Here is a 72,089-nt window from a genome sequence, read left to right on the forward strand (position 1 = left end):
ACCTGAGTTGTCCAGGTATTTTACTCTTAGGTTCTCCATTAAAATTATGGTAAAAAGATATGAAGATTTATTCACATTTCAAGAGGCTCGTATACATTTGCAAAAACACTAATTTTGATGCAGTTTACCTGTCCATTCATAAAGTGTCTTTTAAAGGTACGTAAAGTCTACATGAGTTCCAAACATATTTTTCTTACTAGGTTCTATACCAAAATTATGGTACATGGTATGGAAATCTATGCAGGCTTACCAGATCAGACCAGACCAGACTCTGTTATTAGCGTCCCCAATCTTAGCAAAAACACTGACATTGGCCTCTGCATGTTTGCATTGTCAGGTTATTTTTTTGATAATTAAACTCAAACAACTACAGCATGACTTGGTGGCTTTACAAAAATCTAGATATTTTTCACTGGGGTTCTCTACCAATTGTACATAATAAGGAAATCTATTACAAATTTTACCTGATTTCCAAAAAACACTAATAGTAGTCTTTGTATGCTGGTACTATTAGATCAACTAATACATGAGTTGATGACCTTACAAAAAAAAGTAGATTATCTCTACATATGTCCTGTATGTATATGCCTTTCCAGACTGCAAACAGTAAATTGAGAATACAGTACTCTTGCTCAAATTGGGGGTATCATCACCTCATAGTACTGTTTCTTAAGAGCTTTGTCCCTCGGTATTCTGTAGAAGTGTAAATCAGGGATGTTTTTTGTATTGTTCAGACATCGAGGAAAGCAGCAGTGTTCTATGAGTAATCTATACCATGTATACCCCCAAGGTATACACAGACAGGAATTACAGGAAAGGCTTATTGCCTATTGCCTTGCTTTGATTCCATACCAGGAAGACTTAAATAGCATATACAATTATATTATTATCATGACCCTTTTTGTAGGAGTGTCAGTGATAACATGTAATGAGTCATGATGACCATTTAATTATAATAAAACTTATAACTACTTTCTCATATTCTATTTCATTTATATCTTTACTATATGTAGAGTTCTTCAGCTGTGGTCTTGACTTGGTGGTGGTGGTTCTTTCACTTCTGTTAAAGTGGCAATACTGGATAACGTTCCCGAGATCAGTTTCAAAGTGTCAACACCAACCAACAAATGTCTGGAAAACACAACAAGAGTAACATGTCATACATTTTTTTTACACGATGTTGCAGGAAGTAAAGATGCAAAAGATAGTCCTAATACACTCCATACAAAGTACTCCAGTCATCAATGAGTGGTGTTGATTTAAAACTTTTTGACAGAGGTGGACAAGGGATGACTGTGTATCATATACCGGACACTCTCTAGGTCTTGTTCCCAAATATTTTTCTTCATTCAGCCTGGAAAAAATATATAAGTAACTTAAGGGGCCTTGTCACTATGAGTCTCTAGATGAGTAGTGACAAACCTATACGTCACGAGTATTTTACTGGTGAATGAAGAAAAATATTGGGGAATAATATAATTGTACCTATTCTAGCATAATTTATTTTAGCATAATTTATGAAAAATGTGGGGAAAATAATGGCGACTTCGAGCACCACAGAACCAGTGATGTAGACATGGGTTGTTGCGATGTAGAATGGCCAGGGTATACAATCTATATTTTCTGTTCAGAGACAATAACTTGGCTTGTGTATGATACATGGTAAATCCTAGCTCAGTAACATGCCAGTAAGTTGCACTTTCTGCCAAATGTGAAGCTCTCCCAAGCATTTTTGCTTTGGAATATTGTGTACATGTATGTCTATCCTTACGTATCACTAATAAATGTTCTGTCACACCATTCCACTAGAGTTGTTCTGACATACTAACTTACTTGATAGTTTGTTCTGCAGTTAAAGCTCCTGTCGCCAGTTTTTCAGCAGCACCTTGTGCTGTTTGTGTTATAGCTCCAATATTGATTCTCTCTACTTCAAGTTGCTGTTTCTCTATTTGAGTTGTTGTAAGTTGTGTCTGAGTAAAACAGGAAGGTAAATACGCAGTGTATTGAGATTGTCTGGTTGGGACACACACACACACACACACACACACACACACACACACACACAGACACAGAGAGACACACACAGACACACACACAGACAAACTTCTGTTCACATAGTGGTAAACACAGTTTGATGCTGCACTATACTGCAACTGTCAGCAGCTGCTACTTCCCTGGCAGAATGTCTCAAACACTTTCCTATATAGCAATGTTACAATATACCTATATAAACTCTGGTTACAAAAACATATTTTACTAAAAAAATACCCTATTAAAAGTTCAGCTGCCATGTAGCTGATGCCATAGGATATTGTCATATTATGAGCAATCTATAGTACTAAGGCCTAACAAAACAAATTGTGTGGTTCCGATTACGCTCAATTTTCATAAGAATAGGTGGGGTAGGTAGATTTTTTATCATATATTTTTATACATTTTTTTTTCATATGTGAGTGTCTAGTTCAGGTAGTTATGTTTTCTGTTGTTTTCCATATGGTCTCTGTGTTATTGGTTTCTTCTCATCAGATGTACAGCCCTTACGGATTGGAAGAACAGTTTTATATTGTCTTTGATGTCAGTTTCCACATCCACTATTTCTTGTGAGACCTCACAATTGTATTATTATTTTCTTGAGTATGTAAAAAGAAGTTTAGGGTCAGTGTGAAAAACTAGGTGGGGGTTGAGTAACCGGAACCAAACATTATATTTTATCAGGCCTAAAAAGATATACATTTGATGAAATCCTATTGCTCACCTGCCATATTTAGTTCATCTATAGGAAGGCAAGGCTTACCTTTAGAGACTTCATTTCTTGTTTTAATTTGGACACCATGTTTTCTGCCGCTACAGCCCTTGTCTGTAAAATATACAGTGATGTTAAAAACTTACAAGAGCTGCACTGAGAGAGAGAGAGAGAAAGAGAGAGAGAGAGAGAGAGAGAGAGAGAGAGAGAGAGAGAGAGAGAGAGAGAGAGAGAGAGAGAGAGAGAGAGAGAGAGAGAGACACACACACACACACAGACACAGCGACAGACAGAGACAGATGGAAAGGCAGATAGACAGAATGTGAGAGACACACAGGGCAAGAGACACACATACAGGTGACTGTACATACATACTTGTGTATAAAAAAAGGTTACAGTCATGCACACAAACATAGGCATGCAAATTTAAACAGCACAATTACTGGTAGTCCAATTTCTGCAGTGTAATTATGTTAAAGTGAATTATTGGATTGCAATATTTGGATTATAAACTAAACATATGGTAATTATACCATTATCTTTAAAACCACACATCTAAGTCAAATATATAATGGTCTCACTCACAGTTGTAAGATCTAAATTTTGTTCTACTTGATGCACCATATCCTCCAATGCTTTGGTATCTTCTGCTTCACGTTCTTGTACTCTCTTCATCTCTTTTAACATCTTGGCAACTCTAGAAACGTGGATCATTATCATTAGCCACTGTCCTATCTTTATTACACAAACACAATTCGCTAAGTTTTCAAAGTTATACATTAATATGTAATTGACTCAGCAGGCAAGCCCTTCTTAAGAGACTTGCTTTCTACAGCTGTGGAAAATTATTCAGCACCTGTTACATAGCATGGATTTCTGCTGAACAATAAGGTTAGCTACCAATAATTCATTCTTGACTGAGTTCATGTTCTTTTGTATGTCTGACTCAGACTGAAGTTTACAAAACACGCACATGCACATGCACACGCACACACACACACACACACACCATCAACAACCCCAATATCATCATAATGTGTAGCAACCCTGAACATGTCTGAACTGAAAACCAGTGTATAGTTCTCCATGACTGTCTAGCAACTTGCATGACTAAGATGTAGATATAAAAGTAATTTGTAAGCATTGAAGATTTATCTACAACATAGACATACATATATCAATAGTTACCTTTCTGATTCCCTGATTGCAGATTTCTGTGCTTCTTGTAATTTTTTCTTCAATTCTTTATTTTCTCGTTTCAGTCGTTTTATTTCAGTTTTAGGATCATGGTCAAGATTGGCAAAGTTGGCTGGAAGGTCCTCTACAGTTTCATTTCTATTTGCACATTGTAATATACCTTCATTATCATCATCATTATCATCATCACTGTCATCACTATTACAAGAGTTCCTTCTGACATCCACGTCATGTGTTGATGTATCAGTAAAGTTTGTATATAAAGGTACATCATTAACATCAAGTATATCTGACTCAGATAACAGTTCATTCTCTTTTGAAAAATGTTCTTCGTGAAATTCTGGAAGAATACTATTCTCTCCTTCAAGTGCATCACCCTGTAAACGAACACAGACAATGAATCACATGAGACAGGTATTAAGGCTTACAAGAAAGCAACTTGGTTCCAGAACTTTGTATCTGACCACAAGATGATCGAGTGGATAGCCAGTATTTAAGCTAAGGAATGTACATGGAGGATTATACTGGATAAATCCATTGAGCTGAATACACAAACCATTCAAAAGACAGTAAGACTGGAATGGTTGAGGTTGTCTTTATGTGTCTATAGTTGCATGTTTGTGCATACTGTAAACGACTAACCAGGACATTTTTGCAGTGACAAATATTACCACTTACAGCCTCTTACTTGCTACCCAAGACATATTTTTTATAAATTACATAGCATGGTGCATTGTGTTTATGTACATGAAAACATTGTGGTTTTGTTTTCCTGTGAAGTAAGTGAATATTAGTCTTTTAGTGAAAATGTCTATACTACTGCATATACATTATAATACTGTAAATCTAGATAACTTCGCTACTAGAAAATATTGTGTCTTTGCAGTCTTCAACTGTTTCTCATAGACTAATTTTTACTAATTACCAGATTACCAGATTGGTACATTGTGTTCATGTACAAGAAGGTATTTTAATCACTACCTATATTTGCAAAATTTCCAGGTTTAAAGTATGTGTTCTGCAATGATCACATTCCATGCAGATCCCAGACAAGGAAACTTGTTTGTGATGAAGATAAACTTCCTCTAAACCTGATAGATTTTATATGATAAGTATTTGACTGATATGACATACTAAACCATGTTACAGCTTTTGAAAGATGTCAGTGTCGTTCTCCTGTACAGGTATAGTTTAGTACAGCATAGTATCTATTTACTCACTTCATTTCCTGATGATAACACTTGACTAGGACCACTGGTATCAGTCATCATAAAATTTTTAAAAGAAAATGGATTTGCTGCACCAGATTTGGCTGACAAAAAAGCAGAAAAAACACAGATTTCAAATACAAATGTATATCACACATTGCATTTTGAAATGAAAAAAAAATGCTTGGACACAAAAAATTATCAAGATAGAGACAAGAACGTATACAAATGTATGAAACATCTGACTAATGCATCATGGGTAAAATGACTCCTGAGATTATTCATACATCATGATTTACATTGCTAACTTTTTGAAAATATGTTTGTAATGATGTCGCCAACTGATGAGATGTTCAGTACACGTGTGCTCTAAGATAGACAGAAAGCACTTCAATGTTTAAAGAAAGACATCTTTGTCTGTGTGGTAGTTCAGAGATTGAGACTTGGCTGTCTGACATGACATTGACATCAGTGTTTTTGCTAAGGTTTGGGAACCCCGGTAACAGAAAGGGGAAAGAGGTAAAACTGGTAGTGCTTCGCATGCAATGTATCATAGTTTAGGTGGGGAACCCCGGTAAAATGATGTGGGAACCCCGGTAGATTTTACCTACTTACCGCCCTTAAATAAAACACTGGACATACTGGCTTGACAGGATTCTGGCAAACAGCACTGTCATGTCTGATAGCCAAGTCTCAAGGCTAGCTTTATGGTGACTACATCTAAGTCAAATTCCTGATGGAGGTACAACCACTGGGTACGAGACAAAAGTAGAGGAAGCATTCCTTGTCAATTACTCAAATCTATTTCTATCCCCAACCTAGCTTCAATAATTCTAGCTTTGTTTTTATTTGCAATACTTTTTTATTCTTTCTTTTTTTTAAATATTATTTTGTGTCAACCAGAAAGGTGGAACTATTGTTCTACCTCTGTCAAAACTCCTCCCTGTTCTCATCCCTTCCTGTATATGAACTATTTTTCTTGTCTATTTTTACTGTTGTCCACTGTTATGTACTTCCAGATAGAGCCTGTGGTACTACTGAGCAGGTCTATACCCCTTACACCTCAATGTTCTGAGCTACTTTCTAGTTTCTCGGCTGCTAATATCTTTTGCATATTAAATTCTGACGTCCCAGTAATCATGGCATTGACTGGGCGGAGGCTTACCAGTCATAACGTCCCCGGGTCAAAACGTCCCCGGGTCAAAACGTCCCCGGGTATGACCAAAACGTCCCCGGGTCAAAACGTCCCCGGGTCAAAACGTCCTCGGGTATGACCAAAATTTAACCAAGATACTTGACTGTGTAACAGTTTCCGTTCCTTCCCTAAAACACGGTCAAGTATCGATGTCCATATTCCGAACCATTTTCTGTTCGTGATTTACCGTGAAAGATACAATTTAGTTTTCACCGACTTGCCAGTGCATACTACTTTCGTTCATCACGATTAACTATATTTGCATGATGTGCTAAATACATTGATCAATCGCAACATTCAAGTATTTGAAGCGTCGCCACGCGTGACTTCAAACCTTACCGCCCTCTTCATTTGTGTCGCTAATTAGCACTTTTGTTAGCCGATCCATGGGAGCCGCATAAACGTATTTTGGGCACCTGAGGTGGGTACGCAGTCACATTACTGTATTGTGATGTAAGAAATAGTAAGAAATAAGGATATAATGTAACACACACACACACACACACACACACACACACACACACACACACACACTCACTCACACACACACACACAAATAGTTTGGGTCGAGGAAAATGGAAAGACGGGGACGTTTTGACATGGGGACGTTTTGACCCGGGGACGTTTTGACTTATGGAAACCGGGGACGTTTTGACTGGATACCAGGCGGAGTTGTAAAGTCACACATGGCCAATACTGGTAACATCGTTATCTTTGCCTGGTAGCACTGACATACATGTACACATGGACACTTTACATTTTTGTAATAGCTTGGAGGAATTATACTCCAAGGTAATAGTTTGTTTTCCTCCCGGTTTTCCTATGGAAAATATCACACGAATCCTGCTATTACAAATGTATCAATATACGAGAATGGACAGTAGAGGAAATGTGTTCAAGTAAAAACATTGTTATATTCAGTCGGTAGACAAGGAAAACGACAATCTACGAAATACTCGTACTGTGCACAGTCCTTATCATGTAAAAGGACGGGGACCTACCTCCATGATTATCGGCAGGGTGGGACGTCCCAGATCCAACTTCATGTTTCTCGACTTCCGTTGTTGAAACCGAACTTTCGTCACTAAAAATGTCAATGAAGTCGGTCTTTTGCGATTTGTCCTTCTTTTTCTTAGCTTTCCGTTTTGCACCACTGCCTGCCTGACTAGTGTTGCCTCTTTCCACGAAGGACTGGAATGAGAACGGATTGTCATCGTTTACAAGCTCATTCCTGACTTCGTTCGCCATAGTTGTTTTCAAATGGAAACGAGGCTAGGGGTCTACCCTCTGTCCACTTTATAAGCGACTATTCCATTGGTCCATATATTATTATTCATCCAATAAGAAAACTTGATATGTGGAATGTGGAATGTGGAAAGACAACACATAAAGCAAGCTGAAGAAGTGAACTGAGAGGAAGAGTAGGCCGAACATGTTTTTGAAGGCTGTGACTAAAATACAGGAGACCATTGTAATGTAACGACATATGTAACGAACAGTCTTGCAATAAAATATCTCGATAATTGCTCGAAATTACCATCCATACATATCACATTCCATTCATTCATTCATTCATTCATTCATTCATTCATTCATTCATTCATTCATTCATTCATTCATTCATCCATCTATTTTTGTATTATGTAAAAAGCCCAATTATACAAACGTGACCCCAAAAAAGTCGTTAAATCATAGACCCCACTCGAAATATTTGAATTGAATGACGGCTACAGCTTTCGCCATCTGTGGGCCAAAACTATGGAACTCTCTAATAACTGAAAAAAAACTGAAGCGCATTACGTGTAACAACTAACATGAAGTGCAACGTTTTACAAATGAGAACGAAAACAAACCTTTTTAAACAGCATTAATTTGGACTCTAATGATTTCGTTTGGGAATTTTATTGTATCACTTTCAATTCCAGTTTTATCAGGTCTTTTGTCAATATTTTCATATTCTACGAGTTTCACTGTTTTTAACTTTTGTCATAGATGTTCAATGCTTTTGAATATTTTTATAACATAGAGGGCGAAAATGTTATGTTACATGTAAATCGTAAACTGATACAGGAAATGTGTTTGTTGCTATTGTTGTTTTTGCCACCGTCGCCGTGTTATCGTATGACTTTGCTCTATAATCGTAATACTTTGATATGGATCATTCTGTGACGTGTAATACATGTACATGGCAGTTAATGAATGCGTTTATAATACTTTTTCTTGGATAATAACACGTGGAAAAAGAGAACAAGTATGAAGAAGTTAATCATGGAATAATGACAATCCACCCTACTGGACTTGCTGCTGTTTTGAATGGCAACAGTTTCATATCCTACCCTAGTCATGTGTCACATGTCACATACCACCTGCCACTAGATCATCATTCGGCCTGAACATAGACCCTCCACCAACGCTGGGTCTATGGTTGCACTCATACAAACACTAACATAAAATGACACTGACAAAAACTTGCTACTAAAGACTGGAATTTATTACAAAGCCACAAAGTTTCAGAAGAATGGACAGATGAGCACATGTCTGTTATAAATATCACCCTCTAGTAATCTGGTAATACACCCATTGACATAAATATCTGCATACTAGTGTACAGGAACCAGGTGTTTAAAAAGTGAGCTGATAAAATGCATATAATATTGTGAGCTATGCATAAAGGAAACATTCATATATTTGCATACTAGTGTAGCAGAACCAGGTGTTGTAAAGTGAGCTGATAAGATATAAAAAAAAAGTTGTTTACAGCATTCACCAGACAGAAATAAACAGATTGACAGGTGCAATGTTTAGAAACAACTGTAGAGATACATATATGGAAACATAAATGACACTACTTTCCATAGACCTTCAAAGCAGTCACCACTGGTGTGTACCTCTATCGTTGCTATGGAAACAAGCCCTAAAATTTAGTATGGCTGCTTTCCCATTCTAGCTACTGCTACATGTGGTCACTAGAGGATGATATTAATGTAAATGTACATGTCATAGAAAAATAAGTCTATACATAGACAATAGACAAGTTATTCCATTACCACACTGACCCATTTGTAGTCAAATTTCACTACGTGTATAAAAATTTCGTACTTTTATTTCGAGGGATTGGGATTGAAATATGATAAGCAATCCTTCATCCTATGGATGGATTCGTTGATTTGAATTCTGAACATGACAAAGATAAAATATACAGGAAAATTGAAGTTGCCTTGGCATTTCAGTCATTGGGGACAATGTATCTTTACATAAACATAGACACATTTCAAATTGTCACTAACACTAATAGAGACAATACACATACAGTGGGAGCCATTACCTATATAATCACAGTGGTAAGCATGGCTATTCTTTTTATGACAGTGCTGTAGAAACAGGCTTCTGCTGAACAAATTTATGCATGGACTTGTTGATTTCAATTGTTTACTTTCTAACTGATAAGTATCATGATTACATGTCTGCTTGTGTATTGTCTCAGACCACTAAAAATAGTTAGTGGTCTGAAGTCTGAAGTAATGCATATCCAAACTGTGCCTGGCACTGCAATAACTGGTTGTTTTGCATTTGAAGTTGTCTGAGGGTGTGTACAAAATGTCAATTCACATGATGGAAATGCCAAGGCAACTTCAATTCCCCTGTAACAATTAGCCATATTATATACTAGTTTTCTCTCGCTCTAGAGTTTTGATTTAATGAATACATTGGTAATAAATGAGCACTAGATAATTGACAATACATAAATTATGAAAATGTAAACAAAATTATGAACACGCGCTACAAGGCAGATTTGATAATATCCCACATTAAATAATGTTAAAGCTAAAAGGGTATATGTAAATTTTCTATGGCAACATGATTAGAAATACAGAAAATTGACCAATCACAGCCCTGATTTATTTCTATGGCAACATAATTGAAAAGACAAGAAACTGACCAATCACAACTCTTGACTGATTTAGTAATATTGACTATGAAAGACAAGCACTGTCAGACTCTATAAAAATGTCAAGTCTGAATCTTGGAAAAGTTATGCAAATTTTATGGTAAATAATATAATAAAATGAGCATTTGGTTTATATATGTATAAAAGAGTTGTACGTATATCAGCCAGACAAAGTATGACACTGTAGAGGGCGCAGTCTCCATGAATAACATTGTTAATGTTGTTGGCAGTGACAATGAAATATTCTCATTTGAAAACATTCATATTCATATTCATATTCATATTCGTATTCATTTTGCCTACCATGATATAAAGACTGACAAGATTGGCAGATAATGAAGTATGGATACACACATTACTTGTACACAGCAAACCTAGATTACAATAGAGTCGTAAGATAAAGTACACAACAACTAAATTGGTGACAGTGTATGTAAACAGAATGTAAACCAAGCTACAATACTAGCCAGTCTATAACAACTATATCCAGACTACAACCGTGGATGGACTTTAGATTAATAATAATGAACCTAAGTGGTCTGTTGTTGTACAGTGAACATAGCAAGACTGTAAATCTAAAATGAAGCAATATGTTAAACTGTAATTCTGAAGAGAACATCCTGATACTGTAGCTCTGTGAGTTTTACATTTAATATCCCTAACTCAATAACATGTTACATTACATTGGTTGCTGTTGTATCTTTCCCATTACCTCCTACCTTTTGCTGAATAATTCTAATATCAAACCCATTATTCAAAATGTCAATCACAAAATCTGAATTTTCTAAAGATCTCAAATGTTTCAACATTACCATTAAATTCTTTTAGTTGTCTGAGCCTTCAAAAAATGCCACTATACTCTTTCATAAAAAACACTTCCCATTACAAATCCCCTCAAAATACCGTGGCCTATCACATTTCCCAGTAGTCTTGTAGTTAGACCTGAATCTGCACTCTGAAGGATAGCAAACAGAAGCCAAGGGTGACATACCTCTGTTCTGGGCAAGCCTCCCCTGACAGAACCTTTGGTGCTATGTGACACATGGTCATTTTAAAAATTACAACGGATTTCAAAATACCGTTCAACATCTCTGTTTGATTCAGTCACACAGAAACGAAAAGAAACTACACATACTACACTTTTAAGATGGCAAGATGGAATGAATACAGCTTCTTGCAACATTTTGTCTAAATGAAATGAACTACACATGACACCATGCAGACATCAAATACAGACATCAAAACATTGGCACCCGCATGTCTGCATCTTGTTGCAGTATGTTGGTTGAAATCGTTGATTACATTTCATGCAGTTTCTACCACATTGGTGCTATGATACCTTGACTACCACATTGGTGCTATGGTACCTGACTACCAAATTATTCTACAAGGTTTGTATCAAACAGAGCTGCTGAAAGGTATTTTGATATCTGTTGTAGTAGAACTGCCCAAGGGTCTAGCAATCTCAGTATCTTTATCTCCTGATGACAAACAGTATAGCAAATAAATGTATAACAATGATATATACACCTGATTGGTTGAAACTACACTTTGGAATCTACAAAGATATATTGGTAGCAGACTATGTAGGAATAAAAATACATCTGATATGTAAATTACATTGAGGCTACTAATGAGCATTAAGAATGTACACTATTAAATATTACTAACTAATTATGTGGTATATAATATATATATTTCATATTTCTGTTTAAATTGTTATGATAGCTATATTTTATAACTGATGGCAATATAAAAGCAAATTATATTAAAGTGTGTATAAGTCAGCATACCACAATGATTCTATAGTGTTATGGACTATATTAGTTCTATGGTGTCAAGATGTTAGTCATGTGGTACCATGTCATTCTTGCATTTATTTCTAGGACTGGTGGTTTTATGATAATGAAATACCACCATATTGGTTGTATGGTGCTAACACTGCCACATTGGTGCTATGGTACCTTGACTACCATATTGGCGCTATGGTACCTTGACTACCACATTGGTGCTATGGTACCTTGACTACCACATTGGTGCTATGGTACCTTGACTACCACATTGGTTGGTGCTATGGTACCTTGACTACCACATTGGTACGATGGTACCTTGACTACCACATTGGTACGATGGTACCTTGACTACCACATTGGTGCTATGGTACCTTGACTACCATATTGGTGCTATGGTACCTTGACTACCACATTGGTGCAATGGTACCTTGACTACCACATTGGTGCTATGGCACCTTGACTACCACATTGGTGCTATGGTACCTTGACCACCACTTTCGTGCTATGGTACCTTGCCCACCACATTGGTGCTATGGTATCTGGACTACCACATTGGTGCTATCACCAGGTACCACCACTGCCACACTGGTTTTATGACCTTGACTACCACACTGGTGCTATGGTATCTGGACTACCACATTGGTGCTATGGTACATTGACTATCACATTGGTGCTATGGTACCACCACTGCCACACCGGTTTTATGACTGACTACCACATTGGTACTATGGTACCTTGACTACCACAAAGATGCTATGGTATCTTGGCTACTGCATTGATGCTATGGTACCTTGACTACCACAAAGATGCTATGGTACCTTGACTACCACATTGGTGCTATGGAATCTTGACTACCATATTGGTACTATGGTACCTTGACTACTACATTGGTACTATGGTACCTTGACTACCACATTGGTGCTATGGTATCTTGACTACCATATTGGTGCTATGGTACCTTGACTACTACATTGGTACTATGGTACCTTGACTACCACATTGATGCTACGGTATCTTGACTACCACATTGGTGCAATGGTACCTTGACCACCACGGTTATGGTATTGCCAACACTACCCCAGCTGTATGGCACATCACCAATATCACACATGCTCTATGACACAATCAGTGGTTTTAAGTACCATTACTGCCATACTGGTTCTATCGTATCTCCAATACCCCACATGCTCTATGGTACAATCACTACCAAGCTGGTATTAAACTTTAAAGTACCACCACTGGAAGAATAGACTGATTCTAGTTCATTTTTAATGAATATTACATACCATAAAGTTCATATAAAAGCCGACTTTTGATCACTGATTAAGTCATATATTGTGTCTAGTTATTAAAAGATGAAACGTATCTGTAACATTACATAAAGGATACTGTATCTCTGTAACATAACAGTATTATGCTACCAGCTAACTGCCTTAAAAAGTAAAATCTCAAACATCAAACAACTAAACAAAAATGTCAGCGAAAATTTGTTACTTCAAAATACAAAATGTCACGTAAAAGTGGAGCGGAGTTGGAGAGTAAGTGACTTAGCTTAGGTCAGCCTCCCAAAGTGACTCGATACCCATCGAAGATGACTTTGTGACTTACAAATATGACTTTGTTTACTGACACCTTTTTTTAATGCACAACTTTAAAAATAGCAATGAACAAATGAATTGTATCCAGTGCGCCTTTCTCAATTTGAAATGAAAAAAAGAAGAAATTCAACACTTAAATACACTATTGGATATTATTCCCCAATATTTGTCTTCGTTCAACCACAGGAAAATATGAGTGACCTAAGGGGGCTTTGTCACTATGTATCTAGTAACTCGTAATGACAACCCTCAGGTCACGAGTATTTTCTGGATGAATAAAGAAAGACATTGGAGAATAACATAATTATACCAGCGCCAGTAATATCAAGAAAAAATCAGGGAAAGTAATGGCAATTTTGACTCATATTTTGAACACAGCAGAACCAGTGACATAGAAGCGCATTGTCCAGACACAGAAAGATCAGAATATATATTCCGATATTTATTGTTCAACTTGGCTTGTTTTTTGTATAACTTGCGGTGTCTGTCAATAGAAGACATTCACTTTTCTCACTGACAAATTTTATATGAATGTACAGTAGGTGAATCACTTTCACGTCAAATCCACGAGTTACTGATATAAAAGAACATGTCATATAATCTTTGTAACAAGTTTGTGTGTCAGAGTTGTTTAACCTAGACAGGAATTGTTTATACATTTTTTGTACCCGGTTCACATATTGTTGGAGTTGCTATCACTTTACAGAACCTTTCATTAAATTTTCGTAACAATTTTGCCTGTTGAAATTATCAAGACTGTACAACATGTTCTCACAAAATCATTGGATTTTTTTCGTGAGTCTAGGCCAAGAAGCATTATAAATATACAGTGCTCTATCACATGATCTTTGTACCAAGTTTGTATTTCAGAGTTGCCATTAAACACAGCAAGAACTTTGTCAAAATACAGTTTTTGTAATAAATAATCATTTATCCTAGAGTTGCTGCGTTTTGGAGAGGTATATTTAGTTACCATAGTAACATAAATTGAGACAAAAACAATGACAGTAATGACCAAAAAAAGTGAATGTAAACCCTGCAGGAGTTTTGAATAATGGTAACATACATATGAGATATCTGACATGGCAGTGATGTTTTCATTTCTGTCTTGACGTGGGAACTGTATAAAACAAATTTGACTTACTCTTTCAATATTGCGGCAATTCTGACAGAACTGAACTGAGATAAAAATCACCAGATTTCATATTTTAAACCGTGTTCTGAGTTGAAGACAACGAAAAATGACAATGTAACTTCACAACAATCGTTGAAAATTAATTGCAGCAGTACTGAGCAACATGACAGTTGGTTTTTAATCATGAGGATAAAAACTACGTTAAGTATCTGAAAGATACTGAAAGACTCTGAAATCTTTCATCTGTAAATATCAATAAATTTTATATCTTTGGTCGACTATTTTACAATAAGTTGATGATGATGATGCTGTAGGGGCTGACATCATTCATTTTCTTGGGGTTCCTCTTGATGTGAGTTTCCCAGGTGTTCCTCTGTTTGTCTTGGCAGGTGAGTTGACAGCTCCTACATCCTGCAACCAATCACATGGAAGATTTTTGTTTCAGCTGGTGTTGTATTGATATGGGGGGGGGGGGGGGAGATTGTGAAAACTGAGCTATCGTGGCTATCTGGTATACCAAGAGTGGGGGTGGGGGAATTGTTAAAACTAAGCTACTATGAATATCTGGTATACCAAGAGTAAGGGTGGGGGAATTGTTAAAACTAAGCAAGCTACCATGGTCATCTTGTGTACCAAGGGCAACATATCATGATGTACAATACAACCACTGATAAAATGACAGTTGGATATTAAAGCGATCTCTGAGAGAACTCTGAAAGGGGTTATAAAATTCTGAAAGTTTGGAAGTTTACAAATCAAACATCTGTGCACATCATTAGTTATTCATCTAAGTGGTGTTGGATTGGTTAGCTTACCTCATACTGAGATAGTCTGTCTCTGAGGCTGGCAATTTCTGCACTCTCTGTTTTCTTGTTTGCCTGGCCTAGTTCAACAGATCGTACTCTCTGCGCAAAGCTGAGACTGGACGATGTTTCACCAACGTTCTTCTCAACTGGGGCAACTTGTACTACCATCAATGTCTTACTATCACCACCTGTAAAACATCAATATTGAATAATCATTGTTTGAAATTGTATTGACATGACTCCTGACAGACAAGTCTTTGTCAAAGACACTCCCCAAATGTAATTCATATCTTATCTAATGGCCACCAATCTGTCATTATCGCAAAAGCCCAAAGGTCATGAAACAGACTGATGTACATATATGGACTACTGTACATGACATTTGTGCCAGGTTTGGTTGAAATGGGCCGATGTACATCAGAGTTGTGCATGTGCACTACGATGATTTTTGGCTATTTGACCTGGCTCTTCTGTCTGTTTTGGAGCTAAAAAGTACTGCACTGCAGCAGTGTGTTATATCTACAGACTGGGAGTGTATTACAGTCTGGATGTACAAAAATGCCATTTGACATCAGAAAGATACTGTGATGCATTTTGTTTATTAAAAGTCTGAAATTTGCAAAATAAATGGTAATTTTTTGCCCAGAAACCTGTTTGTAGCATTGTTTTATTACCATTACCACCTACGGAATATGTTGTGTTGTTATATATCATCTGACTGTACAGGCTTTTATTTAAAACAAAACATTTCAGATAAAAAAAATACTGGGTCAGTCTGGTCATAGAAAACATGCAAAAACTAAGGCTATCCTAAGAAATGGAAATAGGCTTCAATAACAATGTTATATAAACAAGTGGAAACTTTTGAGTCGTATTTACCTAGAGAGTCTTGGAGTAAATATGTGAGTTTAGAATTCCTGTAGGGTATATGTCCTTGTTTGTTTCTCAGTGCATGTATGACATCACCCAACGCAGACAGAGATTTGTTGATGTTCTGTGCCTCTTTCAATCGGGCGCCATCGGCACCAGATTTACTGACTCTCTCTGATCCGGCAAGATCTACAAGATTCAGCCTTCCCACAGCCCTTGATCCCGTCGTTTTGTTTGTACCAGTGACTGTGATACATAGCATTGCATGTGATCTTGAACTGTGTTCGTTCATATTGGTTGAGGCGGTGGCTCTGTTTATTTTGGCCAGTTCCAAGACCTACCGACAAAAAAGATACAAAGCCATTTGTTAGAACTTAACAAAGACTCCCACAGAGAAGCTGGAAGTGAGTTGACCTTTGATCTTTGATCTTTGACCTGGTAGGGGTAACAATTACGGTATGTATATCTGAGAAATAAAACTTAAATAAGACTTCCATTTCATTTAGCAGAAGCTACAGTACAACTACTTCAACTAGAAACAACATATTAATATTTTGAAGGAAACTACTGCAAAAGGATGTATATCTGTGTCTTTAACTTATTTGTTTTTACATCAATTAAAACTGACAAAGATGTTCACAATTACTTTCATAGAACAGTTAATGACATCCAAAGAATTTCATGCCACGAATACTAATTTGTTGCATTTAACTTTGACAACCTCTCACCTACATTTTAATGTTAGTGCCATAATAAATCAAAGACGATACTTCCTCAATAAATCAATACTAGCTTGTTATTTCTCCTGTTAGTTTGACCTCGGTGACCTCTACTGACTGATGTTTATGTCAGTTTTGAAATGAAAGACAATACTTCTTCCTCAAGTCATTAGTGTACGTGACACAGTATAAGGAAGAACTACAACAAACTGTCATCTATAGATAACATAGTCTCTACTACATCCCATCCCACTTCATGTTAGAGTTCATTGGCTCTATTTGATACAACCAAACAGAAACCAAAATGAAATTGTACATGTTACACTTTAAGATAACAAGACTGACTAAATACAGTTCCTTGTACATATTGTGTAAATGAACGAATAACATGTCACCATGCAAACATCAGTGACAACAGGTGTGCATCTAGTTGCACTGTATGTTGAAATGATATATTTCAATTCAGATGTAACACACTCTACCCTTTAAGATAACAAGGTTGCAATTTCTTGCAGTTTGTTTTTGGTTGTATCAAACAGTAACAAGCCTGGCCTAGCTAGAGAACACAAACATGAGACAGCTAGGCAGTACATTATTTATGGTACAATCTAATTAATATTCATGTCACATACTTGATATTGTATAGCTAAGATACTGTTTACAAGAAATGGAGAACTTCTACCCTGGTCATTCTACGTCATGAACATACACACATGCCAACATAATTCATTCTGTGGCACTCAAATTATGAGTTAAAATGTTGCTAATCACTATTTTAATTTACCCCAATATTTCATACATTATGCTTGCAGAGGTATAAATATTCCCAAATATTTTTCTTTACTCAACTGGAAAAGCCTATAAGGTTTTATCACTACTCCTCTTTAAATTGGGAGTGACAAGGCCCCCTAGGCCATCCTACTTTCTTTGGCTGAACAAAGACAAATACTAGGGAATAGTATCTATTGTAATAATTTCTCAATTTGTATGGCCACGGTGACTATTAGTTGGGGATTCGTAAGGTTATTTCAAAAGAGGTAAAATGATCCCTGAAAAGTGACACATGTGGAAGTGAAAGTACACAAACTTAGAAACCATTATTTATAATTTTTGGCTGGTAACTTTATCTCTATACATTCAATTCACCAATACGTTGTCATGCATGCCTATGATCACATGATACCTCATAAAGTTATATTACATGACCCCCTGGATTGCATTGATTATAGGGAAGAAGAAAAGCAAGTAAGCCTTCACAAAGCTGTTGCACTGTCGTGACTTCACATGTCTGAACACCATGGCTCTAAAACTAACACCGTTGCTAGTTCTTTACTCGCTGGTGATGACCAATACCCTGGTGTTTGTCACCTCCCAGAGTACATTGGGTCAACTCCTGCACATTGTAACACAACGAAGTGTTCTGGTGCAGGAACTAACTGGGAAGATACAGGAACAAAGTCTTCAGATACAGGGTCTGAGTAATCAAATACAGGATCAGAGTGTTCAACTGCAGAACCAGAGTGTCCAAATACAACAACAGAGTGTTCAAATACAGGAACTAAGTGTTCACCACCAGGACCAGAATGTTCTATTACAGGAAGTGTTGAAGCTACAACAGAATCATACATGTGAAAGCAAACCAAAGGAAACCATACTGAAAGGTAGATACCCAGTTTATACTACTTTATTGTTTTTGAGAATATTTTAAGACAGTCTTCAGTTAAATCTAGAAGTGATGTGGAACTCATAGGGTTATTAAATCCATATTTATAACCAGGGTACAACTATCAAAAACGTGTGTCATCTACCACACCAACAATTTTATAACAATGGTTTTAGTTTGTGTCTATCTGAAATTGCTGACATGTTTTCTGCATCAATAAATACTGCAAATGCAGTTAAATAACAACATTTGAAATGCTCAGACATCCATCCTATTTTCTATATTAGATTGTGGTTATATGCAGATTTCTACTGGTGGTTACATTACTCAACGTATTCATCAAATTCAACCTACTGGGATATCATCTCCCTTTGATGTCTACTGTGAAGTGTCTAACTCCAGAGTTTGGACTGTGATACAACGCAGACTAGATGGATCAGTGAACTTTACCAGAAATTGGGAAGACTACAAGACTGGCTTTGGAAACATTGATGGTGAGTACTGGTTGGGTAATGACAACATTTATGCATTAACAAACCAGGCTACCTACAAACTACGTATTGACCTAGAAGATTGGGATGGTACCACGTCTTATGCTGAATATGATCAGTTCTGGATTGAAGATGAAGCTAATGACTATACTCTACATGTTGGTGAGTACTCTGGTAATGCTGGAGACTCACTGAATTATGGTAGCCATTACATTCATAATGGAGAGTCATTCTCTACATATGACAGAGATAATGATATGCATAGTATTAACTGTGCACGTACGTATAAGAGTGGGTGGTGGTACAATGCTTGTATTGTTGCCAATCTCAATGGGCCATATCTGTCTGAAGGACAACGCAGGGGTGTTAAATGGTATAGCAAAGAATATCGAAATGTTTATTCCAGAAAGAAAGCCACAATGAAAGTGATGAAAACTGAATAGGACAAAAATGTTTCCATGACAACGATCAAAATTCACATGTACAACTAACAAAATTTTTGCGAATTTGATTAATTTCAATGGGCTATATCTGCCTGGAGGACAACACCTTGGTGTTTCGTGGTATAACTTTAAAAACGGAAATCTTTATTCTGTAAAGGAATCAATGATCAAAGTAATAAAAATTGCGTAGGACAGATCTGATATCATGTTTCTATGACAACTATCAAAATTTAAAACTAACAACATTTCTGTTATTTTGATCATTCTTTTCTGATTATAAAAAAAATAATCACAAACCAATAACTAAGTCAAAATCATATCTCTTCATGGTACTACCAAACTAGAGACAGTATAGCGTTTCAATTAGGCAGCGTAACACAAATTGTACGAATGTCAGTTTTTCAGTTATTTAGCTCTGCCAATACGATAATCTTGTACGTTTATAACTTAGTAACACAAATTGTACGAATGTGTCAGTTTTTCAGTTATTCAGCTCTGCCAATTTGATAATCTTGTACGTTTATAATTTAGTAACACAAATTGTACGAATGTCAGTTTTTCAGTTATTCAGCTCTGCCAATACGATAATCTTGTACGTTTATAACTTAGTAACACAAATTGTACGAATGTCAGTTTTTCAGTTATTCAGCTCTGCCAATATGATAATTGTGTACGTTTATAACTTAGTAACACAAATTGTACGAATGTCCGTTTTTCAGTTATTCAGCTCTGCCAATACGATAATCTTGTACGTTTATAACTTAGTAACACAAATTGTATGAATGTCAGTTTTTCAGTTATTTAGCTCTGCCAATACGATAATCTTGTACGTTTATAATTTAGTAACACAAATTGTACGAATGTCCGTTTTTCAGTTATTTAGCTCTGCCAATATGATAATCTTGTACGTTTATAACTTAGTAACACAAATTGTACGAATGTCAGTTTTTCAGTTATTCAGCTCTGCCAATATGATAATTGTGTACGTTTATAACTTAGTAACACAAATTGTACGAATGTCAGTTTTTCAGTTATTTAGCTCTGCCAATACGATAATCTTGTACGTTTATAACTTAGTAACACAAATTGTATGAATGTCAGTTTTTCAGTTATTCAGCTCTGCCAATATGATAATTGTGTACGTTTATAACTTAGTAACACAAATTGTACGAATGTCAGTTTTTCAGTTATTCAGCTCTGCCAATACGATAATCTTGTACGTTTATAACTTAGTAACACAAATTGTATGAATGTCAGTTTTTCAGTTATTTAGCTCTGCCAATTTGATAATTGTGTACGTTTATAACTTAGTAACACAAATTGTACGAATGTCAGTTTTTCAGTTATTCAGCTCTGCCAATATGATAATTGTGTACGTTTATAACTTAGTAACACAAATTGTACGAATGTCAGTTTTTCAGTTATTCAGCTCTGCCAATATGATAATTGTGTACGTTTATAACTTAGTAACACAAATTGTACGAATGTGTCAGTTTTTCAGTTATTCAGCTCTGCCAATACGATAATCTTGTACGTTTATAACTTAGTAACACAAATTGTACGAATGTCAGTTTTTCAGTTATTTAGCTCTGCCAATTTGATAATCTTGTATGTTTAAAACTTGGTAACACAAATTGTACGAATGTCAGTTTTTCAGTTATTCAGCTCTGCCAATATGATAATCTTGTACGTTTATAACTTTAATAGTAACACAAATTGTATGTCAGTTTTTCAGTTATATGTATCAATTACAGGGGTAGGTAACAAATATTAGTCTAGCGCAGGATCGATATAGTGACAAGTACAAATATAAAAGTTGCGGGAAAATTCTACATAGTACCTGGTACAAGTCGTTTAGTTACAAGCAAAGTCTATATTGCGACGAACACAAAGTCCTGATTTTCCCACCGTCCATTGCGTATTCAACATGGCGGCAAGTAAGATCGACAATCCTGATGGTAAGAATCAGCCGATTTCTACTACTCAAAATCGAAAATACGTATTCCTATAGCGTGTGTTCTGGGAAGAATTGGTTGGAGGAACAACAGGGAAAATTTCATTGATCGATTCCACCGATTGTGGGAGGAGTTAGCGAAAAACTTTTTCTACCGACGGATGTCCTATTCTAAACACACGTCCCTATACGAATGTATGTACAATATTGACAGTAGAACTATATTTTCTGTAGACAGAATAACAAACCCATATGTTGCCTGCAAATTCTATGTAAAAAGTAAAGCATACAATATTTACAGCCAGCCAGCTAACAAACCCCACAGTACGCTGATAGAAGATCAGTGGTTCAATATACGTATGTACATACATTCATACAGGGACGTGTGTTTAAATAGGACATCAGTCGGTAGAAAAAGTTTTTCGCCATGTTGAATACGCAATGGACGGTGGGAAAATCAGGACTTTGTGTTCATCGCAATATAGACTTTGCTTGTAACTAAACGACTTGTACCAGGTACTATGTAGAATTTTCCCGCAACTTTTATATTTGTACTTGTCACTATATCGATCCTGCTCTAGACTAATATCTGTTACCTACCCCTGAATTATATTTCATCATCAAGACCAGCTGTCCTAGTATTGTCCTAGACAGACAGGAAAACAGTGTCTAAATATTTACTTACACCTGAACTTCAATATTTTCATTCTCAGCAAATTATCTGGTTTTATCATGAAATTGACATTTTTGTTTAAGATTTCTGTATCTATGGTACGACAATATTTGAGTGAACTTTGGAATTTTCATGTTGGAAGGTTTTATATAAACAGTTGTAATATTAATCAGGATGGTAATGTTAATTAGTGACAACAATTGACAAATCAAAGATTACAATTTGAGTTATTTCATGATGTGTATGGATTTAGTTATTTTGGTATATGTATGTGTGTGTGTGTGTGTGTGTGTGTGTGTGTGTGTGTGTGTGTGTGTGTGTGTGTGTGTGTGTGTGACTGACTAAACATGTGAGTGTGTGTGTTTCAATTATTTCATTATTCAGATTGTGTTGGCTATTCAATTGCTTCATAATATATTGGAAAATAATCCATACAATACATTGTTGTTTTTACATGGTAAATTTACAGTTGACAAAGAAATTACTGTATAAATGTAATAGTTTTCAGTTTTACTTGCATGATCCATATTTGGACAATATACCAAACTAACCCATGTTTATTATTCAAGTTGATATCACTTGGTATCTGAAAATTGATTTGCATGCATTAAAGTTCATTTGGTCTTTATGTTGTAAACTTCAAAAAATTGAAACCATTAAATCTGTTTCAAACCAAGTTGTGCTATTTCTGTTTTTACTTCTATCCCCTTGTACAACACCGATTACTGAAGTTCCAGCCATTCTTCAGGTAACCACCACAAGAGGACGCACTAGATTTGGCAAAATGAAACCAGACTTGGTCTAAAATGGGGCCTGTTTTTTCGAGCTGAAGAGTCTAAAATGGCATTATTTGTAATTGGCTTGGTCTAAAATGTGTTCCAACATCCTTTACCAAATCATAATTGCCATTAATTACACCCAAAATTTTTGCGTCCTCACAAAAATGTAAAACTTTCATCTTTTAGAAACCTGTAATGGTCTAAAATGGGGTATGGATTTTTGGTCAAAGTGGGTGTAAACTTGGGGTTTCCAGCACTGGCTACACACCCCTACCAGAGCTGGCCACTTGTACCGCCCCTGGGGCTATTATGGCCATTGGTTGCATGAAGCAGTGAATGAAATGTGTGTGAAAGAACTCTGAATGTCCTTTTTAAACAGAGTACATTGTATTACAGTAGTGATTATAGGCACGTTTTGACTAGTGGTGGTAATAAAATAGTATTATGGGAACAACATAGAGAATGTGTGATAACTTAGTGTCTGCTGCCTTTATGCTACAATACTCCTACTAATCTGGCCCTCACTTCCTGCCATCAAATGGCTTGTGAATAGCACTCCTAGTGGCCAAACCAGGAAATCTTTTACCTCTCCTAGAATATGCGAGTATTCCACTACCATAATATTCTTTTTTGGAATAGAGATAAGTATGGTTGGTTGTTACCTAATATATCAGTTTACCTTGGCATGGAGGTTCAAGTTGTTGGGAGGTCATGGGTTCAAATCCTAGTACAGACAGGGGTTTTCTACAATTGACCCAAATGGTGATTGTTCTACAGAATCAATGGGTAGGCTGGCTGTATCACTTAGTCGTCTCTCAATCACAGATTGTGTGCAGAAACTCCTGGAGTAATGACTTAGGCAGTCGGCAATGATTACTCACACTGAGCATGCAGCTGCTATGCATTGCTGGGTCTGGGAGACTCAGAGAAAGTCTGTGGACTGACTGGGAAACCTTTCACAGTTCGAAAGTGACTTGGTAGGGAGCATGTAACATAGCCCTGTCACATACTCCCAAAAACCTGAAAGGAAATCTGAAGAATATTGTACACCTTTGTGTATTTTTTATTACAAAACAATGATGGTAGTAATTCTTGCTGAAAAAAAGGAAGAAAAGATTACCTGGTTGACTTCATCAACTGTCTCCACTGTCAAATATTTAAGGCCTGGTACATAAAGACCTCCATCATGATTCATTTTAATATCCATTTTGTAAGTAGGATCACCACTTAGAAGATCTCTACAAATATCGAAGAAGTAAACAAACATAATCAATTTGATATAGCATGTGTACAACTGGTCATCTTCACAGATGAGTGACAAGTCAGTGTGTGTGAGCGCCCTCTTGTGGTGAATTGCCACCAGGAATTATGCTAGTTGCATTTTTCATTCATTTGTGCTCATAATTAATAAATATCAACTAGGCAGTTGCAAAGATGACTAGGCAGGTCTTTTTTTTTTTTTTTTTTATAGCAAAGACCTTTTTCACAAGCAAGTGAGATTTTGCAATTACAGATGAAGTCACTTTTGTTTGAAAACTTATTTAAAACATTACTAAAACGTTTTTAATACTTGATAATCAATCCATACTATAGAGTAATTGACTTTGCAAATCTAACTTGGAGTTTGACAGTAAATGTGTCCCTACCTGACTTTGTCAATCTAACCCCATTGGAGTGTGGCAGTAAATGTGTATCCCTACCTGACTTTGTCAATCTAACCCCATTGGAGTACTGTGACAGTAAATGTGTCCCTACCTGAGCATCTCATTGTAAATTTCCATCATGCTAACGGTGATGATGTAGTCCCAATCTTGTTCTCTTTCTTCCTTTTCTGCAAACAGTAACTGTAATGCTCTCTGGTTGATGCCCCTATCACCTGGTGGACCCTACAAAATCAGATTATAGTCTTGTATTACATCACTTGTAAAATTTGTGAGACTTGGTCCAGAATGTTTCAGTTTTCAGTTGCTTACATTCCAATTTCATGCAAACAGCTACTAGGATGACCAAATCAATATAACTATGCTGAATCATTACCTGTTGGGACTTGTCATATTCTCATGCCATTTGCACATATTACAAACATGCACGCAAGTACCCATGCACATCAAACATACATGGATTCACAAACACACATGAAAACACATGAATATCTGAAGTATGTGCACACACACACGCGCGCGCACACACACACACACACGCGCGCGCGCGCACACACACACATTCAAACAAGCAAATTATTCCACATAAGTAAATATCAAGTCATTGTAATCAGAAACAAATGTATTTGAAAGTTCTACCTGTAGCTATCAGCATTGTTTAATATGCAACTATTACAAACAACTTTACACTAAAAACACTGTATATATGTACCTCCATGGTGTACGTTTTCCCAGACCCAGTCTGTCCGTATGCAAATATACATACATTATACCCATCAACGCAAGATACCACAAGATGTTTCACTTCATCAAATACCTGCAAGGTAAGAAGAAATGTTGATCGAATAAATTTTTAAGTGTTTTTCTCTCTTTTTTAACATTTGTAATCACTGATTACGGCATGGCAGGAAATGAGATAATCTTTATATCTAATGGATGATGCTGTCAGCCTATCAGTGCCTGTCTCTTCCAACTCTGCCCTCATGGGGCTAGTCTGGATGTCAATGTGGTTTCTAACTAAATTAAATTTTGTGATTGATTAACAAAGACATGATGTTAATGACTGTGTGGGTGATGAAATTTTAAATTGCATCTCATGCATCTCAGGACTTCTAGAGTAGTGACTTTGACTATACTGTGAGTGGAGGTGTAAGATGAAACTGGAGTGCCTGGGGAAAAACCTGTGTTGTTTTTAGAGCCTGTCTTCTGCCCTCATGGGTTCAGTATGAGTGTAAGAGGAAACTGGATTGAATTGGGAAAGCCTGGATTTATGAACTGCATTGGCTGACAGTGTGGTTCTGAAGGCGGCTCTGAGTGACCATGTCTCCCCGATTACCTTGTCCATGGAGAACATATTAAGATTTTTTCACTGAAAGTACAAATATGTCCAACTTGCATCAAAAAGTTCACTTGTTGGTTATGTGTTGCAATGTCTTATCAAATTTCAAAGGAAACATTAATTTGTTTTCAGCACAACTATGAGATCTAGGGTTTCATCAGGAGATGTCAGACTCCCCCAAACTCTCAGTATGGCATGTATAATCTCTCTATAGGCACAAAATGCATGATATTGGGTTAGATGATACCCAGTGTTTCTTGGAACCACCTACATGAAGAGGTATCTTAATACAGCAACATGAACATCTAGTCATTACTTCTATGACATCATTATTGACCCTTGACCTATGATGTCACTATCAACCTTTGACCTACCATTTCTTGAGTTGAGGCTGGTGCAAATACTTTATCTACTTCGTATGACGTGGTTCTTCCTTTGTTGGTGACAAACAAGACGCCATCGTCATCTTCATCATGAGTAACGACTATCCTAGCCATAAGACCGCCTCCATCTTCTTTGATGGATGGTCTTACACGGCAGAAGACTCTTATGTTACCTAGCAACGTAGTACAAAGAGAGAAGGAAACTTGTTACGTTGTTCAATATGTTAGCTGAGTTCCCATGTAAGAAGTCAGAAATACTCCTAAGGGCTTATTTCCTTTATATAAATAGTCATGAATATTCAGTGTCCATTTAATTTAAGACCCATGATGCAATGGTGTATCACTGAAAGAAAAATACAGGTGAAAACAGTTTCAAAAAGTGGTGTTTCTTGGTAACAGAGTGAAAATTACGTGATGTGAAATCATAAAATGGCTCTCTAGAACCAAAAGTTTAGGACAAATTCTTGGAGTGGTGTTCCCCTTAAGACACATGAAAATATTTGTAGCATGTACCCCTTTTAACTATACTTGTTCAATATTTTTTCCCGGCTTATCCAGAAATAAAGTTTATTTTAAAGTGGAAATATGTATGTCTCACCTTTGATCTCTACAAGTTCATTATGGAACTTTTTCCTCAACTGCATTTCTTTGCGATATTTTCTAACCAATTCTTTGTTGTTATCACTCACATCAGCAATAGCTTGCTGAATCTAAATATGATAGAAAAGTTAATGTTGATTAAAATCATGTTTAAGAATTCTTTAAAGCAGCATGAGCCATAACTACAGTATGAAATTTTTCCCAAGCCACTTTGTAAAAGTAGGTTGACTCAACTGGCATACACCTCGAATACTGCCCTCTGTGTCTAGTTTCTCAGTTGCTTTTGTTTTATACAGGAACCGATCAGATTGCAATTATTACGACTGGTACATGCTTTAGGATATAGCTTCTCAGTGGTACAGTACTGTGAACACTTTGAAAATACTTCAATTGGGTTGTTATACAAATAAAATTACTCTGAAGTATCTACTTGCAATCTAAATTCAAAAAATTTGTCTTCGTTTACCTCATTCTTCGTGTGTTGTACTGTAGCTCTGATGATCTTTGGAAATTGCGAACATATTTTCCTGAGGTTTTTATACTCCTCAGCAATGTCCAGCAGACCTGGTCGTATTTGTGAAAATCTGATTTTCATTGTCATAAGTCGACTTTTAAGTTCTTCAGTAGTCTGAACTGACTCTAGCTGAATCTGTTGAATACTTTCTTCTTTGCTAGCTTCCACTTTGGTCAGTTCATATTCAAATTCTTCTTGCATTCTTTGCATTTGTGTTTCATTCTCTGATAACTGAAACAAAAAGGGACAAATCAGGGTGTTTATATCATGAAGAATCTGATTGCTTGCAACAACAAATTACAGACAAGTCACCTATGGAAGTCGCTCATTCTCATATGTCGCTCCCAAAACTATGGAACTTTTTGCCACTTGACATTCGCCAAGCCTCCAGCCGGGATTGTTTCAAAACAAAACTGAAGACTTATTTGTTCACTAAAGCCTAAGGTGTGCTTTAGCCATTCAGTGCTACTGAACAGAACATTGCTCTGGAAATCGGCGCTATGGAAATTTGATTGATTGATAATATCTACGTAGCCAATGGTGCACATTCTGTCACAATGAATAAAAACATAAACACACAAACAACTAAACAAATATACAAACACTACTGATTCTTTCAGAAACAATATGGTTAGTCCATGGGTAGACTATAAATATACTGTAACAACAAATGTGAACTTGGACATGAATAACTGTGGCATTTCAAGAACTTGTTAGTCCAGTATTTGAATGTCACTATTTCTGAAAACTTTATTATTGTGCTATGGTGTACAACAAATGTGAACTTGGACACGAATAACTGTGGCATTTCAAGAAATTGTTAGTCCAGTATTTGAATGTCACCATTTCTGAAAGCTTTGTTTTTGTGCTATGGTGTACAACAAATGTGAACTTTGCACAGTGAATGACAGAGTCACATCTGAATGTTGTCTGACAAATAAATCCAAGTAAGAAATTCCAATTCAAGACACAAATCTACACCAACAAATCACATGAAACACTTATTTGAATCTTTCTACAGCAATCAAGAATACACAACCAGTGTGCCCTCTAACGATAACCAAATTTTGTTGTCGAGTCAAAATCAGAAAAACTTTGATTTCTTGTGAGTCACTACATAGTAAGAGATAGGGGAACATCAAATTTTGGTGCGTCACTAGTAATTGTGTGAGTCAGCGGCACGTCAAATTGGTTTAGAGGGAATACTGTACACAGCACATTTTGTATTAACTTAGGTTATATAGAACAAAGACTAACCTTCTTTTCCAAAGCTTGAACTTTTTGATGTTCCTCCTTTGACTTGCGTTCAGCCTGTTCATGCAACTTTTGGAACTTGATGAGTTGTAGACGGAGTTGTCTGTTTTCTGTCTGGGCACTCATAACAGCCTGTTTACTTTCTTCTGATTCAACAGACACTGTCTTGGTTACCTCGACAACCTGACAATGGATTAGAATAAACTATGACATGCAAGAACTGCAACAAGTGATTATTACGTTCATATTTTATGTATTCAGAAGGCATGTAGGCGACCACCTGTATGTGGAACAAAGAAGGAGGGTTTCTGGACATGTCTGCATTTACAGACATTAAACCATTTTGAATCCTGCCTATGTTGGTAATAGGGAAGGTTTTTCTCTGGACTAACTTTCAAACTCTGGTCTACAGACTTTAAAATATTGACTTCTGATTCTAAGATCCATGATATGTGAGATGGTGGAATGTGTGTGGTTACTTTTACACTTGTTTTGTCTGTATTACATTTGAAATTAAATTTTCATCATGAATAATGAAAAGGCAGGTTGACCACTTTAATTGTACATAATTTTACTAGAACACTATCACTGACAGGACAAGTATTTAAGTCATGAACCCATTGTGAGGTCAGGTGACAACCACCCCACTGGGTAGTACATGCAGAACCATCTATGCATTTCAAATACATGTACATGGCATTGTACAATCACAGGCATCAGACTGTGGACTACCGGAACCTGTTCCAAATAGGGAAAGTAAACAAATGAATTGGATTAATAACACTTGGCACAGCAAGAGACTTGTATTACATTTCATGGCTTGATAATAACAGTTTTATTGCCTCTTTATGTGTACATGAAATGCCAGGGGAACTTCAAGTTTTGTTAGTGAATGTGAACTATAATGTAAAGAGGCCATACAACTGTTCTTATCAAATGATGAAATGTAATACTTGTTTCTCTGTATTTCCATCATGCTGTGCCGAGAGTAATTAATCCAATTCACTTGTTTGCATTTCCTGTTTGTAACATGTTCTGTTCGTTCATGGTCCGATGGTGGTGGTTGTATGTGAAAGCATACAATGTAGCTAGGAGCTGGCAATGGTCCATCGTCCATCTGAGTTGGTTACTGTTAAGTTACGATTTCCTTGCAGCTCTTGGTACTGTCTTTTTTTAATGTTGTATATTCCAATGAAAATTATCAAGCAGTCTTGCAAGTTTACTTGATCTTTCTTGGTACCCAGTATAAAATTGAGTTGTTACTGACCTTTGGATTGGCTTTTAACTCCATTAGTTCAGCCTCGGTTTGTTGTAATTTGGTGCTCAGTGAGTTGATTTCGGAGTTGGCTCTCTTTTCATTTGATTTCAACTGTGATTCTTTCTCTGTTACTTTCTTAACCTGACTTGTTACTTCATTCTCAACTGTTCTTACTTTGTTCTGTAGGGCACTCTTCTCATGTTGTAACTTCCGTGTTTCATCTTGCAGTTTCTGTAAGTTCATCGAAAATCAAAAGTTGCAATGTCAATCAGGAATTATAACTGAGTATCATCAATTGGTCAGTCAGACAGTGTCAGTCAGTCAGTCAGCTAATCAGTCAGTCACTCAGTCATTCAGTAAGTCACTCAGTCAGTCAACATTGGCTATCACTGATTTACTCACTCACTCACTCACTCACTCACTCACTCACTCACTCACTCACTCACTCACTCACTCACTCACTCACTCACTCACTCACTCACTCACTCACTCACTCACTCACTCACTCACTCACTCACTCACTCACTCACTCACTCACTCACTCACTCACTCTGTCAGTCAATCATCACTCACTCACTCACTCACTCACTCACTCAGTCACTGGCTATCACTGATTCACTCAATAACTCCATCAGTCAGTTATCACTTCATCAGTCAGTCAGTCACTCACTTGGTCAGTCAGTCAGTCACTTCTTATAAGCATTCAATCAGTAAGTCACTCAGTCACTGACTCACTCTCAGCAAGTTACTCACTTTAAAATAGTAACTCTCAATCAGTTAGTCATTGGCTATCACTGCTTTTCCCACTCTGTCAGTGATCAGTCAAGTCATTCATTCATTCATTCATTCATTCATTCATTCACTCACTCACTCACTCACTCACTCACTCACTCACTCACTCACTTAGGCACTCAATTAGTAAGTCACTCAGTCACTGACTCACTATCACTCAGTTACTCAGTCACTCTAACTTATTCACCCATTCACAAAGATATCATAGCTTCCATAAATACCAGAACCAGTAAAGTAAAATAGTTACCACATGCTACTACTATCAATATTACTATCATCACGGTTACAACTCATAATTTGTATAGATTCCAGTGACCATTTTACTTTCTTCAACTAACATTCCACACTTTTCATTGACTTATAGTAATTAATCCTCCCATATCACGGCTTATAGTAGTAACATTTTGAAAAAAACCTAATAATACAGTGTAGGCTTGAACTGGTCATGGTAAAGTAGTTTTTGAAAGTCTACATTTATAGTTACTGACCTGTATTTGGGCAGCGTCCATCAGATGTTTTTCATCAATTCCATTACTAACTCCATTCTGTAGCTGAGTTTTGGTTTCATCCAGCTCCTCTTGTAGTTTAGCATTTGCTATTTCTAGTTTTTGTACTTGTTTCTCATGGTCTGTTAAACCCTGCAAAGGATGGCATATATTTATATAAAGATTTTAAGATACATCAATGTGATTCTTCTATGGCTTGGCAATCTTAGTATATGGTATGCGATGTTGATCTATGGGACTGACTCCTTGGTGACAATGAGGCTCCAGTGTGACCATAACGACTTTTACTACATTCACATTATGGGGACCAAAGCTTACTCTAGTCTGACTAAATAGCTGAATTGATAAACTGTTTTTCTTGGTTATGTTCAGATTGAATTTATCAAATGTGTTGGTTATCTTAAACCAGTTTAAAAAAGTCAAAGGGAAATTCCACTCCAGGAAACAACGGCATTTTCATAAACTATGGGTCCAGGAGAGTCATGGTTTTACATCACCTACAACTACTTGCGATTTCAGAGGAGAAACATCAAGTTGATCTTGTGTCCTTATATTGTACGGTATCTATAGAGATGTTTTACACATGTGGGAATAAGCATTCAGGAGTGGTGAATGTTCATTGTGCACCATGCATATATTATCTCTGCTGACTCCCATCATGCAATGGCCAATAGCAATGACACCCTGTAATGGTACAAGATCAACTTGATGTTTCACTGAAATCATAAGTAATTGTAGGTGATGTAAAATCATGAAATGACTCTCCAGAACCCATAGTTTATGAAAACGTCTCTATTTCCTGGAATAGAAGGCAATTGCTGAGAATCAGATCATTAACAGGGACCATAATCAGCCCAAATGCATTCACAATGAAAAGTTGGCAATAATAAATCTAGTCCACCTTTTCTAACAAGGACTAACCTAGCCTGACTAAGGGGCCTATAAAACCACAGCCATCTCTGAGTCAGCTTTGTAGAGTGTCCAATGTGAACACTGTATCCCAGTAGAACTGAGAAAATTTCAACTTTACATTTTCCATATTCTCACAATTGACACTTGAATAACAACTGATAAATTGATAAATAAACTTACAAAATCACTATGTATGAATTTATTTCATGTATATGTATATATGTGTGTACACACACACACACACACACACACACACACACACACACACACACACACACTATCGGCAAAATGTCTATGCTGGTGTTCCCCTTTAATGTACAAGTTTTTGTAGTTACATGCAAATATTTCTTGAATGAATACATTGGGTATTTACCTGATAACCTTTCATCTTGGTCATTTGCAACTTGACTTCTTCATAATTTTTAGTCATGGCTTCCAACTGAGTGCAAAGGTCATGAATAGTCTCATCCCATTCCTGCTTACTGACTTCTAAGTTATTTTCAGCACTCAGTACTTTCTTTGTTAGCTGCGCTTTTTCAACATGAAGTCTTTCAATGGCGTCTACTAATTTTTGTACTCCTGTAGATGTTTTCTTCACTTTTGGACTATTACTGACCCCTACGTGATGAATTGTAATTTGTGAATTTAGTCAAAGGTTAACTTAGTCTAGTCCCTATACGTGCTAAGATCATCTCAATCATCTCCACCGTACATAGTCAAATAGATTTCTCTATAGTGGGGAGAACACTGGTTAGCCTAGTCCCTATACGTGCTACAATCACCTCAATCATCTTCACCCGTACATAGTCAAATAGACTTCTCTAGCGCAGCATTCTGTTCTTACCACCAACAGTGTTAGTTTGTTATTGGAACACTGGTATAAACATGATGACATTATCGCGTCCTCACATTACTTACTTTCAAACTGGATTTTGAGTTTGTAGTAAACTGAACGAAGTAACCTAATTATAACTGCCTGTCAATAAGTGAAGGATTACTACTGACATGCACTGTTCATTCTTTCCCTAACACAAGATTTAGCTAGATGTGTTTGTTTGACATGGAGAGAGATAGATATGGTAGAAAATGACTGCATGTATAGTAACTAAACTAGTCAAAGTAGGTCTATACAGAGTGGATATAAAAGAAATAAAAAACACTACAAAATTTCGGAAAAATAAAAAACACATATCTGTAGTTCAAATAAAGTAAACAAGTCTTTGTTGAAGACACAGTCTTCCACATTTCAACTTATTCACCCTGACAAATATGGCCTTTATTTGGTCTTTATAGCTCAGGTTGAAATAAAGTGATGTACATAAGTTGACTACAACATCTAACAGTTGATGCATCAGAAATCTTCCAGTCAATGGCACATGTCAAATGGATCTAAAAAATGCAGTCAAAGCACAGTTTCAAGTAAAATAACTTTATGTTTAGCATCACTCTGGTTTCTTATTCTGTTAAGAATGTCTGTTTGCGAGATACTGCAGACCTAAACCAATCTACAAAGAACTGGTTATAGCGCCACCTAGTGGTAAGATATAACAAGCACAAACTCAGTCTGAATAGCATGTGATTGTTGATTGGGACAGAATGATAATCTAGTTTGCATCTGTCCAAGCTATTATCACATATTTACCAGTGATTATATTAACTCAAACCCATGACACCAGAATACAAGAATGCTTCCAGTATTTTCTGCTTCCAACTTTCTACCATGGTTGCTACAATTCCAAATGACAACATCTTGTGTTTACCTTTGAGCTCTGTTTCCAGTTCAAATATTTTGTACTCCTGTTCATCGATAACATCCTGTAAATTCCTGATTAATTCTCTTTTCTCATCGAGATGAGCTTCATGGGTTTTTCTCATTATTCTAATTTGTTGTTTTTTACTGCTTTCTTCCTTGAACAGTTTGGATTTATATTGTTTGTTTTTATCTGTCAGTAGCTGCAATATACAAAGATGTAAGTTTAGGCTATCAATCAAACTATCCTATTCTGTTGGTCTCCCTCCCTCCCTCTTGCTCTGTCTGTCAATCTTTGATCTGTCTACCCGTCTCTCACAGCCTCGGTCTCTCTCTTTTTCTTTTAGTTTGTCTCTTGTCCCTCACTTCATTCATCTAAGGTGACTGTCTGTCTGTCTGTCTGTCTGTCTCTCTCTCGTTCTCTTTCTCTCTCGCTGTGTCTCTGTCTGTGTGTCTCTGACTGTGTGTCTCTTTCTCTGTTTTTTTCTGTCTGTCTGTCTCTGTCTGTCTGTCTGTCTGTCTGTCTGTCTGTCTCTCTCTCTCTCTCTCTCTCTCTCTCTCTCTCTCTCTCTCTCTCTCTCTCTCTCTCTCTCTCTCTCTCTCTCTCTCTCTCTCTCTCTCTCTCTCTCTCTCTCTCTCTCTCTCTCTCTCTCCCCCCCCCCATTGCAGTAATTCTCCTAGAAGTACACCTACCTTGATTCTAAACATGAAATCTTCTCTTTCTTTAGTTCTTTCATCCAATTCTCTCTTCATGGCTTGGAATTCCATAAATGTACAGTAATCTAAGGAACACAAATACAGATAGATGTAGTACATACAGATAGCTGGGTTCCCTACACAGTTTACCAGACTTAATTTTTACCAGTTGTTTTGGTGTTTTGACTTTACAGTTGTTTGGACCAATAGAATTAGATCAAATCTAATATGTATTTGTCACTATGCCATCTAGTGGCAGACAGTGAACAGTTGAAAGCTCTCGGCAAAGCTTTCACAATTCTGGTGGTTTGTTTTAACTTTACAACAACTGTGACAAAATAACATCTGTGACCATGACAACAATAACAACCATTGTGATAATAGAAACAATATGATAAGGTCAAAATAATATTAATAATTATTCGTACCGGTACCTGCTGCCATTTGATCCACCTCAGGCTCCTCATCACCACTGGATATACTGTCATTGCCATCAGATATACCTGTAAAAATAGTCAGTATAGTGTTATTGCCATGGGATATACCTGTAAAAATAGTCAATATAGTGTTATTGCCATGAGATATACCTGTAAAAATAGTCAATATAGTGTTATTTCCATGAGATATACCTGTAAAAATAGTCAATATAGTGTTATTGCCATGAGATATACCTGTAAAAATAGTCAATATAGTGTTATTGCCATCAGATATACCTGTAAAAATAGTCAATATAGTGTTATTGCCATGAGATATACCTGTACAAATAGCCAATATAGTGTTATTGCCATGAGATATACCTGTAAAAATAGTCAACATGATAGCATTATTTCCATCAGATATACATAATGAACCTGTAAAAATGAGAAACAAAAAAAAATAGTCACTGTAACACAATTATAGGCTCTCAACAAAATATATATTGTTAGATTTAAATTTACAACTGTACAGATAAATTGAGAAATGCTGTCTCAAGAAGGAAACCTTGTGGTGCCATATTCTGCATGTACAATGTATGTAGTGGTTTGTAACAGTTGGTAACAAGTGAATAACACTTAGCACACACTCTTATCTAGGAGATTAGGAGATCTGCCAGCAAAAGGTAATGCCTGCATTATCACGAACACAAAAGGTCCTTTCTGATCTAGCCCAAGTCCAGACAAGATCTTATCATATATGAACCAGGTAATAGTATTGCTTTGTATAAGATGTCGCCATGTGCTCTGATAGCATACATGTGTGTCAACATCTTTGTTTTCAAGTGATGTACAGGGTACATTTAACATGTACTGTTATGGTTGCACAATGTAACAAGCTTTGTTCTGCCCATGTTTAATACTGTTATGTCATTCAACAAGTCTATCAAATGACATGCTGTACTGTAGTGTCGTCTCTTTTTTGAACATAAGAGGTCTTTGCACTCCTAATGTGAAGCTGTATCCATCATCCAACATTGTATTGTAATGTACTTTTCAGTGTACTTAGCAGTTTTTACCCTCACATACTATCAAGCTATCCACCCCATACCCACCTGAAGGAAAAACAATAATAGGACCCCCCTGAGTCCTATTCTTTACATTGCAGTGTTCCTACCTAGGATTTTTCACACGATAGCTCAGAGACTGCAAACACCTTTTGAATTTGCCACCTGGAGACCTGGTAGGAAGTAACTTGAATCTGGTGACTGTTTTGATGCCATTTTTAGAGATTTATTGGCATATGAATTTTTCGTTATCAAGAGGGTGGACAGAAATAACAGGAGGTCTGGCCTTAACAAGACTCTTGCAACTTTGTTCTGGGTGAACAGTACATTGTAAAGTTGACACAAGACTATGGATGGTAATGGACATTATGATTTACAGTTTCTCATGATGCATACGTGTCAGTGATTTTGTTAAGGGCAGTAAACAGGTAAAATCTACCTGGGTTCCCCTGTCGTTTTACTGGGGTTCCCCATTAAAATAATGGTACAACGTATTGGAAACGATGCCAGTCTTACCACACCTCCCTTTCTGTTACCGGGGTTCCACCATTTTTAGCGATAACACTGCATGTACAATTTACTTGTTTATGTGTTTACTCAATGTCTTTGACAAAATTAAGAACATGCACACTCATTGCAAGTTGATTCTAGTTAAAGTAAAAAATGTTCAGTTCTAGTACGTATATCACATCTGATATCACATCAGAGCACTCACTGATCAGCCCCCATCACTCACATGGCTCATTTGCATATTGATGACATTATTAGCTATCAATTAACATCAATTTACAACAATGATTATTGTTTGAGGTGACAAACAAGAAAAATTTACAACCCCATACATTGACAGACCATGGCTCACTCTATGGTCTTCAGTACAATTAGGTAGGGTCTATTGGTTTATTACAATACAAGACAGCTTTGGGTAACCTTCTGGAACCACAATATTTCTCATTGTCCTGGTCAAACTACAGTAGTAGTTTCCCTGTACTGAAGGTAACAGGGACATTAAGCTCAAAGCCCAAGAGATTTCTCTTGTCTGACTGTCTCTTAATTTGGATTCGTTCTTGACGTAGTAGGATGAAGACAGATCTTTGGACTACTGAGCCCCTCCCCCCCACTCTCCTCGCACATAGAACTGAACTCACTTATACTTTCTAATTACTCTCTCTATTGGATGAAAAATTACTTTCAAAGTTGAAACCATGTCAGTTATTCAGATAATGCAAAGATGTGATCACAAGATATCAAAACAGGTAGAAAATTCCTAAAATGATTTTATTTTCAGTGAAGCGACGTGACACCAAGTTCTTCTAGTCTTCAACCAAGGACTGCAGGTGTGGTTAATGTATATAAACTACCATAGTATAACCTCTCAGTTATGAAAAAAAGCACACTGCTACAATGATAAATACATTTGTGTGCATAAGTCTTCACCCATACCAGCCTTTTACGAACACTTTGATTAATATTCTGAACAACTGGTGAATATTTTCATAATATGCTATAATATTAGAAATCAAAACAACTGAATTCTCACAACTGACAGCAAGATTTCCATAGTAACCAAACAGTACTTGAGGTTGTTACCATGGTGACATACATGTTTGTTTATTTGTTACTATGGTAACAAGGATTGGGAGTGAAAGATGAGTTGATTTACCTTAGTTGACCTAGAAGCCAGTGTACTGACAAGGTTTGTTTTTACTACAGGTAATTCCTATCTCTTGCCTACATTGACCCTTTCACACATCAGTACCAATACAAACATGGTCAAAAACGTCATAAATTCTTCTTGGCATGTACCTTCCTCTAATGCCATTAATTACTAAATGAGAACAAAAGCAGTTACCATGGTAATTTGCAACTGTACAATTTGAATGTTCTCAGCATCAATTGTTTTGTCTTCATTTTATCCTAGTCGGTTATCAATTGTCTCTTTTTTTGTACACAATGATTTTTATTACCACTGGAACTAACTTTATTTTGTACACACATAGAGTGCCAGACAATACCTGGCAAACACCCAAGCATTTAGTGGGTAATAAACTTGTAAGTCATAGCAAAGGGGTAATAAAATACTATTTTGAGTTTAATGATTTTTCTACACAACAAAATTGTCAGATTAACATGTCACTGCATGTGTTAAATCTATAACAAGTATGTGTTTTATTAAAACTAACTTTTCAGTTTATTGTTACAACGATTTTATTAATTGATTTTTAATGTTCATGACCAGACATTGGCTATCAAAATTTATGTCCACAGTTAACACTCAGAAAACTTGGTTAGTGTTGTCAGGAGCTGGGAGAAAAGTTGGGTTAGTGTAATGGTGAAGTCAGGAGCTAGCTGGGAGAAAAGTTGGGTTAGTGCAGTGGTGAAGTCAGGATCTGGGAGAAAAGTTGGGTCAGTGTAGTGGTGAAGTCAGGAGCTAGCTGGGAGAAAAGTTTGGTTAGTGTAGTGGTGAAGTCAGGATCTGGGAGAAAACTTGGGTCAGTGTAGTGGTGAAGTCAGGAGCTGTGCAGTATTGAATACTTTATAGTTTGATAGCAAACAGAAGAACCAGTTTGGATCAGGATTACAATGTAGTATGGTCTTCACACTGACAGAAATAGTCTGCTCCAGGGCCGCTCTAAGTTATAGTCTGGACTGAAAGTACTGTGTGAAAGTGTAAGGGCGGTCTAAGTCTGACTTGAAATAGTCCGGACCAAAAAGGCTGACTAAGCCTGGCCTATAATATAGTCCTGACCAGATTTGTAGGTGTGAACACATTTAGATCAGACTCAGTCCTAAATCTTGGTGCATATTCATGAGATCGAAACCTAGACAATGAACCATGTGTAGATTTCTTTTGTCTTTTGTTTGTTAATTTATGCAGGTAAACTATGTGTCTTCACATAAAATTTTCCCCTAAAAGTTTAAAAACTCATCTTGTTTTGGGATACTATGATGATATTTCGCCAACCCCTACTTTATTGTTACGTCAGGAAAGGTAGTCTATTAACATATGGATACTCCGAAACAAAAATAAATTATGTAAAATTTAATATGAGCTTTACTACACAGTCACAAAGTAATTAGAAAGGGTGTATCATACTACATTATATACATGTGGTATAGTGAAATGTAAATGAATTCATGCATATAGACATTAATATCACTATGATTTGCATATGAATACTCTTTAGAATCAATACTACTGTGTTGCTACTGGTTACAGCACTTCCAAGCTGCCTAGATCGGAAATGATAGTGTAAACTTATTTCTGTGTTTTTGTTTTCTAGTGAACTTAGTGAAAATGAGTCATTAGTGAAAATTTTCAGGATAATGTAAAATGTTTGGTAAATGACTTCATGGATACATATATCAATATTGCAATTATTTGCATATGAATACCTGCTACATAGTACATATAATTGAATTTATTATGCTTGGCAAGTCGCACGACCCCTATCCCGGCTCCATTCAGTTCATACTCTGATTTCTCCCCCAGAATAATATACTGCAGTCATCATAATGTTTTCTGGCACTGGGTTTATTTCAGCAGAATATGTACAAAACCCTTTTTCTGTTGAAATATAAGTCTCACTGCCACTAATATACTAAGTTGTGATATTCCTATATTCAGCTGTAGTGAAAGGAGTGAATGTACCAGGGTGAACAGTAGTCTGGATGCCAACGTGGTCTCTAACCGTGAGTGGACGTGTAAATAGTAACGATACCGTATAGAAACTAGACTAGGCAAACATACGAGTTATTGACAAGTAGTGTCTACTTTTTTTAAAATTCAATTGCTGTGTCTGCCAAATCAAAGACTGTCTGTGCCTGACACATCCTAATTCCACCAATATTTTCATCCACCAAAATAAATATGTTTACAGCAGCTGATCTTTTGATTCAGTGCTGAAATTAAATGCTTTTATATAACGAAGAAGAGACGTGTGTATAATATCGACAATGAGATGCAATATTGAGAAATCAATAATATCTATTATTTAGTATGCTACATAAAGGTTCAGATTACATCAGTCATGTTTCCATTAATTTAATTACGTTGTGTATTCCACTGTAAAGTGTTGGCATGATGTCATATATGATAACTGTCAGTACACTCTACGTGTATATTGTTCATGTGATTTTCCAATAAAATCATGATTCATATTATTGCAGCCATTGTGACAGAATTCTGTCTACGTGGCAGGCAGGATCATGTGACATCCAGGGTTGTTTCCAGGTATCACAAAAATATATAAATGTATGACTAAACCATAGATTGATATATATAATATAATTATTGTGACCTATATAGTATATATTTATATTGATAATGTTATTATACCAAGGACTATAGCGGTTTTGATGAAATTGATATGTTAAAATATGTTGGCAATGAGTAAGCACGTATCGGATAACAAAATGTATGCATACACTGTGAATCGGTGGGACTCTCGAAGTGTATGCACGTACTGTGAATCAGTTGGATCTATTGATATTACTTGAGACATGTCAATGTATGACCGCCTACTTCATATGACCTCTGACCTTGACTGTGACCTTTGACAGTGATTATATGACCTCAGGTTGTCTGTCATTTAGAATCTTTCAGTAATAGTGCATCCTATATATCAACAAACACATAGCAGCTTCTATTTATATCCAACATATGGAATCATAACAAACACACCACTCAATCTATTTCAACATATGGCTAACTTGAAACACGTTTTCTCTGTATCTGTTATTATTCATTCATATGAATTTTTCTCTTTAATTAATATGATTCAATGTCATGTTACAACTTTGTCACTTTTTAGTTCAATAAAATACCATATCGATTCTAATTTCTATATAAATATTTCAGAAATTTGAACCACAGACTAGTCTTTCAGTTGTAGATACAACTTGTTTTATCAACTTTTAAAAAAAAATGAAATCTGAATACTGAGTACATTCTGCATTCATTGACAATTGTTTGTTGTATAAAGCTGTGCAATTTCATCATGGCGAACATGTGTCCTAAGGAGAACAATTACTACAAAAGTTAGGAACACCATAATTATCACGGCTACAGTTCTCACACACACACACACAATCTTTGGTGACTGTAATGGCATCATCCATCTGGGCTTATGAGCCTGTCATATGGACACACTGTCGTGCTAAAAATCACCGTTATTGATCAATGCACTGTGAGACCATGGTGAGACAAAAGCTACAAGACATTCAGGAATAATCATTGCTACTGTTCCCACACACGCACAAAGATACATGTAGCTAGAAGCTCAGTTGGGAGTACTTGTTGTATAAATGGTAACGATCAACACAAAGCTAGGATCATAGCCAGAAATAATCACGGTTATATTCAATCAAAAGACCCTGTAGCTAGCCATTCTGTGGTCTATCATTCAGCACATAGTAAGGCATAGCGGGAAGTCGACGCTACTACTGAACAGTTGTAATTATCAAAACAAAGCAGGAAAGTAAACAAGTACTGTCAGAGATGATTGGAAGTCAAAAGACCGCCGACTGCTAGCCAAAGTTATGCCAAGGCTGTGCCAAACCTTAGCTTACAAATTTGTAGAGAAACATTGCTAGAAGTAAAATACCACCGCTGGTCAGCTATATTAGCAGAACAGTTCACAGGAAAGTCAAGCTGTCAGAAATTGTTGGAAGTCGATACCACCAACAGCTTATAGTAGTTTTTACCAAGGTAATGGTAAACACTACTGTAACTGTAAATCTCAAGTATAGTATGAAATATTGAAGTTAATCCCACAGACACTCTTGAAGTAGTTTTACCAACTGCAGGTAATGCTAAACAATATACTGTAATTGTACAGTGTGAAATAACCAGTGCGAAAGAGTGGATAGTTATTTTAGTCAATATTACTGACTGGTTGTATAGTTAGTAATGGTACTTTTACCAAGGCCAAGCATACATACCAGCATACACAATACTTAAAATTCCAGCAATACCAGCACACAATCTACATCACAATACCATGCAACGTTTTGTTTATGCCTGTTGTCATGGCAACATTTTTCAATTTTGTAGGAGGTCTGCTTCACTGGATACTCGAAGTCACTGAAGAATGTGTACCCATCAGATCTGTACTAATATGACTTGTTACTATCCCACCTAGAGCTCCATTGTTGTCCGTACATGTACAGTATTATGATGTACAATACAGTGTATGTACAATACAACAATGTACAGTTCTGATTATTTGGAGTTATACTACATGTACATACAGACACATTACGCTGAACTGATTGTAACACAAAAATAACACTATCTTTGTAATGTTATTGAATAAAAGCTAACATTATAAACATACTAGTAGTAGTGTACGTAATTGCATGTATTCTTCAGTTATAACGGCAACTACATAGGTGAGAGGGCAGAGTGTGTTCACCCATAGACATTATAGGGAAAACAACTGTCTATGATCATTCACCTGCATTCAGACAACTGAGGTAGTCAGTATGTCTGGAGAATCACACCTTTAGGCTACTAATGCTGGCATCGTGGTACGGGTGTATGTACTTTTAATTTTTTGAAGACTGCTGAAGGCAAAATCATGAGCACAGATCATACCCCTTCATTGTGCCTTCAGTACATGGAATTTAGCAGGTCAAGCAGTGAAAACTACATGTAATAGAACAGCAATACAATACCCTGCATGGTTCAGTCATTTTCACTTGCTGTGAACACGACAGTATGTAGATTACTATTCAAACTTGGCTGTTCAAAGGTTGGTTTGAAATAACAACACTTTCAGGAAATTCAGATGTCATGCTACTAGTACTGCTAGCCAAAGCTGTTTTCAGGACAGTGCAGATACACATGTACACACAGTACCATTAATAATTATTTTTAGAATCCTAGAAATCCAAGAGCACCATTTTCTTCAACTTTGATGGTGCATATAATAAAGTCTCCAAATTAACTTTCACATTTTCAACATATTTTATGTGAGTGTAACTTATTACATTGTTAATTAAGAGAACAATACAGCTAACGCAGACAACCAAAATTTCATGAGTAACACAGAACAGCAGCTTTCACTCATTAAATCAAGCTGTTCACTGTAACACTCTATCATAATCTATGACTAAGGAATACAATGTATCATATTAAGTCACATATAGGATAGATCATTAAATATGGTGTAGAGAAATAAAAACAGTTGATTAACCTCTCCGAGTTTCAATATGTCAGATTCCTCAAACTGACAAAGGCAGTGATATATACAATGTATATCCTCAATATCATTTGACAGACTTATCGATTTATTCTCAATATTTGCATCTAATCATTGCTTTTTTTTTTTACAGAGAGTAACAATCAAATACACTGTATGACTTCAAAGATTAAAGTTCTGCATTAAACTTTTTTCGGGTTCAGTTCAGGCATGTTTTCAAAAATCGACTTGTGTATTCACATACATAATTTTGGTGATGACATTCCCATTGCCACCCTTACAGATGTAGGAAACTTGTCAAAACAACTTTTAGAAATTCTGTGGCTGGATGTACGTCAGTTGTGTGTGATTACAACCATAGGACAGAACCTGAATTAAAACATGTGACGTCAACCTGGGAAAATACTGTCAGAAAATCACTATGGTATTTTTGTTATCATCACACAAGAGGGCTTTAAAATTCCACATACTGATTTCTACTACACTATATTTGTCCACGTCCAGCATTACTGATTTATATATACATATTACTATACATAAACGTATCCATTACCTAGTACGTGTATGATATTTTTCACGTCAAGAGTAAACTTTGGTATATATTTTTTTTATGCTTTGATTTTGGTGTATAGTAAAATAGTGACGGATCAAAACTGCAGAGGCTAGAACTCACAGAAGACATAAATACATCATCACAAATGCATTGCGAGTGATACACTTTGTATGATACAGACATTCATGCCACACCATCAGCCAGCACTCTGATAGGGCTGAACAACAACACGATGTATCTTACAGTCAGTCTACTGGTGATACTTCTATGATCTCATCCATCGATGACAGTACACTAAGTCTATTACACTGTACATGTAATTCAATGACAATAAAACAGTATATTAATCCCCTGGCTTCTCTATGCCTGGTTCTGAATTCAAGACTATATACTAAATAATACATATAAATTCATATTTCTACTCACCATCCAAACCAAGTTCTTCCATTAGCAATTCATGTCTTGATGGAGAGGGCCTAGCATGTTGATGTCCGTCCAGTCTTGGACTAAAGGTCATCGGCGTCTTGAAGACAGGCTGCTTGGAGATCTAAATACAGATACCAAGTATTCGATTACCGTGACGTAGGGCTCATATATTACATATGAAAGTGATAGCTAGATGCGTCATGACTATCATTGTACAAAAAAATATACTCAATGACGTGTACACAGATTCATCTCCTACGCTATTCAGACACAACAAATCTGGAGAAAATCAAGCTCAAATTATTAACCATAAAATTTATTTTTTGAAATCTACCACTCCACATAAAATTTCACAAAATTGACACCACATCTATGCTTTTGTCTAGTAACCTGAAGACAAACATTATCCGCCAAACTTAGCAGCCCCCCCCCTCCCCCCCCCCCCCCCCCCCCCCCCCCACAGTAAAACTTGACTAAATTTTAATTTCAATGTTAAAATGCATCACAGCTTTATTCCAACCGTACATGGCTATCTACTGACACTGGGTGAGATTATAATAGGTATTTTTTCTAGAACAGAAAAGTGACTGGATGCCAAATTCACACTAAAATATTCCATAACAGAAACAAGTATTATAATTACTTTTTCTTTATTTTCAGTACATTTTTGGCAGGGAGCTCTTCACAGTGGTATTCATATACTTCAAAGATTTTATGCAAGTGTTGTAACAAATATTATTCATTTTTGGCAGAATGTAATTCTTACAGGACACAAATTTCCCATTTCTTGTTATGCTAATTACATAATGAATACTAATTAGCTCAAGAATATTAATATCTAGTTACTCTCTCGTTATACTTATAGTTGAGAGGTCCCTGTTTTGGATAATGAAGTTAAATGTAAAAGAATTTTTCTTTTAAATTATCGCCATCCTCTTGATTTGTTATATTGTTGCCATGGTAACAATGATTATGAATAATTCATATTAGGAATAAGGAAGGTAGTATGTAAATTTGTTCAAGGTTATTACTACTTATGTAGTATACACTTGATTTTAGTACCTATATTTTTCATACACTTCCAGGTTCTGAAAAAGTGGAACTAGCATAAAATTTTCAAACATGCAAAATGTACATATCTACCATTTAGTCAAATTGCAAGCAAAAAAAAATAAGACACATGGCCACTGTAACATACTCATAATGATATGCATTGTATCTGAGAAAGAACTGCAAAGGAATGCATGGAACCCTATAGATCCTAGCACAAACATCAATTCACTCTGAGATCCAAGATGGAACCTGTTGCCACTAAAGCTCCTCTCTGGCAACACTACCAACTACATGTAAACATAATAGAATTGTGTGATGATCACCAGATAGCACCAAACACTGAGTAGCAACTAGTGGCGCCTCATTATCCTCTCTCTTACTCTACACCTAGAGACACATAGTAGCTATAGTCATTCTTACCCTGTGAGACATGTTGTGTTGTTGTTGGCAAATCTTCTTCCTTTCTTGGGTCCAGATGTTGTAATCTTCCACTGATTATCCTAATCTTAGCTATCCCTTAGAACAAAGGAAAAAACAAATAAGGGGAATACTTAGTACAGAAAAAACAAAGTACAATATTAACTAGTGTGGGAGTATAGAGAAAACTATAACAATCCACAACAGGATTTTATATATCCATCCCCTTCCCTGCTATTTCTGATATTGTACATGTTTCTCTTCAATCTTGATTCCAGACATAACAATAGAAATTTACCATTCTCCCTTTTATTTTTCAGCTCAGAGTCTGAATACACTTCTGGTACAGTATGTTATTATAGAAACCACTGCTTTTGTTTGATGTCAGTTGATAATAATTTATATACAGGTACACATGTAATGTTTGTGCTGGAGCAAATACATATCATGAAAATAAACACAAGGGTTAGATTTTCAGTGTTCAAGGGATTATATGTAAATATGTAATAAAGACAGCAAGTCAGCAAATTTGTATGTATAGCTGATGAAAACAGCATAGCCAGTGTTTATGGGTTTTTTCCAATCTTTTATTTCTCTAATTGTTATGCCAGAGTAGAGCACTTTACAAATTTTATTCTCACATTTTTTAAGTGAATGGATATAATGCAAGGGGTTTAAATTGAAATAGACTTTCAATAAAATTTCATATCAACACCTTGTTTGAATTAGAGACAATTGCACAATGTCACACAAGCTTAATGAGCAAACTTTTTTCGTTTGGGGGGGGGGGGGGTCTGGCATCAATATGATTGCTGAACTTCATTTTCACACTTCTAACCAAATTCTAAGGGAAAACTTTCACTCCTTCAACGATAACAGCTTTTCTATTTACTACTGAGATGTTGATAAGTTGATAAAAATTTACTTCTAAAGTGAGATATGGTGCTGGGTTTCTGGTAGTATTTTAATGTTTTTACAATCATGTTTTCACATTACATCAATTGACTGGCGTGACCGCTACAATTTTCATCATCGGTTACATCATATATAAACATTTGATGTCGCACTTGCGAACATTCCTTTAGGAGGAGGCCTTGAGTAAGGGGGTTTTGACCTAAACGAATGATGTTCGCTTGTTGAGCTTGTACGACATTGTGCAATCATCTCTAAAGAAGTTTTGGCACAACGCTGAACACTCCCAGTGACTCTACCACGTCTACAGTTGTAGGGTCGTGAGAAGTCACAAAGTTAGAGTCTTCAATTCACAATGCAGGAGTTCGATAAATACCTTTTTTCTGTTTACCCTTGGAACACAACATATTCAGCAACACTTAAAAATCCAACATGTACAATACTATTGTGATAATAAAATTTGATATCTCCCATTGGGTAGTTGCTTTGATAGTCAACTCATGATAGTTTTGTTATTTACACCCATTCCCTATCACTGTAGATGGTTTCACGACTCTACATAGTTTCATGACTTCACATATAGGTAACACTCAACAATTGAATATGGACTTAGCTAATGGCATGGCTGAATTGCATTCTTCCTACATCAAAGCTTTATGGAGTTTTCTGCCAGTAAAATCACAGAAGGGGCATAAAGTTATTTACAAGTACTTTTGTTGATATTTCATCACAACTGTAGAGTTTCGGGTTGCAAAGTGCCTTCAGGGGATAGGATATAGCCAGAATGCAATAACAAGCCCACAAAGGTTTGAGGACTTTTAATGCATCGATATCAGAAGGCTTACAAATTAGACACACACAGTACACAGTACATGCACTGTTTTGCAACCATTCTGTGTCCTATCATTTCTTGTCTTTTTGTCAAGATATGGATGTCTATTTTGAATGTTTTGCAATGGTAGCTAGCTGCCTACAGTTGGTGTCATAAATAAAAGGAAAATCAAAAGGATATATCTGTGATGTAAAAATGTACCTCCCATTTCAGAATATGTATGCAACATGTGATCCAAGAACAAGTTAGAAAGATATTGACCCAAACACTCATACAAACGGACAGACAGACAGACACACATACAAATTCACAGCAAGATCAATGTATGCATACAGAACACAATGTGACACCCATACATACCAGTACCATCTTGGTACCTGTTACTGCTACCAACATCTCTTGTCTTATCCATGCATTACAAAAGACAGCTTTGATAGCCTAACAAGATAGCATTATATTGTAACAATTTGAGATGACACTCCCACCAAAGTGGCTCATATTATCTTGTCATTCCATTGTTTACTTTGGTGACTATATTGTACCTTGCAGCATAGACTTTATTGTGTGTTGTATGGCTACATGTGGATGTGTTACGCTAAAGTGTTTGTAATGACACAGGTTTTACATTTTGTAAAGCTCTAGCCCAGTGTTCCAATTCTTTCACATATGGTACCTATGTACTATAAATTCCATATGCACTTGAGATAAGACTCTTAAGATTAACCCACATAAAACTTGTAAAATACTGCAACATGCATTGCATTTTTGATTAAAATATCTCAAAGGACAAGTTGAAGGTGGAGGGTGTATGTTTAAAGTTTAAATAAAAAAATTAAGTATCATCCTCGCCAAAGGGGGAGGCTTTCTCGGTAATCAATTTTTGATTGATTTCATATCTGTTTTTCTTTGTGTTTGTGAGTTACTGAATATTTTGCCAAATTAATTCAAGGTAATGAATGGTCATAAGAAAATCAAATGATATGTCAGGGACCAGTTTTTACATTTTTGGAAGTGTGTTATAAGAGGAATTTCTCACATAAATGCTGTGCTGACTAGGTGACCAGTATACACTCATAGCAGATGCAATATTGGGTGTGATGATAGAGTTACCTGTAATCTATGCAATACTGTATATATAAAGATACAACAAACTTCCAGCTGAACTGTTACAAATTTCTCATGTATTGAACTGGATGTAATTATATTGGCTTTGTGCATAATTCAAGGTTATTGTACAATTACACTCTAGTACCATTTTACAGGTTTTTTTTTTTAAATCACAAAATCGATCACTATCTAAAGTTACTTTCATTTATGTTACTAAACTATTGTGAACAGGTGTCAATAACAATTACACGATGCACATACATATTTGACAAAAAAAAAAAAGAAAGAAAAAAAACCCCTCACGATATTTGTGAATTTGCAACTGCGGTAACTAGCTGGAAAATGTAGTGTTGATCTGGATGGGTTGTGAAATGGTGGTGTGTGTGTTAAACTGCCTCTAGCTCTTACCTGGGAACACGTACGTAACCACTGACAGTCTCAATCTCCGTGCAAAGAAATCGTTTGTGTCGTCACATAACCACATCGACGACTAGTGCATGAGGAAGATATTACCATCTTGGCTTTGAATGGGGTGTTTAAAAACTCTTGAAGGGGTAACAATGGGACCAACTACATTTCAGCGAGATCATGGGACAAAAGGTACGATCGTAACACAAAGCTAACACTGTGGAATGAACGTAGTGTACACCGTATGAATGGCGCAACCTTTGCTGCACCACCTGGGCCCCACACCGTAGTAATCGTCTCTATGGAAACTTTCATTTGACACACAACTGACATAGAACCGTGCTATAACGCATTTATTAATAATGTACTAGTTTCAATTCGTCAATGGTTTAGATGACGTGTACAGCGTAAGAAACGCTTACCCGAGCTAGAATTCCGAAAGCTAAATCACGATTGCCTGTAAAATGCCCCAGTGCGTGAATTTGAAAAGATGCACTGATGGAAATGGACACGTTGGAGTTTTTCCATGCAATGCTTATTTACAGAAAATTTCAGTACTTACCGAGCCAGAATAACTCCTGAGAACATTTTACACCTTGCCACACATCCTTCTTGGATAATAAAGTGGCTGACACGAAAGAAGCAAGGGGAGAATAAACCTCACGACCCTAGCAGTACAGTTCCATTGAATCAACGCGGGTGTACTGAATTCAAAATAATCAACAATGACGTCATGGGGTTAAATGGCTATTTGTCTACCGCTTGGTGGCGCTAGAGTTCACGAATACAAATAGTGTACTCATGTAGTGTACCATGATATTGTACTATGATAATTTGATGGCCCACTTGTGCAAATAACTTTTGCCAAGGTTTGAGTTTTCGAACTTCTATCAGCTTTCAATACTTATTTTTCTCCTAATGTAAATATTTGCATGTCAAAGTACATAGACGAATTTCAGCAACAATTCAAAAATTCCCCCACTTCTCTCCCCCTCAACTTGAGTACGTGAAGTGGTTGGCCCCTTACTTCAATAGTGCGAAAGATATCTTGGGACGAGGTTCACAAAAACTTAGATATGATGGATAGCGTTAATATTCATTTGTAGTATTTTGTAATTATGAAATCTTGGAATGTGTGTAATTTGGCTCTACTTTGGTGTGATATGTGGTCACAAAAACTTTTTCTCATTCCCTCACCTCTCCCCCTCCATATTTCTGTGACAGCAACCTCAGACAGGAATCCATAGTGTTCTGTGTCTTGTACAGAACATAATGAAATATTCTATGTTAATCATGTGTTCTGTGCTGTATTTGGATATCTGTTTTTGCAAAAGTGTTGCTTTGTGTGAATCAGTCATATTTTTGCAGCCGGGGGAGGTTAATAGTGATATAAATTGGAATGGACACTATATATGCTATATATCAAATACGTATTGCTGGGACATGTAGAACATTATCTTATGGTTTCCACACACACATAAACACTGAGCTGTAAAATTATTGAAATCCACTGGGTCAAAGTTGAAATTCATGGGGTCAAAGTCGACATCCCCTGGGTCAAAGTTGTAATTCACTAGGTCAAAGTTGACATCCACTGGGTCAAAGTTGAAACCTATTGTGTCTGGAAAGTTGACATCCAATGGATCAAAGTTGAAATTCAATAGGTCAAAGTTGACATCCACTGGGTCAAAGTTGAAATTCAATCGGTCAAAGTTGACATCCACTGGGTCAAAGTTGAAACCTATTGTGTCTGAAAAGTTGACATCCAATGGATCAAAGTTGAAATTCAATAGGTCAAAGTTGACATCCAATGGATCAAAGTTGAAATTCAATCGGTCAAAGTTGACATCCAATGGATCAAAGTTGAAATTCAATAGGTCAAAGTTGACATCCAATGGATCAAAGTTGAAATTCAATGGGTTCAATTGTCGAAGCAGACAGATGAAGTGACTTAGTGCCACATTCACTCCATTACATACAGTACATACCACACAAAGTTAAAACATGAAGAGATTATGTTATATATTAGTTTTAACCTTTATTATAAGATCAATACAAACATTGTCACCTGTAGAAAAATATTTCAAAGATAATATCTCAATCAAATTCATTTGGCTATAAACAAAATATCCGAAAACACATACACTCACATACAATCGGTGGATTGTCTTTTTGGCAGAAACAAAATAAAAAATTCACCCTGGTTTTACGAAACAAAAATATTTAATTTGCTCTCACTTTCGACATATAAAAAAATTGTTAGTCATAAAATTATTTGCAGATTTAAATTAAGGTAGAAGGGAGGGGTGTTTTTGGTGCGGTTTCCGAAGGGGGTGGGGGGGGGGCATTTATTTTTTTTAAAATCCGTATTTACATATAAGCAAGCGTCATGTAAATGTGCACCGTTTCTCCAATCAAAAGTAAACCATAGTTCTTATTTTTAAGAATGACCATTTACATCCATGATTTATACAGTAAAGGACCGGTCAGTTTCTCCGACCGGGGGGGGGGGCAGTGTCGGTTGCCCCTCCCTCCCTCCCTCCCCCTCCCTCCCTCCCCCTCTCTCTCTCTCTCTCGCTCTCTCTCTCTCTCTCTCCCTCCCTCTCTCTCTCTCTCTCTCTCTCTCTCTCTCTCTCTCTCTCTCTCTCTCTCTCTCTCTCTCTCTCTCTCTCTCTCTCTCTCTCTCCTATGTAAATATGTAAAACCTCTCATGGGAGGCCCTAGGAGTCTCTCCATAGAAGCTCTAGAGGTTTTTATACTCTTAAAGTCAATTTTGGGGTTATTCAGACCCCTTTTGGCAATAATTTCCAAGCTTTACAAGACTGCACCATCATGCAATTAGCAACTACATAGGGTTGAAATAATAATAATAATAATAAAAATAGTTTAAGGTTATAGACCACGATAAAGCTAGAAAAAATTACAAAATTAACTTTTTGGGGGGAAATGACTACCAACCATTTGAGCTATCATTGTATGCAACCCAAATAAATGTAGCACTTCTCAATCTTGAGATATGGGAAGGAATAAAAAACCAAAACAAATGCACATGGCTTTACAACCATTTGCACACTTTATTATAATATAACGGAAAGTGTCAAGTACTAGGCAGCTCATTAGCATACATTTGACGAAATGTGTCAAGTACTTGGCTACTCATTTACATAAACTTGCTGATACAGTACAGTCTCAGACCAGTAAAAGAATTGCTATGGTCATGGGGTCTGGGGTACAGTGTACCACAAGTATGAATAACAAGAGGACGTCCTTCCAGTGTCAAAAAAGAGTTGCCCAATAATGTAATGAGCGAGCTAAAAAAATGAATAAAGAGAATGAATTAGAGTTGCTGTCTCTTTCTCTCTCTCTCTCTCTCTCTCTCTCTCTCTCTCTCTCTCTCTCTCTCTCTCTCTCTCTCTCTCTCTCTCTCTCTCTCTCTACCATCTTGACAGTAAAAGGTAGGGGGAAGAACTTGAGACAGGATATATCCACCTCTAATTGGGAGGAGGGGTCCTGGGGGTTCTCCCTAGAAGCTTGAATGTTTTAACTATTAAAGTCAATTTTAAGCTATCCAGACCCTTTCAGGCAAAAACTTCCATGCATTCCAAGACAACGCCATCAAGTATCATGAACTACTCTTTATACATAGGGTTGGAATGCATTTTGTAACAAGCAGATTAGTTTGACGAAGAGACACTGCTCCACTTATTCTGTGAGTGTGAACCGGTACAGTTATTTTGGGAAAGTTTTTTCGTGCTATGGGGCAGAAAATTAGATTTGCACTGTAGACCAAAAGACTGGCAAATAATCCTTGGAGATTCAACTTTATCGTGTCTTGTAAATTTTCTTATACTGATTGGCAAGAGATATATCTACATCTGTCGATGTAAAAAAGAGACATTGGACTTTAGAGCATATAAGAACTATGTACAACCAATACAGAAAATTGAGTATAATATTGCAAATAGGAGACATAAGCTCAACTCACACATAAAGAAATGGGGAAGTTATCTAAAGCACATTGTCCAAGACCCAGCATTAAGTAGGGAATAGAAAACTGAGTTTGAATTTCAGTAAAGAAATCATTTTGTGTTTTATCCAGATACTGTAAAAACCCGTTATGTATAACTTTTTTTACTCCAATAAAAAAATCTTATAAATACACAAAAACCAAGCAGATTAGTTCCGATTACCCTCAGTGTTAAAATAGGTGGGTTAGATGGATTTTTTTAAAAATTTTATTTTATTATATTTTTTTTCTGTGTCTCTAGTTAAGGTTTTCCATTGTTTCCAAATAGCCTCTGTGTTGTTTATATCTTCCTATCAGATGTACAGCCATTACAGATTGGAAGAACAGTTTTATATTGTCTGATGTCAGTTTCCGCATCCACTATTTCTCGTGAAACTTCAAAATTTTTGCGATTTCATTACTTTTCTCTCGAATACACACAAAAAAGTTTAGGGTCGACAGTGAAAAGCTTGGTGGGGTCGGGTAATCGGAACCAAACAATTTTGTTAGCATATCTGGCTGCGTCATTGGTAGGGGCATAATTGGAGAGTTTCTTTACTATTAAGAGTCTTTTAATGCAATTTTTATACTATCCAGGCAATATTACACTTTTAAAAGACAGTACCATCTAAAATTAGCAAGTAATCTTAAAAATGGGGTTAACATTTTCAAGAAAAGTTAATAACATATGACAGTAAAAGGTTAGTGCATCTGATGCGTCCTCGAAGTAGGAATATAAATCACTAGGTCGATTTTAAGCCTGTGGAAAAAAGAGGCCCAGGGAATTGTTTAAATGCCAATAATGGTTGTTACTTTTCTCAGAGTTTTGTTATAGTTAATATAATAACGTGAATAACGTGACCCTGGCCTAAAAAACTGCGACAGTGTCAGTGAGTCTAGTGTACGGTACGCGCCCTGTCATTAGTTGTCCCATCAGTCGGCCTGTTGCCACGCAATAATTACAAAAAATATTAGCAAGTCCATCGTACTTACTCCATTAAAATAACTTAACACCTAGATGATTGAGATCATTCATAAAAAAATGTTTATTTAGCTTATATCAGTTTATGCCGAGTCGAGAAAATGTAAAATCCTCAACATTGCGTTTTAAATATTAATAATTACGTAGAATCGTTAGATCATAAAGTTAAAAGTTAAATGTCGGTCAAATATTGTGTCTCTCTCGTGGCCATTGCTCTATCAAGCCCTGCACGACTCTTCAGCCATATACTTATGACGATTTTACCTAAACTCTGCTGAAAGAACTGTATTACACCTTGCATACGTCTGGAGTGGCACAACTGCCCTGCATACATGATACTTCCCCAATTCCCATCCATTGTCACTGTCTGTAAAAACAAATAGAACTAAAACATTCACATATCCGGGTCGACAGGGGGTACAATTGGGGGACTAATCTTGCCTAAGGAACTATTCAGAAACGAACGGCAGTTACGGACGAGACTCATATTGACAAACTTGCCCATTCCAAGACACCCACTGTAACCGTTCAATAAGCATGACTCATCAACTGTCTCAGTTGCCCTAGCATGTACCCTAGTCGACAGCAAGGGCTTCGGTTACACATTAGTCAGTGCGTTTGCTTAAATTCGAGAAATAAAAAAAATGTAGCATGATATCGAACAAGAAATGTTGATTACTTACAGGTGGTAAAAACAAAATGATATACCATTCGTCTGTTTAAGTTGACAGGGATGATCCCAATCTAAACATTAACACTGTTGTATTTCATATTCTATAGGTATTATGATAACAAACAAACAAACAAACAAACAAACAAACAAACACACACACATAAATAAATAAATAAATAAATAAATAAACAACCAACCAACCAAACAAACAAACAAATAAACAAATAAATAAATAAATAAATAAATAAACCAAACTAAACAAACAATTGAAACAAACAATACAACTTTACCTCACCATTTTTCTGTAAGCTTGCTACAAGTAACGTTATGAAATGTATGGTAATGTTCCTTTATCCAAATGCAAAATTGTTAAACGGAAGGCAAAGTAATTTATGGAAATGAATAACAAGAAAATAAATGAAATCATTCGAGTGAATGCATATCATGTTTTACATTATAAATACCGTTTACGAAAAAGAAGGGGGAAAGCAGAACTAAACTGTAAATACGAAATTAATGTTACAAAGAATGAGTGAACGTGATTCATTCGGATGATACTTTATTATCTTTGTTGTTTGTTTATATCATTGAAAAGGAGAAGTAATTCACGAAGTATGAGTAGATGGGTCTGTGCATGCATATCACTCAAAGGAGCCTCAGACCACTATGCTGAGGATAACGACAAGACTCCACAACTTGTTAGCCACAGTAAACTGATGGGAAGGATTCACGTTTCAACTAAATATTCTTCCGTAGACGATTTACATTTTCAATGTAAAGGTGACAATATAAGTTTTTGTTTTTCACTTTTGTTAATGAAGTAGTCGAATACGTAATAAGCTATATTGGAAGAGGCATAATATAGCCATATTTATTGAACCAATCAGATCATCGTATCTCATCCACCACCTTTTTTGGTATCACGATGAAACCTAATCGCGTTGATTTTCATTTAGTGAGACGTTGTCAATCTGAGACCTGTAGAGTGAGCTTCACCAAACTTTCTTTGAAGACAGCCAATTTCATCTGATGCGGGTGAGTCGCTCGCTTATATACATTACTTTCACCATCCACTCGTAACAAGACTTTTTTTCATCATAAGTTAACGAAATACTGTTCTTCCGGAAATTTTTGTATTGTTGTTGGTTTGCATTTCCCTATGTATTATGGTATATTTATTTGATACTAACATCATTTTTAGTATAATTCTATTGCACATATTATGGGTATGCTGTGTATAGATTTCTCGTCAATGAAAAGTTTACTACAAGGAATAATGAGGCGGCACATTCTAATCTCCTCATCAGTTTATACGTACCTATCTTATCGGTTTAACAAACAATGGATAGTTAGTTAGCATTAATGCTTAAATAAATTAGCAATGAAATGATACTAAGATATTGTTAATGTTAACAATTGTCGCGTGTGACATTCGATCGTCTTGTAAGCATAGTTAACAACACAATATGGTTTGCCTTGACAAATCCGGATCCTATTATATGTAATGCTGAATTACATCTCTGAATTAATTAGTTAATTAATTAATTCCAGAAATATATTTAATATAAATCTGCAGTAACATTGAAACACATTAACTATACAATGTGGGGAAGGAGACGAACAGTAGTTGTCATGCAAATAGACGAGTATGTCCCCCCCCCTTACAATCTTATAAATTAGTCTTGACAAAGATGGTCAAACTGAATCGTGTATTCATCGTGAGTGAATACCAGGTTTGAGTTCTGTCGATATCAAGTGATGACTAAGTATACTCTTAAGATACTGCAGGTATCGATATGCAGAAACAAATACACCTCTCGGGCTCAATCCCTTCCCCAACCATATACATCCCGCTTATGCCCCATTAAACTGCGTACTATGTACATATCTCAAAGTGAAGTCGAGTCCGATCATCTGTGACACGATCTAAGTAGTAGTATTACATGCCTACATTTTGGTAAGTAGTCAAGTAAACGAAACAAGCGCTCAAAAATTTCGTTGCCAAATCAAATTATTTAGTCGAAGGTTAACTAGATCGATGGATATTAATTCTTTTCTTAAGAGAAGATGTGAAATCCAGCGATGTTACAGAAGTTAGTCGTCCTGAGTACGTACAGTGATTTTTTTTCCTTCTCCATCTGTTTCCTGAGAAAGAGCTTGAGAACTCGCGACAAACTGGGGAGTCATGACGGACAAAAGGCATTATACTTATACAAAGAGAAGAGAACAAATCAAAGGAACCTTACAGATGTCGAACCACCCCAGTCACGATTTGACACTAATCAACAAAAACGTAAACAACACTATTATTATAGGTCCCTGGACGCGACAAGGACATCCTTCGGTCGTTTTGTTATCCATTGTCTAGTATTCTAAATGATACAGACTGATTTTACAGGGAAATGGGTTGTCAAGCAAGACATAGTTACCCATAAATATAAACATATCGCTAGTTGAAACACAATTCAAACATATTATCGTCATTGTAGTTGTTGATTGTCTTTATCTTTGTGACCATACTTAAAGTAACAGTACACGTCTAATACACAACTCACGGTTCGGATACCTAAATCATTGAAGTGCAAAAGGGAAAAAAACTCAAACAACGTATCGACAGTGTTTATGGTTCAATTCGCAAAACGATCATTTCCGTCTGGCCTTGAAATTTACAACCATATTTAAACTAGCTTTACATCATTCACACTTTCTGTCAATCAAAGTGGTCGTGGATCTAACGTATTACGCCTACTATTGGGTAAAACACTCCCACTTTGCTTCTAAACTTAGAAAATGAAGTCATACTGTCTTTGATATGATTGGTTCAAAGTTAAAGAATGACGTCACCATCGAGTCATCTATTTTACATAATCAGCTCGCATGATTCATCAGAATTCTAACGAACATTCTCACAAGCGGCCATGGCATATTGGTTCAACAGACGAAACGAAAACACCCTGTTGTTGCATGTAGCATACACCGAAGCCGCAAAGAGACGTTATTTTATGAGTATATTTCAACACCTTTTCAGTAGTTTAAAGAGTACGCAATGAGATGGACCTACTCGCACAGATGATACACTGACTACGTAACCAGCTACGTGTTGTCATCATCGTAAATCAAGCTTTTTTTACGGCACAGTTTGATTTTTCGTTGCATGAGTGAAAAAATATACCCCGAATAGCGAAAATAACCTCACACTGCTTTAGAAATCTCATGTCATTTCGAGAAAAACATTTCATCATATTTGTTTTATCTTAATATAGTGAGTTACTTTACATCTTTGAACGTGAATCACAGTATGTAAAGCCCAGTTTTCTCACTCAGCACAGAGAAAACTTCATTTTACTATGCTAGCTCTTCACTTAATATCAGCTAGTATGTTGATACATTTGTTATTAAAATTGATGCAGTTTTAAAGGCTAATATACACCCAGTGAACAACGTTAACAGCTCTCGGTTTACTGATTTTAATAAAACGAACTAAACAAACTATTGGTTTTTGATAAGAAAATATTTAATGGAGAACAGTTCAAATAAAATCAGATCCATGATACCTAACTTCGTGATGATTTTGTTCTGGCAGATAGACATCTGTAAAGACACGCCGTCAGGTAAATCAAACCATGCTCGACATGAGACTTCATTATACATGTCGATATCATAAAAAATTGAAAGTATAACAGTTATGTTGTTGCTATCTTTTAATTAAATATAGTAGGGGTAAGGGTTGGTTGGAGTAATATTAACTACGCGTAATTCGGTACACACGCTACTAGCATTCACCAAGTCTATGTATACTCCACATAGTTATTTCGGCGGTGACAGAAATCAGGAAGCCTAATTCCATGTGTCGATTTTTATCTCGAATACGGTAATAAAGTTCTGAACATGTTTATGCGTCTCCTTTGACGTGGAAGACTGGAGATTTGAGTGACAGATACGAAGCATTGGAAGCACATCCTTCGTTGTTCGTTTGCTGAAAAAATTTCGGTATTTTATCGATGATAAAAAGAGACAAGATAAGTGTATCATTGTTTATACACTCGTATTGCAATCATGAAAACATATCTACTAATGCATGGATTGTCTAATTATTGTCGTCAAATTGGAATTTATATTCTATTTAGAAGAATTTCTATAATATTTACCAGACAATTCATAATCTAGTCGAAATAAGCGTGTAGTAAGGAGAATAGTTTAATTACAACACTTCTACTAAGTTTAATTTTAAGAGCGGACCAATGTGCACTTTAATTAAAAAGGACTGAAGTCGTACCATGGGCGAGCATTCAATATTTTATCATATATACTTATTGAGTCACGAGTTTGTAAGAAAGTTTATGAACGATAGAAATGAAGGTTTTGTTCTTTCCCTTATTTACTGGTGTTCGAATATGCGAATTTCGATATCGCGGTCACTTGTAAGTAACCAACACAGTAGTAGGCCTAGGAAGGCTCAAGAAGATTTTTGTAATGATACGTTTTCGCAATATTGCTCTCCTTATTATATACATTCCTAATATATAGGTGTTATGATGCAAAACAAAAACAAAAACGAAAATCAAACCAAACGACTTATACCTCCATTTCTTCGAAGTTTGCGACAAATAAGGTGATGAATTGACTCAGAGATGGTATGGTAATATTCTGTAAACTTTATCCGAATGTAAAATGGCCACACGAAAAGCAATGTCATTTATAGAAATGACTAGCAGGAAGGAAATGCCATTGGAATGAATATGGATCTAAGCCATCATGTACGTTTTACACCATAAATGCCGTCATACGAAAAAGAAGAGGGAAAGCAGAACTAAGTTGTAAATACAAAATTATTGTTACAAAGAATGACCGAGTATGACTATCATTGCGATCATTATATTTCGTGGTCTTTGCTATGGTTTATAGAGATGGAGAAAAATACACGAAGTGAGATTAGCACACAATTGTTGTAAAGAATGAGCAAAGAGAAGGAACTGTTTACCTTCTCTAGGCTAGGTGTGTCCTATGAAAAACCTTGAGACTCGCGACAGACTGGAGAGTCGTGACGGACAATAATCGATATTACATTTCTTTGTTACATCCTACAATATGATTGGTAGACATTTTCTTTAGATAAATGATCGAATACTATACGCAAGTGAAGACGTTACCATGACAAAGTACATTATATTTATACAAAGAGAAGAGAACAAATCAAAGGAACCATACAGATGTCGAACCATCCCAGTCACGATTCGACACTGTTCAACAAAAACGTAAACAACACTATTATTATAGGTCCCTGGACGCGACAAGGACATCCTTATTCGGTCGTACTGTTATCCATTGTCTAGTACTCTATATGATGCAGACTGATTTTACAGGGAAATGGGTTGTCAAGCAAATATAGTTACCCATAAATATATCACTAGTTGAACACAATTCAATCCTTGAATTGTTCGTTCCCAAACTTGAAGATATAAAGTAAAATCCAAATGGTATCAAAAATAAACTTTCATTGCAAATCAAATAATCTCAATACAAGCAAACATATATTATCGTCACTGTACTTTTTTTGTCTTTAACTTTGTGACCAAACTTATATCAACAGTACATGTCTATTATACAACTCTAGATTCGGATACCCCAATCATTAAAGCATTAAAAAAACTATGCAAAGTTTATGATTCGCTAAACCACAGACAAGTAAGAAACTAACGATTGAATGAAATCTCATTTCCGTTCGGCCTTGAATCTATGAAAAGCTTTAAAATGGGTTTGCATCATTAGTTCACACTTTCTGTCAATCAACAAAGTGATCCCGGATCTAACGTATCATGCCTACTATTGGGTAAAACACCCCCACTTTACTTCTAAACTTAGAAAATGAAGTCATACTGTCTTTGATATGATTGGTTCAAAGTTAAAGTATGACGTCATCGTTCAGTCATCTATTTTACATATTAATTAGCTCAAACCAAAACATCACATCAACAGAATTCTAGAGAACATTCTCACAAGTCGTGGCATATTGGTCCTGTAGACGTAGACGAAACGAAAACCACACCAGCCTGTCATTGTGTCTTGCACCGAAGCCGCAAAAAGACGTAGTTTGAGGACTATGTTTAAACACTGAGATTGTCTGTGGTTTAAAGAATATGCTACGAGAGAGACCTGCTCGCACAGATGTTGCACTGACTACGTAACCAATTATGCGTTCTTATCGTTGTAAAGCAACAGGCTTTTTCACGGCACAGTTCGGTTTTAGTGAAAAACTATACCCTGACTTTCAAAAATGTGTTTCTTTCCCCAATTTAAACCTCTGTCATTTTCACAATACATCAGTCTGAGGAAGATAATCTCACACTGTTTTAGAAATCTTATGCCACATTTCAAAAACAGGTTAACGTAGAGTGATAAACATTTCATATTTGTTTTATCTTCATAAAGTGGGTTTAGTTTACATCTTTGAACTTGAATCACAGTATGCAAAGCCCTTTTTTTTCACTCAGCACAGAGAAAACTTTACTTTACTAACTCTTCACTTGGATAGATACAACATTTAGCTAGTAACAATATGTTGATACGTTTGTTAAGTAAATTGGTGTAGTTTTAAAGGTTCATATACGCCCAGTGAACAACAGCTCTCGGCTTACTAACTTAAACCAAACGAACTTACCAAACTGTTTTGGTTTTTGATAGGAAAATATTTAATGGAGAACGATTCAAATGAAATCAGACCCATGATACACGTACCTATGATACAGTATAAACTTTAACTTGGTAATGATTTTGTTCTGGCAGATAGAAAGATAGGCAGCCAGGTAACTCAAACACCACTCAACATGAGACTCATGGTGCATGTCTATAGCATAAAATCTAGAAGGAGTAGGGGTGGGTGGAGTGGTAGTAACTACGTGTAATTCGATCGACACACTATTAGTGTTCACCAGGACTATATATTCCACATAGTTGTTTCGGCGGTGACGGAAATCAGGAAATTGTTCGATTTTTCTGTTATTTACGTCCAATACACTGTTTGTAATTATAGTTTTTTACAAACTCACTCACGATATCGTTCTCATAAATCCAAAACTATACGACTGTCATGTTTCTTAGTCTATAGGTATTATAATGTAAAAAAAAGAAGAAAAACATACAACACAACTTTACCTCCGTTTCCCTATAAGTTTGTGACAAACAAGGTATTAAGGTGGCAGTGGTATTATTTTGTGAACTTTATCTGAATGCAAAAATGCTTACACGAAAGACAATATTATTCTTCACAGTAGCAATGACGAACAGGAAAATTAAATTATTGGAGTGAGTATGGATCTAAGCCATCATCATGTTTTAACACTACAATAGTCCAGAAAAGAATGGCGGGAGGGGAGGGGGTAGCGGAGAATTAAGTTGTAAATACCCAATTGTTACAAAGAATGAGCAAACGTGACGGATGAAGAGGTGTTTGTACATGCTCACTATTCTGAGGTAGACGACGAGTACATTAATTTTCATTTCACAACTTGTTAGTCAATGTAGAGATCTTCTGCAAACTAACGGGATTCAAGTTTTAATTTGGTATTTTTCCGCAGACGATTTAGATTTTGAATATAAAGGTAACAATGTAGGATTTTTTAAAACTTTTCTTTATGAAGTATAGTCGTAATACGCCCGATTGAAAGTTGCATAATCTATCCACAGTTATTGACCAATCAGATCACCGTATCTCAGTCACTGCCTTTGTTCGATAAAAGTCTAATCTCATTAAAAGATTTTCATTTTGTGAGACATTTTCAATCTGATGTGAAGACCAGCAAAGTGAGCTTCACCAAACTTTGAAGACAGTCAATTTCATCTGATGTGGGTGAGTCGACCGCTTATGTGCATTTCTTTAGCCATACAGTTGTAACAAGACTTTTTCATCATAAGTTAAAACATACGTTGATGTTTCGGAAATTTTTGTATGGTTGTTGATTCCACCCCCCCCCCCCATGTTTTTGTGGTGTTTTGTGGTGTTTTTAAAGTTGTCGCTCATTGGTGAAAATTAAATGTCCGTGTTTTTGTTTTCAAGGAAGCTATACGGAATACTGTTTTGATATTAACACCATTTCAGTGTTTCGTTAAGTTGTGGATACTAGTTTCTACGTTTCAATAATAATGGGGTATACTGTGTGTAGATAGATTTCTCGTCAATGAAACGTTTACTACTAGGAAATTCGAAAAAAGGAGGCGGCAAATTCCAATCAATCTCCTCAGTTTATACGTACCTGTTTTATCAGTTTATTAAAAAACAACGGATATCTTTGAATCGTGTAGACATCGTGTGTGAATACCAGGTTTGAGCTCCGTAGATATCAAGTGATGACTAAGGCCTAAGCATTTCAGTATGAAGAATATACGAGTACCTGTCAATATGCAGCAACAAATATCGCCCCCAACCATATACACCCCACTAATTGCTCGTGGACAATTAAATCAACAGCTGGCTCATGTACATATCTCAAAGTGAGGTTCGTTTACCTGTGAGACGTCAAAGGGCTCTCGGTACGTTAAACATGCCTTCATTTTGCTAAAAAAAAGTCAGCCGAGAAATCGATCGATGAGGTCTATTTTTTAAACAAAGTCTGAAAGATTTCGTTGCCGAATTAAATTGGTTAGTCGAGGGTTAACTAGATCTATGGATACCAATTTGCTCGTATTAGACTATTAGAGATAAAATGTGCAATCCAGCGATGTTGCAGATGTTAGTGGTCCTGGGCCCGGGCACAGACAAGGAATTTTGTCCTTCTCTGTGTCCTGAGTAAAAAGTTTGAGAAAGCGCCACAGACCATAGGGAGTCGTGATGGACAGTACTCAAAATTGGATTTCTTTGTTCAATCCTACAATATGATTGGTAGATCCCCTCCCTTTATAGATTTATGATAGAATATTATACGCAAGTGAAGACGTTACCATGACAAAGTACATTATATTCATACAAAAGGAAGAAAACAAGAAACATCCCAGTCACGATTCGACACGGCTCAACAAAAACGTAAACAACACTATTATTATAGGTCCCTGGACGCGACAAGGACATCCTTAGTTTGGTCGTTTTGTTATCCATTGTCTAGTACTCTATATGATGCAGACTGATTTTACAGGGAAATGGGTTGTCAAGCAAGACATAGTTACCCATAAATATATCGCTAGTTGAACACAATTCATTACTTGAATTGTGTTTTCTCAATATTCCCAAAGCTATAGAGATAAACTGCAAATATGGTTTTAAGAATATCTTTCATTGCATTTGTTTTACAAATCAAATCATCTCAATACAACCAAACATATTATCGCCACTTTAGTTTTTTTTTCGTCTCTAACTCTGGGACCAAACTTATAGTAATAGTGCATGTCTATTACATAACTCTAGACTCGGGTACCACAATCATATAAAGCGCTAAAAACTATACAAAGTTTATGGCTCGCTAAACGATCGATCGAAATCTCATTTCCGTCCAGCCTTGAGTTTATGAAAAGCTTTAAAATATAGTTGCATCATTCACACTTTCTGTCAATCAACAATGTGATCCTGGATCTAATGTCTAATAGGCCTACTGTTGGGTAAAACACTCCCACTTCTAAACATAGAAAATGAAGTCATACTATCTTCGATATGATTGGTTCCAAGTTTAAGGATGACGTCATCTTTCTTTTCATCTTTCTGTCATATATTTTACATAATTAGCTCAAACCAAAGTAGCAGAATTCACAAGCCATATTTGTCCTACATACGAAACGAAGAACTTATGTCGTCGTATGTTGCACCCAAGCCGCAAAAAGAAGTCTTTTTATACGACGATGTTTCAACACGTTATATGTGGTTTACAGAGTATCTCATGGGGGGATCTGCTCGCAGAGATGATGCACTGACTACGTAACCAGTTACGTGTTCTCGTTGTCGTAGATGAACAGGCCTCTTTGGTTTTTCGTAGCCTACACGTAGACTCGACGGACTGGTGTTACCCCTCTATTTGCTATCCTAAGTGACATTTTGATTCGGAATTTCGCTGTGAAGCTGATGTACATTTTTCGTCATATATTGAGTTAAGTTTACATGTCCTAAAATAAATCACAGTATACGAAAGCCTCCCCTTCTCTCTCAGCAGCGGGAAAACTGTACCCCACTTGCTCGTAATTATAACTTAGATAGATAGTCGAACGAAATAGTCTGAATTACAAATATCAAAACATCGACCTGTGACAGGCAATATTTTGATGCATGTGTTATTGAGACTAAGTTTATGTAGTTTTAAAAGACTAATATATACCTGGTGCCAAACGAATCACCGAAAATTCATTGTTGCTTTAGTAAAGAACATTGTATAGTAAATTTGTTTTCTGAAATCAGACCCATGATACCGATAAGACTCATCACAGTGCCAGGCAAAAACACGTGCACTCAACTACAAAATACAACCGCTAAAGTGTCGGTATTTATCAACTAACTCTTGTATATGTAGTGGATGGTGGTAACGATCGACACATTTAAACTATTTAGTGTTCGTCAAGACCATATACCCATGGTTGTTTTGGAATCAGGAAATTAATTTAAAACTCACATTTCGATTTTTGTCTCGAATCTAGTAAGACATTTACTATAATTATGACGTTTTTGTAAGTTTCGTCTATTTGGAAGATTGGAGATTTGACTGAAATAAACGTTGTAATGGACGCATATTCTTCGCTGTTCGACTCCTAGTAATAATAGTATAATAATAATAATGCTTTATTCATTTACTCAACATGTATATCTATCGAGATACTGTAAAAAGAGAGAACACAAATGTTGTTCTATTGTTTGTATTAGGAGGGCTACAAATCTATAATTTTTCAATATACTTAATTAAATCATGAACGTATATCTACTAATAGTACGCTTAATCTTTCGCAAGGCATGACGTTTTATTAGAATTTCTAAAATATTTACCAGTCACAATTTTGCCGAAATAACAGTCACGTACGAAATTCAAGTAGTCTTTAGACGCCTCGGACATATACTGGATTCGGCGTTGCTAGTATTCGTCGATATTCTTTGGGGGAATTGATTGAAAAGGTGACAAAATGATTACTCGATAGGGCCATATATAGACCCTCCTGGAGGGTCTATGATAGCGCCAGACAAAGAATTTACCCTTTGCCGTGGTAGAGCTAATGAAATAAGCGTCCACACGCAAAATTTATCAACGAGTGATCCATAATGTTTTGTTCAATGTTTCGTAATGAAAGGAAAGTTGCATTATACTATATAGCAGTGGAAATTTTGTGGCAGCTGCGTCACGATCCTGGCGAACATATAAACGCACCCCCTTTCTATCGAAAAGTAGATAGTTTCAATACTTTCCGACAACTTTTTAAATATGAAAAGGTAAAAATCACATATTCTCTCCTCCTCCTCCTCCACGACTTTTTTTTGATGTTTGAGGTGCACGTACAAGGACGTTACGTATACAAACTACTTATTGTTGCAACTAATGGGAATAGTATTATATTATAAAAACGGGAACAATACACACATGTGTTTACTGGTAGCCAAGTCACGATTCGTTACTCGTTACACAACAGACCCTACACGAGGGTCTATGGTTACACTTAGCACGTACAGACCATACTTATGGATGTTCCATGTCAGTACACAAAGAAGAAATTTTAAAAACATAAGGGAACTGTTTATCGTTCTACGCGATTTGGCACTGTTTCAAAAAAAGACAACAAAGCGATTATGACAGCCTATTGTATAATTTCGCCACATTGGCGTTTTTGTTTCCGGGTTACAGAGAAGTTTGTTACCATGGAAACAAAACACTCGTGAGTCATCTGGCAGAAGTAGTGGGAACAATAGCCCCCTTATGATCTGCTGGTGAAATGTTGGAAGTTATAACACGGAAATATGTGGACAACTGTGATTTGGTTTTATATGATCGAAAACAAAATCAAACGAATAATACATACCACGTACAGCTGGCCGTACTGTACCACGGCAATCGCACTTACTAAGTTGATGAACTTAGCACACAACAGTTCCTTGGTCTGACAAACTCTGATACAGAGAGACGCTTAAAGATTGTCATTTTACAAAAGGAAATTTCAATTTTGTATTATACTAATAAATTCATAGTCATATCCCATTGTCATTATTTCATATCTATGGTAATTTGATGTATCTATATATAACATAATGGTGACTCGCCCACACATACATTCCGTCGCATATGTACAACCACGTGCACGCGTTAAAAATACACGTATGTCGTTGACCGGCAGGATATTGTTTCGGAAAACATGTTTCAATATTTCTTGTAGCACCGACATTAGTGAGATTGTATGTTTGTAGCAAGAACTAGGTCAAAATATGAACACAGTTAAGTTTGCAAAAATTGGTTCCAGTAGCTAGGTACTGTAACTGTTTGAATACCAGGTGTGAACTAATGCACATGGATCAACAAAAAAATACTCAACCGAATTTACCAGTAAAGGGACGCCCTGTAACATTATATATGGTATCGTATTATGTTAAATGTAATATGTACTTACGATTTGATGTCACAAACTATATAGATGTTACATGTAATTACATCCTTGTAAACTTCAAACTCAAACCACTGCACTGTAGAGGTCTGAGCTTCAAGCGAAAATAATCGGGGAAAATGCACCTTGTCAGGCATTATCCGCATAGCTTCCGAACAATAATATGCATATACCGTGGCGTGGACAGTTATTTATTTTGACCAAGAAACAGGAAAAATCACAAACAAAAACAAAACGAGAATAATGAACCACAGACAAGGAGAAGTGTGCGGCATAGAGTTATTTTAGTTGCATGAGTCACAGACAAGGAAAGGTAGATATATACCTGTCTGTGCAGGAAGTTTAAGGAAACGATTAATATTTAGTATTTCCGGGCACTGGGTTTGTGGTCTTTTCTGATTTTCCTCTTTGCTTGCACCTGGCTATTTGAGTTGACGTGAAACACTTGAAAGCTCAAAACAATGCTCATAACGCGGTTATCACGACAGCTTGGAATCGTGCGTGGTTTTGATTGCAAATCAACGTAGAAATTATAACCATCATATGATAGTAATCGCTTTCGTCACATGCGCGCATAGCCAGAGCCTGTATACCATACATACAACTAAGGTCACTATATGTCTTCAACCAGACTGGTCTTTAACAACAACTATTGTCTCAATCGTGATATTGCAGTATAGACAACAAGGGAAGACAACACAAATTGACTGCTTGATTTAGTTGGCATAGAAATTGGCGCATTGCCAGCACTTGCACTCATGATAGCCACATACATCAGTATCACTGCCACACGGAATACAATGACTAATAGATTCAACCGTTGGTGGCGCTCGTATAGTCTCTGCCAGACGACTTTTCCCATTGGGTTGAGAAAAAAAAAAAACATTGACTAAACCCCTTCCGACAACAGATTAGTTTGGAATCCAAAAGTCGTTCCTCGTTGTCAGTGAGACTAGATTACCGCCACATAATTTTATGTATATGGTTCAAATTGGTTATCAGATACGTTAATGCCACAACGAAGTTTAAATCAAGCTGGTGTTTGGAAATGGGACTGCTGAAGTGGTTCAGTGTACTTGTCCTGTTTAGTTTCTGCGTTGATACTGTATGGTATGTATAATTATGTTTATGATCATGATAAATAATGTATGTATGTATGTATGTATGTATGTATGTATGTATGTATGTATGTATGTATGTATGTATGTATGTATGTATGTATGTATGTATGTATGTATGTATGTATGTATGTATGTATGTATGTATGTATGTACGTACGTACGTACGTACGCACGCACGCGCGCGCTTGCGTGTGTGTGTGAGTGAGTGAGTGAGTGTGTGTGTGTGTGTGTGTGTGTGCGTGTGTGCGTGCGTGCGTGTGTATTTGTGAGTGTGTGTAATGAATTACACATAGTGAATGTAGTGAAATCAATGCAATGTTTTTAAACATGTTCACAAGGATCTGCTTTACAAGCACCTCGAATTCTACATATAGAAAACATTTCATTATGTACATAAATAATTCTAATGTTAAGAAATGGGTACATTAAAGAACAGACTCAGAGGTATATTGTGTTTTATCTGATGAAATGTTAATACAGAGGTATACATGTAAATATAACATAGTATTCTCTTTCAAAGGCTGTGGCCAAACCAGTGTACGTTTCAAAGAACATCGTCACGAACATCACATTATTACATCAGTATTTCACATCAGGTACGGACATTTACCAGATGTGGCTTCCTGAACCTTGGTCGATGTACGAGATACAGGTCAGTGTCTTCATAATACTAGAGGGTCGTGTTTGTCTCTTTATAAAACAATATTGCTGAAATTTCGTTTGGTGGAAGTTTTTAATTTCATAACACATGGACATATCAACATCACAAAAATCAGCTAGTATGACATGTTGACTTCTGTCAGACAACAATTTACAATGTACTGTCGACAGTTCATTGGTAAATAGTTGGTCATAAAAGCTTCATTTATGGATGCACATTGTAAACGTTGCTATCGGGGACAGGCGTGGAGTCTCGAAGGATACTCTTTACCTTATGAAAGAACCTTTTTAATTTTTGATAATCTTAATTTAACATTTTATTTTTTCTTTTCAAACAATTAGAACAACGTACTCGGCCTCATTGCGCTACCACACAACATACTACACTGAGTATTATCAAGTTGAATGCGAAGGCTACTGTGATGGAAACCAGTGTGTAGGTATGAACGATTTTTCTCCTATTAGGCCTACATGTGGATGGTGTTGCAAAATCGAACTTTATGGTGAGATTGTTTCAACTCTCTTGTCGTGTAGCCAATAAGCTTCATTTCCCTATCTTCAGATATGTTTTAATATCAAGTGTAAGCTAAATTAAATGTGTAGACATGCAGACAAATTTACATGTAATGTTAGGGAGCCTTCAGTATTTACAAGGGGGGAGGGCCGGAGGAAATCACACATGGTCTGTTAAGTAAAACATGATCCTCCCCCATTCTCCAATTGTAAAAAGTGACCCCCCCCGTCCCATTAATTTTGTAAAACATGACCCTCCCCATGACAATTGCATATACTGAACGTTAATCAATATTCCCATTATATGTATACATATAAATTCAATGATTTTGATTCTGTATTAGAAAGCAATATTTCTACATATAAAGTGACAAACAGTAAATAAAAGACTGGCTAGTTACCTTTCTCTTATAATCATACACGATCTAGTTAGTATCTAAAACGTGCTTTCCATGTTGTGCATACTCTGCCTGATCTGGTCACTTGTAAAAGTTCCCTGATATCATTGTCATCATCATCACGTTCACCTTCAGTATTACCATTACCAGTTTCACTCTAATCTGACTCACTGGTACTACTTGAGTCAGTGCAAGTATCACTGTCCGTGTTCTCGATGGCATTCAAAACTAAATCATCATCATCATCATCATCATCATCATCATCATCATCATCATCATCATCATCATCATCATCATCATCATCATCATCATCATCATCATCATCATCATCATCATCATCATCATCATCATCATCATCATCATCATCATCATCATCATCATCATCATCATCATCATCATCATCATCATCATCATCATCATCATCATCATCACCACTGCTACCATCACCATATTTTAACAACATTCATGGACTGTGTGAGTGATAAGGTGAAATGGTACACTCAACAAAATGTATCATTTTATTAAACAATTTTCTTACAATATATGTATTTTTGTTTATGTACTTTGGCATGTAAAGTACTCGTAAAAATAAATGTTGAGAGCTCATCTCACTTTTACATCTCAAAACACATAAAACAAATTGACAATATTTGATTCTTCAATTTGGTCACAAAACTATGGATTATAAAATGTGACCCTCCCCCCAAACATTGTAATGCAAAATATGACCCTCCCCCAAGAACATGTTTGTAAAATGTGACCCCCCCCCCCCGATTCCTCCGGCCCTCCCCCTTGCAAATATTGAAGGCTCCCTTACCACATAGTAGTGACGACATACATATCGGTAGCTGTCGTGAAGTTATCAATGAGTTATCATCTACCGTCGGTCAAATAAAAAAAGTCGATAAAGGATAGGGTAGGGACGAAACTGTGATCAGATACAATGTTTGCCCTATCGCTTTCATTTCACTCTACAGGTTGTGGACCAGTTAGTAACTGCTATAGGCTTGTCGACTGGGTGCCCGAAAGCATCGACTTCGACGTGCCCCTCCCGATCCCCTACGCAGATGGCCCTTCAGTTCGAGCACGACGACAGAGTTGCACCGGACTGTCTTGTAGAACTGATATACGATGCAGTACGCAGTATGATCAGTATTGTACGTTGTGCATGCCTGGATATGACCTTACCTCGTCTGGACAGTGTCAAGGTACAGCAATAACGCATTCCAACAAAGGCAATATCACAATATATTGCCCGGGTATATTGCCCACCCAAAGGCTGGCATTAAACCAAAGTTGTGATGATCCAAAAGCCAAATACGAGAGCATCATCACATTTTGGTAAAAAAGTGCTAGCCCAAGCATGGGCAGGCAAAAAATTGTGATATATAATATTGTTATTTTTTATTACATGTAAACTGACTACGCCATCGATGGTAAATCGTCCATTTCATGGTGAATTTCAAAATATCACCTGCAGATGTGGACATATTATTCATAGCAACTTCAGTGTCCCACGCAATTTGTCTGTAACTGTATTACACGTAATTGCCTCAATTTGTGATCGTTAGAAATCACGACCTCTTTTACGACACTGTACGTCCAAGACAAGTCTAGTATCGGTTACCAAGACTCCCATCGGGGGTGGGGGTGGGGGCACAGGAGCTCGCGCTGTTGCTAAGTTCACCACTAGATATTATAATTCATGATATGAAAACAAACCAAACAAAAACAATCAAGTACAGCGGCTCCCCACTGAATATGCATAGTTTCAGAAAGTTGAACCGGAAGTAGTGTAGGTAGACTTTTTTACGACAACGCTGCATTGGAGCCTGGGTACCCGAGACTAAGCACCGTCAAGCGGCATCTTTGTAAATCACAGCCTTCTGATCTGAATCTGATGATCCCCAGTA

The 72,089-nt window shown here is 36.4% G+C and overlaps 3 protein-coding genes across 3 annotated transcripts; 1 reads left to right on the forward strand and 2 right to left on the reverse strand.

Moving 5' to 3' along the window:
• Window positions 1-1,010: 1,010 nt before the first annotated feature.
• LOC144437957 (uncharacterized) lies at window positions 1,011-7,591 on the reverse strand. Its single transcript, XM_078126991.1, has 7 exons — window positions 7,345-7,591; window positions 5,161-5,252; window positions 3,932-4,317; window positions 3,329-3,440; window positions 2,795-2,857; window positions 1,834-1,970; window positions 1,011-1,131 (listed from the first exon to the last, which is right to left on the reverse strand). The coding sequence occupies exons 1-7, from the start codon at window positions 7,589-7,591 to the stop codon at window positions 1,020-1,022; spliced, it is 1,149 nt and encodes a 382-aa protein (XP_077983117.1). The 3' UTR covers window positions 1,011-1,019.
• A 4,932-nt stretch (window positions 7,592-12,523) lies between these two features.
• LOC144437264 (kinesin-like protein KIFC3) lies at window positions 12,524-49,959 on the reverse strand. The gene is made up of 19 exons (XM_078126170.1): window positions 49,837-49,959; window positions 46,019-46,114; window positions 44,546-44,666; window positions 35,310-35,384; window positions 34,879-34,967; window positions 34,196-34,388; window positions 32,809-33,053; window positions 31,506-31,655; window positions 30,235-30,456; window positions 28,971-29,150; window positions 27,666-27,944; window positions 27,198-27,309; window positions 26,591-26,772; window positions 25,590-25,694; window positions 24,972-25,102; window positions 24,337-24,454; window positions 16,504-16,831; window positions 15,634-15,812; window positions 12,524-15,229 (listed from the first exon to the last, which is right to left on the reverse strand). The coding sequence occupies exons 2-19, from the start codon at window positions 46,028-46,030 to the stop codon at window positions 15,146-15,148; spliced, it is 2,805 nt and encodes a 934-aa protein (XP_077982296.1). The 5' UTR covers window positions 46,031-46,114; window positions 49,837-49,959; the 3' UTR covers window positions 12,524-15,145.
• Window positions 18,484-21,628, forward strand: LOC144437308 (microfibril-associated glycoprotein 4-like). Its single transcript, XM_078126232.1, has 2 exons — window positions 18,484-18,874; window positions 19,164-21,628. Exons 1-2 carry the CDS (start codon window positions 18,511-18,513, stop codon window positions 19,808-19,810), a joined length of 1,011 nt encoding a protein of 336 aa, XP_077982358.1. The 5' UTR covers window positions 18,484-18,510; the 3' UTR covers window positions 19,811-21,628.
• Window positions 49,960-72,089: the final 22,130 nt, after the last annotated feature.

The sequence above is a fragment of the Glandiceps talaboti genome, chromosome 7, assembly GCF_964340395.1.
Source record: "Glandiceps talaboti chromosome 7, keGlaTala1.1, whole genome shotgun sequence".
NCBI classification, from domain to species: domain Eukaryota; kingdom Metazoa; phylum Hemichordata; class Enteropneusta; family Spengelidae; genus Glandiceps; species Glandiceps talaboti.

Bases quoted from the DNA above. Each gene is read 5' to 3' on its own strand.
- LOC144437957 (XM_078126991.1), bottom strand. From the start codon at position 7,591: ATGGCGAACGAAGTCAGGAATGAGCTTGTAAACGATGACAATCCGTTC. The intron at 5,253-7,344 runs GTAGGTCCCCGT...CTTTTTTGTCAG, and splicing joins CCCTGCCGATAATCATGGAG to CCAAATCTGGTGCAGCAAAT. The intron at 2,858-3,328 runs GTGAGTGAGACC...TATATTTTACAG, and splicing joins AAAATTTAGATCTTACAACT to ACAAGGGCTGTAGCGGCAGA.
- LOC144437308 (XM_078126232.1), top strand. From the start codon at position 18,511: ATGGCTCTAAAACTAACACCGTTGCTAGTTCTTTACTCGCTGGTGATG. The intron at 18,875-19,163 runs GTAGATACCCAG...TTTCTATATTAG, and splicing joins AAAGGAAACCATACTGAAAG to ATTGTGGTTATATGCAGATT.
- LOC144437264 (XM_078126170.1), bottom strand. The intron at 30,457-31,505 runs GTCAGTAACTAT...ATGAACTTACAG, and splicing joins TGGACGCTGCCCAAATACAG to AAACTGCAAGATGAAACACG. The intron at 25,695-26,590 runs GTAGGTCAAAGG...CTTACCTTGCAG, and splicing joins CAGCCTCAACTCAAGAAATG to GTATTTGATGAAGTGAAACA.